Source organism: Oncorhynchus keta, unplaced genomic scaffold (genome assembly GCF_023373465.1).
Source record: "Oncorhynchus keta strain PuntledgeMale-10-30-2019 unplaced genomic scaffold, Oket_V2 Un_contig_1188_pilon_pilon, whole genome shotgun sequence".
NCBI classification, from domain to species: domain Eukaryota; kingdom Metazoa; phylum Chordata; class Actinopteri; order Salmoniformes; family Salmonidae; genus Oncorhynchus; species Oncorhynchus keta.
This window is the reverse complement of record NW_026277667.1, coordinates 217,749-289,225: the sequence shown is the minus strand read 5'-3', so window position 1 is coordinate 289,225 and position 71,477 is coordinate 217,749. Positions and strand designations below refer to the sequence as shown.

General features: G+C 45.0%; 3 protein-coding genes and 1 long non-coding RNA gene across 61 annotated transcripts in view; 3 read left to right on the top strand and 1 right to left on the bottom strand.

Moving 5' to 3' along the window:
* Nucleotides 1–1,952, top strand: part of LOC127917720 (uncharacterized) — a 3,055-nt gene extending 1,103 nt beyond the window's left edge. Inside the window, exon 3 of the long non-coding RNA XR_008097637.1 lies at nt 1–1,952. This exon is cut by the window's left edge and continues 602 nt beyond it. This is a non-coding gene — a long non-coding RNA (uncharacterized LOC127917720).
* Nucleotides 1,953–15,212: 13,260 nt separating this feature from the next.
* Nucleotides 15,213–44,871, top strand: LOC118380420 (nucleus accumbens-associated protein 1-like). 49 transcript variants are annotated; one of them, XM_052500714.1, is made up of 12 exons: nt 15,588–16,772; nt 17,031–17,288; nt 17,372–17,453; nt 18,610–23,319; nt 23,692–23,949; nt 27,764–28,385; nt 28,947–29,117; nt 30,564–30,669; nt 39,574–39,671; nt 39,855–41,656; nt 41,735–42,050; nt 42,209–44,871. In XM_052500714.1, exons 4-10 carry the CDS (start codon nt 23,194–23,196, stop codon nt 40,145–40,147), a joined length of 1,674 nt encoding a protein of 557 aa, XP_052356674.1. In that variant the 5' UTR covers nt 15,588–16,772; nt 17,031–17,288; nt 17,372–17,453; nt 18,610–23,193; the 3' UTR covers nt 40,148–41,656; nt 41,735–42,050; nt 42,209–44,871. The 49 variants fall into 49 exon arrangements, with proteins under 49 accessions (XP_052356654.1, XP_052356662.1, XP_052356679.1 ...); XM_052500694.1 differs by adding an exon at nt 15,213–15,279 and having other exon boundaries at nt 15,872–16,772; nt 17,031–23,319; XM_052500702.1 differs by adding an exon at nt 15,236–15,404 and having other exon boundaries at nt 16,173–16,772; nt 17,031–23,319.
* Nucleotides 44,872–46,588: 1,717 nt separating this feature from the next.
* LOC118375934 (immediate early response gene 2 protein-like) lies at nt 46,589–48,192 on the top strand. The gene has a single exon (XM_035762571.2). The coding sequence runs from the start codon at nt 46,812–46,814 to the stop codon at nt 47,379–47,381; it is 570 nt and encodes a 189-aa protein (XP_035618464.1). The 5' UTR covers nt 46,589–46,811; the 3' UTR covers nt 47,382–48,192.
* A 13,217-nt stretch (nt 48,193–61,409) lies between these two features.
* The window catches only part of LOC118375936 (voltage-dependent P/Q-type calcium channel subunit alpha-1A-like), a 155,722-nt gene continuing 145,654 nt past the window's right edge, over nt 61,410–71,477 (bottom strand). For 8 of the 10 annotated variants that reach the window (XM_052500682.1, XM_052500690.1, XM_052500688.1 and 5 more), the window contains 3 exons: nt 68,086–68,302; nt 67,585–67,886; nt 61,410–66,279 (listed from right to left, as the gene is read on the bottom strand). In XM_052500682.1, the coding sequence (XP_052356642.1) occupies nt 65,500–66,279; nt 67,585–67,886; nt 68,086–68,302 (1,299 nt within the window). In that variant the 3' untranslated portion in view covers nt 61,410–65,499. The remainder of the gene's footprint in view (nt 66,280–67,584; nt 67,887–68,085; nt 68,303–71,477) is intronic. The other 2 variants (XM_052500687.1, XM_052500691.1) reach the window with 2 other exon arrangements.

The following is a 71,477-nucleotide window of genomic DNA, read 5'->3' as shown; positions in this document are numbered from 1 at the left end:
GCTTCATAGATAACAACCCTAAGGGCAATAAAATAGGGGGTGTGGGGCCCTTCTCTTTCAAATGTTCAAACACAGACCCCCCCAGTTCAACCAGGTCCCTACACATCAATCATCATGACTACTTCAAAGGAATAAATACAATATATGCATAAATTAGCACACCCTGACCAGATGCCCAAATATCGGCACTCCCTAGACCACGTGATCACATACACAATTTCACACTCCCTCTAAGGCATGAGAACAGGAACCGGATGTCCTGACCGGATGCCCAAATATGGGCATGCACACATCATCCTGACATAGGATCATAAATCATACGTTTGACGTGTGCCGTCTACTTTATTCTCTCTCAGGTTGATTGTGGAGGTCTGCACACTGCGAAATGTATATCACTTTAGACTAGAAATGCATTGAAATACTGATTTGTCATTAATAACCTGAACAGATCTGAGCACACAATATATGTGGAAGCAATAGGTATTTCACATCTGTGCAGATGAAAGGATGTTCAAAGTGGATGAAAAAAATAAAAAAAATAAAAAATAATCAAAATAACAAATACAATTAGAATTACAACCCTTGATGACTCCCATCTTAACTTCACTGTATCCCATAAGGTAATTCAATAAATAGTCAAATAGACTAGAGACAGGTGTCCCTCAGTCAGGGCCAGCACTCTCTCTCTCTGTCCTTCTCGCGGTTCAAATCACACATAGGACTATTGCTAAATTATAAACTTCTTCTAATTATTAGTGTTTACATAGCCCATTTAAATCTCAACCAATGTCTCTAGTCTTTTTAGTGAGGATGATCAGGCCTCACCAGAAAGTCAAAAATGATTTAAAGATATTTAAAAATGTCAAACATTTTGTGTATCAGGTTTACATTGGGTTTTAAATGACATTTCTTATCAAGAGAATTTACATGTGTGCAACCAAAACTTTTCAGAACATTTAATTTGTGTGCCCTTTAAGGTGCATAATTTCTAACATGTGAAAAACCCACTCAAGCCAAAATGAAAGACCCAAACAATAAATCAGTATTTTGCACCATTAAAAAAACATTCATAACAGGTACAAACAAATAAAATGGCCAAGCCTTACTTAATTTGGGCCTCCTTCAACAGCCAACTTCAGGAACCTTTATACTAACTCCCAAGGCACCTGTGTCACGATCGTCGTATGGAATGGACCAAGGTGCAGCGTGGTGAGCGTATATTTTTGCAAAATGTGGCCAACAAAACGAACGTGTGTAACGTCGGGTGAGTAATGAGTGAGGAGTCAAATGCAGAGAGCGAAGTGAACGGGGAAAACACTTTAATGTCCTTCAAAACGTAACAGGTCCAAACATGGGTGAATGCCCTAAAACACTGGCGCTAAACAAACCCAAAACCTATTTACAAACACTGGACAGTGAAAACCCAAAACAAACACGATACCTCACCAAATGTAACAAACCAACAAGCCCGCACAAACACCAGCGGGCAAAACGAACTTAAATAACACCCATCTCAAAACCCCAACAAGGAACAGGTGAAAACAATAAGACAAAAACAAAGGAAAAAGGGATCGGTGGCAGCTAGTAGACCTGCGACGACGACGACCGCCGAGCGCCACCCGAGCAGGAAGGGGAGCCACCTTCGCTGGTATTTGTGACAACGTGAAGCTCCGTAAGGCTATACATGCACAAACGAAGACAACTTCCCACAACCACCAAAAGGAAAAAAGGCTGCCTAAGTAGGGTAGACAGCTGTCCCTGATTTGAGAACCATACCCGGCCAAAACATAGAAACAAACAACATAGAATGCCCACCCCAAATCACACTCTGAACTAACCAAATAGAGAAATAAAACGGCTCTCTAAGGTCAGGGCATGACAAGCTGCCTCAGAAAGCATTTCAAAAGGAGAGATACAGAGTCATTGATAAACATGCTAAAAAAAACTGGAAGTCCTAGAAGAAATAAAATAAACCTGTTCTTAGTTTGCAGATCTTAACCAGTCCTAAAAGGTCTTAATCTTAATCAAGATTACTGCATTTTGGGCAGGAAGTCTTGATAAACCCATCCGTATACAGAATAATACTTCAGTCACATCAGATGATACGATGTCCCGTAAAGCTGGATAGACACCTTCAAAAGTAAACAATCTCAGAGCTCCTCTCTGTTAATCTTAATCTTTTTGGCCTGTTGCATTGACACACAGGTCTGTACTAACTGTCCCTGGGACATAAACTATTCCAAATATGAAATGTATTCAAATGAAATCAAAGTTTATTTGTCACGTGCGCCGAAAACAACAGGTGTAGGTAGTCCTGTTGTTTAACCTAAATTTTTGCCTAAAATGACATACCCACATCTAACTGCCTGTAGCTCAGGCCCTGAATAAAGTATATGCATATTATTGGTACAATTTGAAAGGAAACTCTATGAAGTTTATGGAAATGTGGAAGGAATGTAGTAGAATATAACACAATAGATCTGGTAAAAGAAAAACCAACCGTTCTTTTGTATTTTTTTTGTACCATCTTTGAAAAGCAAAAGAAAGGCCATGATGTATTACTCCAGCCCAGATGCAATTTAAATTATGTTCGCTAGATGGCATCAGTGTATGTGCAAAGTTTGAGACTGATCAAATGAACCACTGCATTTCTGTTCAAAATGTTGTATCAAGACTGCCCAAATGTGCCTAAATAGTTTATTAATATATTTTTATGTTCAAAATTGTGTACACTCCTCAAACAATAGAGTGATATTATTTTACTGTAATAGCTACTGTAAATTGGAGAGTGCAGTTAGATTAACAATACTTTAAGCTTTCTGCCAATATCAGATATGTCTATGTCCAGGGATTTATTTTTTTACTTACAACTTCATGCTAATCACATTAGCCTATGTTAGCTCAACCGTCCCATGGGGGGACACTGATCCCGTAGAGTTTAATAAATCATGGTTTTACAAAAAGGATTGTACAACCCAGAATGAAGGGTTTGAAATTATGAAGTGTCTGGTTTTATGTGTTGATTTCCCTTACTTTAATAGACCTTTTGATAGAAGCTATAATATCATGCTTAATTTGTAATGATAATGATCACATATTGAGTGATTCAAGGAGGGAACGTGATTTTAAAAAATTGCATGTTTGTGCTTTTCTATTAACTTCTTGACGCACGGATTCCTTTAGTGGGATCATTTTCATTAACAACCGCTGAATTGCAGAGCACCAAATAAAAAATCAAAATAAAATATATATTTATAATCATGAAATCACAAGTGAAATATACCAAAACACAGCTTAGCTTGTTGTTAATCCACCTATCGTGTCAGATTTTGAGAATATGCTTTACAGCGAAAGCAATCCAAGCGTTTGAGTTTATCAATCACTAGTCAAAACAGTAAGAACAGCTAGCCGCAAATGAGCTTGGTCACGAAAGTCAGAAAAGTAATAAAATGAATCTCTTACCTTTGATGATCTTCAGATGTTTGCACTCACAAGACTCCCAGTTACACAATAAATGTTATTTTTGTTCGATAAAGATGATTTTTATAACCAAAAACCTCCATTTGGTTTGCGCGTTATGTTCAGAAACCACAGGTTCGTGCCGGTCCTGAAGGGCAGACGAGGGCAGACGAAAATTCCAAAAGGTATCCGTAATGTTCGTAGAAACATGTCAAACATTTTTTAGAATCAATCCTCAGTGTCACGCCTTGGTCTTAGTATTTTGTGTTTTCTTTATTATTTGTTCAGGCCAGGGTGTGACATGGGGTTATTGTATTTTCGTATTGGGGTTTGTAGTATTTGGGATCGCGGCTGAGTAGGGGTGTTGTACAGGCCTGGCTGCCTGAGGCGTTTCTCAATCAGAGTCAGGTGATTCTCGTTGTCTCTGATTGGGAACCGTATTTAGGTAGCCGGGGTTTCACTGTGTATTTCGTGGGTGATTGTTCCTGTCTCTGTGTAGTTTCACCAGATAGGCTGTAATTATGTTTCACGTTCGGTTTGTTGTTTTGTATTTGTATAGTTATTTCTTGTGTCACTTTGTTTATTAAAGTCATGAGTAACCACCACGCTGCATTTCGGTCCGACTCTCTTTCTACAAACGAAGAACGACGTTACACTCAGGTTGTTTACATAATCAATAATATTTCAACCGGACAGTAAACTATTCAATACTACAGAGAAAGAAAATGTCGAGCTATAACTCTCGGGCGCATAAACTAATTAAAGGACATCTGACGCGTTTTGATAAATCTCGCTCATTTTTCAAAATAAAAGCTTGAAACTATGTCTAAAGCCTGGTCACAGCCTGAGGAAGCCATTGGAAAAGGAATCTGGTTTTTACCCCTTTAAATGGAGGATGGGGAAGCAATGGAACAGGGATTTTTCCAAATAAAAGGCACTTCCGGGTTGGATTTCCTCAGGTTTTTGCCTGCAAAATCAGTTCTGTTATACTCACAGACAATATTTTGACAGTTTTGGAAACTTTAGAGTGATTTCTATCCTAATCCGTCAATTATATGCATATTCTAGCATCTGGGCCTGAGAAATAGTGTGTTTACCTTGGCAACATTATTTTTCCAAACATAAAAATACTGCCCCCTAGCTGAAAGAGGTTAACCCATTTCCGTGTTCTATGTTTGTGCTTTTCTAATAATCAATTTCTGTGTTCATGCAAGTGATTGATTGAACGAATCCTCACTCTCAGTATCTGCAATTTGTCAGTACGCCCAGACTCTTGTTTTGAGAACAAAAGATATCTCAGTTTCAAGGTCTCAGCTTAGAGAGAAGAAGCCTCGTGAGGTATTGGTCTGTCACGTGCATGACCCAGTATATGACGGTCACATAAATGAAGCAAATGTTAATGATTAATTAATTATGAATGATGAATAAGCTAAATCATTCAAATATAACGTGTCTGTATATAAGAGAACTAACTGGACTGCCCTAGTAGAGCACCTGATTGACATGTGTACTTGGTGCATTGAGTTGGTTGGAACCTCTCCAGCACACTGATAGTAAAGAATGATTCATTAAAGATTGACTTCCAGTGTCCCTCTGTAGAATTTCCATGACAATGTTTACAGTAGGCTATATCCAGATTGATGGCATATAGTATTTGTGCCATGTCCATTCACTGTCATGCATTATACTCGTATTGTCTCGTCCTTAAATTCCCGCATGGAGTCACTCATCTCAGTAATCTATTAATAAATGCATTAAATGCAGACTTCCATGTTATTCATGTGTTGTGTATTGTCTGTGTATTCACACATGAAATAAACTCAGCAAAAAAAGAAATGTTCCTTTTTCGGGACCCTGTCTTTCAAAGATAATTCGTAAATATCAAAATATCTCCACAGATCGCCATTGTAAAGGGTTTAAACACTTTCCCATGCTGGTTCAATGAACCATAAACAATTAATGAACATGCACTTGTGGAACGGTCGTTAAGACACTAACAGCTTACAGACGGTAGGCAAATAAGGTCACAATTATGAAAACTTAGGACACTAAAGAGGCCTTTCTACTGACTCTGAAAAACACCAAAAGAAAGATGCCCAGGGTCCCTGCTCATCTGTGTGAACGTGCCTTAGGCATGCTGTAAGGAGGCGTGAGGACTGCAGATGTGGCCAGGGCAATAAATTGCAATGTCCGTACTAAGACAGCGCTACAGGGAGACAGGACGGACAGCTGATCGTCCTCGCAATGGCAGTCCACGTGTAATAACACCTGCACAGGATCAGTACATCCGAACATCACACCTGTGGGACAGGTACAGGATGGCAACAACAACTGCCCAAGTTGCACCAGGAACACAATCCCTACACAATCCCTACATCAGTGCTCAGACTGTCCGCAATAGGCTGAGAGAGGCTGGACTGAGGGCTTCTAGGCCTGTTGTAAGGCAGGTCCTCACCAGACATCACCGGCAACAACGTCGCCTAGGGGCACAAACCCACTGTCGCTGGACCAGACAGGACTGTAAAAAAGTGCTTCACTGTTGAATTGCGGTTTTGTCTCACCAGGGGTGTTGGTTGGATTTGCATTTATCGCCGAAGGAATAAGCGTTACACCGAAGCTTGTACTCTGGAGCAGGATCAATTTGGAGGTGGAGGGTCCGTCATGGTCTGGGGCTGTGTGTCACAGCATCATCGGACTGAGCTTGTTGTCATTGCAGGCAATCTCAACGCTGTGCATTACAATGAAAACATCCTCCTTTCTCATGTGGTATGTGGCTTCCTGCAGGCTCATCCTGAGATAACACTCCAGCATGACAATGCCACCAGCCATACTGCTCGTTCGGTGCGTGATTTCCTGCAAGACAGGAATGTCAGTGTTCTGCCATGGCCAGCGAAGAGCCCGGATCTCAATCCCATTGAGCACGTCTGGGACCTGTTGGATCGGAGGGTGAGGGCTATGGACATTCCTCCCAGAAATGTTTGGGAACTTGCAGGTGCCTTGGTGGAAAAGTGGAGTAACATCTCACAGCAAGAACTGACAAATCTGGTGCAGTCCATGAGGAGGAGATGCACTGCAGTACATATTGCAGATGGTGGCCACACCAGATACTGACTGTTACATTTGATTTTGACCCCCCCTTATTCCATTTCTGTTAGTCACATGTCTGTGAAACTTGTTCAGTTTATCTCTCAGTTGTTGAATCTTGTTATGTTCATACAAATATTTACACATGTTAAGTTTGCTGAGAATAAACACAGTTGACTGTGAGAGGACGTTTCTTTTTTTGCTGAGTTTATGTATGATGACTGTAGGCCTATCTGCAGGGTGTGCTTCCATGCTCGTATATGTGTCTGAAAATATGTAATAATAATAATAATATAATATATGCCATTTAGCAGACGCTTTTATCCAAAGCGACTTACAGTCATGTGTGCATACATTCTACATATGTATGCATGAACATAATGAAGAATATATATGTGTGTGCAGACGTACAAACATGTATGAATGCATATATAAATGCGTTTTGGAGCTGTATGTTAATACAGACCTGAAAATACATAGGACTACATGTGAAAATGGAGGCAAACTCACTCTGAGATGTATCTGGTGCTGTGAATCATTTTTCACATTACACCCTTCATACTGATGGCTTCCATATTAGTAAAAACATTTACATTGTATAAGGTCTCTAGTGCTCTATTGATCATGATGGGGGAGATGACAGGTAACAGTATAGGCCAGGGTTTCCCAAACTTGGTCCTGGGGACCCCAGGGGGTGCACGTTTTGGTTTTTGCCCGAGCACTACACATCTGATTCCAATAATCAACAAATCATCAAGCTTTGATCATTTGCATCAGCTGTGTAGTGTTAGAGCAAAAACCAAAACGTGCACCCCTTGGGGTCCCGAAGACCGAGTTTGGGAAATGCTGGTATAGGCTGAAGCATATGTCCCACACTGTAAAAAGTCATTAGTTCAGCTAGGTCTCCGGTAGCCTCTGGAACTGCCGATCTGCGGCCAACAAGGCAGAGTTCATCTCAGCCTATGCCTCCCTCCAGTCCCTCGACTTCTTGGCACTGACGGAAACATGGATCACCACAGATAACACTGCTACTCCTACTGCTCTCTCTTCGTCCGCCCACGTGTTCTCGCACACCCCGAGAGCTTCTGGTCAGCGGGGTGGTGGCACCGGGATCCTCATCTCTCCCAAGTGGTCATTCTCTCTTTCTCCCCTTACCCATCTGTCTATCGCCTCCTTTGAATTCCATGCTGTCACAGTTACCAGCCCTTTCAAGCTTAACATCCTTATCATTTATCGCCCTCCAGGTTCCCTCGGAGAGTTCATCAATGAGCTTGATGCCTTGATAAGCTCCTTTCCTGAGGACGGCTCACCTCTCACAGTTCTGGGCGACTTTAACCTCCCCACGTCTACCTTTGACTCATTCCTCTCTGCCTCCTTCTTTCCACTCCTCTCCTCTTTGACCTCACCCTCTCACCCTCCCCCTACTCACAAGGCAGGCAATACGCTCGACCTCATCTTTACTAGATGCTGTTCTTCCACTAACCTCATTGCAACTCCCCTCCAAGTCTCCGACCACTACCTTGTATCCTTTTCCCTCTCGCTCTCATCCAACACTTCCCACACTGCCCCTACTCGGATGGTATCGCGCCGTCCCAACCTTCGCTCTCTCTCCCCTGCGACTCTCTCCTCTTCCATCCTATCATCTCTTCCCTCTGCTCAAACCTTCTCCAACCTATCTCCTGATTCTGCCTCCTCAACCCTCCTCTCCTCCCTTTCTGCATCCTTTGACTCTCTATGTCCCCTATCCTCCAGGCCGGCTCGGTCCTCCCCTCCCGCTCCGTGGCTCGACGACTCATTGCGAGCTCACAGAACAGGGCTCCGGGCAGCCGAGCGGAAATGGAGGAAAACTCACCTCCCTGCGGACCTGGCATCCTTTCACTCCCTCCTCTCTACATTTTCCTCCTCTGTCTCTGCTGCTAAAGCCACTTTCTACCACTCTAAATTCCAAGCATCTGCCTCTAACCCTAGGAAGCTCTTTGCCACCTTCTCCTCCCTCCTGAATCCTCCCCCCCCCTCCTCCCTCTCTGCAGATGACTTCGTCAACCATTTTGAAAAGAAGGTCGACGACATCCGATCCTCGTTTGCTAAGTCAAACGACACCGCTGGTTCTGCTCACACTGCCCTACCCTGTGCTCTGACCTCTTTCTCCCCTCTCTCTCCAGATGAAATCTCGCGTCTTGTGACGGCCGGCCGCCCAACAACCTGCCCGCTTGACCCTATCCCCTCCTCTCTTCTCCAGACCATTTCCGGAGACCTTCTCCCTTACCTCACCTCGCTCATCAACTCATCCCTGACCGCTGGCTACGTCCCTTCCGTCTTCAAGAGAGCGAGAGTTGCACCCCTTCTGAAAAAACCTACACTCGATCCCTCCGATGTCAACAACTACAGACCAGTATCCCTTCTTTCTTTTCTCTCCAAAACTCTGGAACGTGCCGTCCTTGGCCAGCTCTCCCGCTATCTCTCTCAGAATGACCTCCTTGATCCAAATCAGTCAGGTTTCAAGACTAGTCATTCAACTGAGACTGCTCTTCTCTGTATCACGGAGGTGCTCCGCACTGCTAAAGCTAACTCTCTCTCCTCTGCTCTCATCCTTCTAGACCTATCGGCTGCCTTCGATACTGTGAACCATCAGATCCTCCTCTCCACCCTCTCCGAGTTGGGCATCTCCGGCGCGGCCCACACTTGGATTGCGTCCTACCTGACAGGTCGCTCCTACCAGGTGGCGTGGCGAGAATCTGTCTCCTCACCACGCGCTCTCACCACTGGTGTCCTCCAGGGCTCTGTTCTAGGCCCTCTCCTATTCTCGCTATACACCAAGTCACTTGGCTCTGTCATAACCTCACATGGTCTCTCCTATCATTGCTATGCAGAGGACACACAATTAATCTTCTCCTTTCCCCCTTCTGATGACCAGGTGGCGAATCGCATCTCTGCATGTCCTGCAGACATATCAGTGTGGATGACTGATCACCACCTCAAGCTGAACCTCGGCAAGACGGAGCTGCTCTTCCTCCCGGGGAAGGACTGCCCGTTCCATGATCTCGCCATCACGGTTGACAACTCCATTGTGTCCTCCTCCCAGAGCGCTAAGAACCTTGGCGTGATCCTGGACAACACCCTGTCGTTCTCAACTAACATCAAGGCGGTGGCCCGTTCCTGTAGGTTCATGCTCTACAACATCCGCAGAGTACGACCCTGCCTCACACAGGAAGCGGCGCAGGTCCTAATCCAGGCACTTGTCATCTCCCGTCTGGATTACTGCAACTCGCTGTTGGTTGGGCTCCCTGCCTGTGCCATTAAACCCCTACAACTCATCCAGAACGCCGCAGCCCGTCTGGTGTTCAACCTTCCCAAGTTCTCTCACGTCACCCCGCTCCTCCGCTCTCTCCACTGGCTTCCAGTTGAAGCTCGCATCCGCTACAAGACCATGGTGCTTGGTGCTTGCCTACGGAGCTGTGAGGGGAACGGCACCTCAGTACCTCCAGGCTCTGATCAGGCCCTACACCCAAACAAGGGCACTGCGTTCATCCACCTCTGGCCTGCTCGCCTCCCTACCACTGAGGAAGTACAGTTCCCGCTCAGCCCAGTCAAAACTGTTCGCTGCTCTGGCCCCCCAATGGTGGAACAAACTCCCTCACGACGCCAGGACAGCGGAGTCAATCACCACCTTCCGGAGACACCTGAAACCCCACCTCTTTAAGGAATACCTAGGATAGGATAAAGTAATCCTTCTCACCCCCCTTAAAAGATTTAGATGCACTATTGTAAAGTGGCTGTTCCACTGGATGTCATAAGGTGAATGCACCAATTTGTAAGTTGCTCTGGATAAGAGCGTCTGCTAAATGACTTAAATGTAATGTAAATGTAGCTAACTACATTTTTTTTGAGGAAACCCATTGCCTAGAACCATTTGAGTAACCCAAAGTATTAGTGTTCAAGACTTAAAGTAATAAAGTGACATCACCAACCATATGGTTCTTTTTAACTTCTAAATACTTAACTGTTTTGTGTTCTATTGACTTTTTAACACTAAATTGTATTATGTATTCTGAAATATAACGATTGAAGTTACCTGAACATTATTTGATGTACTGAACATAAACATGCAGGGTTGCTTCTACTTAATTATTTACCTTCATTACTTTTCTTTCTTCAAACATGCATTCAACATTGTGTAAAAGTATCCGAAATTCAACAACAAAAAACATAACTTGCAAAAACGTAATAATTCTATATCAGCAAAACACAGATAAATCAAGTGTTTTTTACTAAAATATCAACGTGTCTGACTACTACTTTGATATTTGAAGACATTTATTTTTTCGACAGTATTCTTATTTTGACTACGCATCTGGAATAGACACTATTCTGTAGTTAGGACCTTAAAAGAGGGCTGGCAGCCTCTTATCATTTAAGTAAAGAAGCAAAACATAATAGAATCAAGTAAGATTAACTTATTTAAGAAATGTTCGATTGACTTTAAAATATTAAATAATCATTAACTTTACATTAGCTGAACACAAATAAATACAGTTGTTTACTACTCAGTAAGTTAATATTTGTTAACAGTACTCAAAAACATGAAATTATATGAAATCTTATTGACACACGATTTAGTACCACTTTTATGATTTGAGCTCTACTGAGGGTTGGAGATGTTTGAGTAGCTACTACTCATTTTCATTAATGAGTTAGCCAGTGACTTTTTAAAGCGTAGGTGGCCTGAATATTCAACTATTACAAAAAAAAACCACATATATTCCCCATGAAATAGCCCACATAGGCTATAAAGCAGGTCCAACTCAGCCATGCAATGGTAGAACTCAAGGCTCCATCTCTCTCTAAGCAAAATGTGTTTTTATTTGATTCCCCGTACCCGTTATTTGCAGGCATGATGATTTATTATTTGCACGCACTGGGTTCACCTAAATTAATGTAGTCTAGACACAAGCGCACGCACACACACAACTTACTTTCCCATTTCTATCTCACACACAGCACAGGGAGAAGGGAGAGAGGCGGTTTCTGCACGCTGCTGTGCCAATGCGCAAACACATCACGCCGTGGGATAGGTCTCCCCAAATTGAGGCTGTGCTTGAGACGATCATGCGATTGAATGATGAGCGCGTCATGCTTGTCTTTCTGTTCTGCGCGATCGGTGACTCGGAGCTCCGCAATCCCCTGGGACACTGTTCCGCCCTCGATAGCTCTGCGATCGGCGTCTCGCCATTGCTCACAACGAATGGCCTGTAGCAAGATATTGCGGGGAGAGGGCTATCGAATCCTCCATTGAAACGCTTTGGATCAGTTTCCCAGCAAGGGGGTGAGTATCTGCTGGAGAATGAGGATGTCTGTTGGGGTCGTACGAGGATGCTGGGGCGGTGGGCTACGACACCGGGGCTAGACCGGTGTCCCTAGTTGGCACCGCGGTTTGGGGCAGATATCAGATGGGTTCGGAATGTTTCGTGGGGGTAAAACTATTGTTTTGGGAAAGGTGTGCGATGGGGGATGGGTTGGTAAGAGGATGGCTCCATCACAAACTTTAAACACCTCACCGGTTTGCGACTTCCGAGCCCCACATGCCTTTGTGGCTACTTTCTCCTCGGCAATATGATTGAAAACTTTTTACAGTGCACGATCAAATATTTTTATGTACCGTCAATTGTAAGAATTTACGTGAGCTAAACGATTAAAATAATTGTAAGTTTCAGAGACAAATATTTTGGCCATCTATCACATTGGTGAGAAGTGGTTAAATATATGTCTTGTCTACCGACTTGAAACACCCCTGTTCTGTGCCGCCCTGGTTCCGTCTGGCTCGCCCTCAGCTGCTGCGTGTCCTGAGATGACCTGTTGATGTCGGTAAAATGGAGTATAGCAGTGGGAGTCATTTCCCCATCCCCAAAATATTTAAATAAATACGATTTGGAATCGATAGCTGACACCGTGGGACAACTGTCAACCTTATCGATAGAGTTTGTGACAATCGGTTGTTTTTAATTCGTGGGTAATCGCGGAAGCAGCGGATACTGTTCGGTTGTCTGAGTGCATGAGGTGGATGGTGCGCTGGGGCGAACCCAAAATATTTTAGCAGTGCTATGTTAGCTTGCTAGCTTAGCTAGCTAGTCCTGACAGGCACCCGATTCACAGGCCTGCGGATGGGATGCGTATATTGCAATGAAAGACGGGACTAAAAGCGAAAGATGTGGACCTTTTCAAACTGATTAAAGTTCGTTATTATATCCGTATACTTTTTTGACAGCTGGCAAACGCCGTGGCGCTCCTGGATCGCGTGTTGCTGCAGTCACTGCCATTCTCTGTCGCCCCCCGGCCCGTGCCAGTGGAGCACTCCGACTGGGCAGACTGGCACACCGCGCGGCGGTCACCTCCGTACACAGACAGCTATCACCGCGGTTTGATCTTGTATCCTGGTCAAAACGCAACTCGCTGGAGATACAATTTATAGCTAGTAACAGCTAGCTATCACTTAAGAGGTTTGCTTTGAACTGTTTAATTTAATTGGTATTTAATGAATGTGGTTCGGGAACAGTTTTCGATGTGATCAATTTGAGCATGCCTATATCAATTTGCATGCTACTCGAATTCATTGAAACGATGAATAATGTATTTCAATGATGGTCAGTAGCCCTTCAATAAGAAAAGTAAACATTGAATTGATAGTTGCATTGTGTGTTGGCAACATTCCAGTGTTTTACTTGCTATATTGTATTTACTTTGCCACCATGGCCTTTTTTGCCTTTACCTCCCTCCCTTCTCACCTCATTTGCTCACATTGTATATAGACTTGTTTATACTGTATTATTGACTGTATGTTTGTTTTACAACGAAACAGAGTTACACATGGAGTATCTGTCGAACTGCTTTGCTTTATCTTGGCCAGGTCGCAATTGTAAATGAGAACTTGTTCTCAACTTGCCTACCTGGTTAAGTAAAGGTGAAATAAAAAATAAATAAAATACATTTATAGCAGGCAAGCTATATCCTTACAGTAGACATGGGTTTTGAAACCAGGAAATGCCTATAAAATAGTTGTGCCAGCACCTTATTTTTTTTACCCTTATTTTACCAGGTAAATTGACTGAACACATTCTAATTTAAAGCAATGACCTGGATATTGTTAAAGGGGAGAGGAGGGGGGATGAATGTGTGAAAGCTGGTGATGCCAGTTTGGAAATGTATCCAGGACACTGGGGTTAACATAACACCCCTACTCTTAAAATAAGTGCCATGGGATCTTTAGTGACCACAGAGAGTCATTGCTTAATGTCCCGTTTGAAAAATGTCACCCTACACAGGGCAATGTCCCCAATCACTGCCCTGGGGCATTGGGATCTCCTTCGACCAGAGGCAGTAGTGCCCCCTACTCCCATCCAGGGACTGACCAGGACCTTGCTTAGCCTCAGAGGCAAGCCAACAGTGGGATGCAGGGTGGCATGTTGCTGGCCACCACCCATGCAACCCTCTAATAATCTGTAAGGCAATCTAAATTAATTTAGCAGTTACTTTCTATAAGATCACAAATATGTCGGTCCTTGGTCCATCACAACCTCAAATAAGCTGTGGCTGCATTTTAAATGCTGGCAAAACATTATTGAGGCTCCTGTGAAAAGACTGGCACTTATGTTGACACTGTGTGACCTAGTTCTGTGACTGACTCCACTGCCCGGTATGAGTGTGAGGGTGAACTGGACTTCTCCTCCTCTGCCCTCTAACCTGGCTGCTGTGCCTGACATGACCCCTTTGCTGGGCACAGCCCTTGTTCAGGCCCCTCTCCTACCCTCCTTGGTCGTTCTCTCAGTGCAAACTCCACAAACACACCCAGGCTTTATTCTATTCTGTGTGTGTGTCCTGCCAAACTGTAAACAGGCAGTATTGTTTAGTGTGTGTGTGTGAATGTGTGTGTGTTTGTTTGCGTTGGTGTGTGTGAGTGCACATCTGTGTTTTTGCGAGAGGGCATAAGAGAGAGGGATGGAGACAAAGACGGTGTTTCTTTTACCAGTGTGGCTGGCTGGATCCCAAAGCCAGGCTTATATGTTGGGCTGCTTACTTCACCTTTAATATGTTAGTTAGACTTCTTGTGAACCTTGTGTTTCACTCAGTGAGAAGATTCTAACGGTCTGTTAATGCTGCCACATAGTATCCACCCCGTCAATGGTGTGTGTGTGTGTGTGTGTGTGTGTGTGTAGTCTATAAGCAGGTGACTGCGTGTGACTGCGTGTGGGTGCATAGATGCATGCTAGAACATGCATGTGTAATGGATGCAATTAATAGCCTATAGCATCAGTTAGCGAATCGGATGCTTTTATGAAAAGTGACTAGTGGCAGTGACACATTTAGTATGGGTTGCCCCCTGCCCGTGTTATGGGGTAAGCTGAGGTGGATGTCTGTGCTGTTTATGGTTGTTATGGGGTTAGCTGAGGTGGATGTCTGTGCTGTTTATGGTTGTTATGGGATTAGCTGAGGTGAATGTCTGTGCTGTTTATGGTTGTTATGGGGTAAGCTGAGGTGGATGTCTGTGCTGTTTATGGTTGTTATGGGGTTGAGGTGGATGTCTGTGCTGTTTATGGTGGATGTCTGTGCTGTTTATGGTTGTTATGGGGTTCGCTGAGGTGGATGTCTGTGCTGTTTATGGTGGATGTCTGCTGTTTATGGTTGTTATGGGGTTAGCTGAGGTGGATGTCTGTGCTGTTTATGGTTGTTATGGGGTAAGCTGAGGTGGATGTCTGTGCTGTTTATGTTTGTTATGGGGTTAGCTGAGGTGGATGTCTGCTGTTTATGGTTGTTATGGGGTTAGCTGAGGTGGATGTCTGCTGTTTATGGTTGTTATGGGGTTAGCTGAGGTGGATGTCTGTGCTGTTTATGTTTGTTATGGGGTTAGCTGAGGTGGATGTCTGTGCTGTTTATGGTTGTTATGGGGTAAGCTGAGGTGGATGTCTGTGCTGTTTATGGTTGTTATGGGGTTAGCTGAGGTGGATGTCTGTGCTGTTTATGGTTGTTATGGGGTTAGCTGAGGTGGATGTCTGTGCTGTTTATGGTTGTTATGGGGTAAGTTGAGGTGGATGTCTGCTGTTTATGGTTGTTATGGGGTAAGCTGAGGTGGATGTCTGTGCTGTTTATGGTTGTTATGGGGTTAGCTGAGGTGGATGTCTGCTGTTTATGGTTGTTATGGGGTAAGCTGAGGTGGATGTCTGTGCTGTTTATGGTTGTTATGGGGTAAGCTGAGGTGGATGTCTGTGCTGTTTATGGTTGTTATGGGGTTAGCTGAGGTGGATGTCTGCTGTTTATGGTTGTTATGGGGTAAGCTGAGGTGGATGTCTGTGCTGTTTATGGTTGTTATGGGGTTAGCTGAGGTGGATGTCTGTGCTGTTTATGGTTGTTATGGGGTTAGCTGAGGTGGATGTCTGTGCTGTTTATGGTTGTTATGGGGTTAGCTGAGGTGGATGTCTGTGCTGTTTATGGTTGTTATGGGGTTAGCTGAGGTGGATGTCTGTGCTGTTTATGGTTGTTATGGGGTTAGCTGAGGTGGATGTCTGTGCTGTTTATGGTTGTTATGGGGTTAGCTGAGGTGGATGTCTGTGCTGTTTATGGTTGTTATGGGGTTAGCTGAGGTGGATGTCTGCTGTTTATGGTTGTTATGGGGTTAGCTGAGGTGGATGTCTGTGCTGTTTATGGTTGTTATGGGGTTAGCTGAGGTGGATGTCTGTGCTGTTTATGGTTGTTATGGGGTAAGCTGAGGTGGATGTCTGTGCTGTTTATGGTTGTTATGGGGTTAGCTGAGGTGGATGTCTGTGCTGTTTATGGTTGTTATGGGGTAAGCTGAGGTGGATGTCTGTGCTGTTTATGGTTGTTATGGGGTTAGCTGAGGTGGATGTCTGTGCTGTTTATGGTTGTTATGGGGTAAGCTGAGGTGGATGTCTGTGCTGTTTATGGTTGTTATGGGGTTAGCTGAGGTGGATGTCTGTGCTGTTTATGGTTGTTATGGGGTAAGCTGAGGTGGATGTCTGTGCTGTTTATGGTTGTTATGGGGTTAGCTGAGGTGGATGTCTGTGCTGTTTATGGTTGTTATGGGGTTAGCTGAGGTGGATGTCTGTGCTGTTTATGGTTGTTATGGGGTTAGCTGAGGTGGATGTCTGTGCTGTTTATGGTTGTTATGGGGTTAGCTGAGGTGGATGTCTGTGCTGTTTATGGTTGTTATGGGGTAAGCTGAGGTGGATGTCTGTGCTGTTTATGGTTGTTATGGGTTAAGCTGAGGTGGATGTCTGTGCTGTTTATGGTTGTTATGGGGTTAGCTGAGGTGGATGTCTGTGCTGTTTATGGTTGTTATGGGGTTAGCTGAGGTGGATGTCTGTGCTGTTTATGGTTGTTATGGGGTTAGCTGAGGTGAATGTCTGTGCTGTTTATGTTTGTTATGGGGTTAGCTGAGGTGGATGTCTGTGCTTTTTATGGTTGTTATGGGGTAAGCTGAGGTGGATGTCTGTGCTGTTTATGGTTGTTATGGGGTTAGCTGAGGTGGATGTCTGTGCTGTTTATGGTTGTTATGGGGTTAGCTGAGGTGGATGTCTGTGCTGTTTATGGTTGTTATGGGGTTAGCTGAGGTGGATGTCTGTGCTGTTTATGGTTGTTATGGGGTTAGCTGAGGTGGATGTCTGTGCTGTTTATGGTTGTTATGGGGTTAGCTGAGGTGGATGTCTGTGCTGTTTATGGTTGTTATGGGGTTAGCTGAGGTGGATGTCTGCTGTTTATGGTTGTTAATGGGGTTAGCTGAGGTGGATGTCTGCTGTTTATGGTTGTTATGGGGTTAGCTGAGGTGGATGTCTGCTGTTTATGGTTGTTATGGGGTTAGCTGAGGTGGATGTCTGCTGTTTATGGTTGTTATGGGGTTAGCTGAGGTGGATGTCTGTGCTGTTTATGGTTGTTATGGGGTTAGCTGAGGTGGATGTCTGCTGTTTATGTTTGTTATGGGGTTAGCTGAGGTGGATGTCTGTGCTGTTTATGGTTGTTATGGGGTTAGCTGAGGTGGATGTCTGCTGTTTATGGTTGTTAATGGGGTTAGCTGAGGTGGATGTCTGTGCTGTTTATGGTTGTTATGGGGTTAGCTGAGGTGGATGTCTGTGCTGTTTATGGTTGTTATGGGGTTAGCTGAGGTGGATGTCTGCTGTTTATGGTTGTTATGGGGTTAGCTGAGGTGGATGTCTGTGCTTTTTATGGTTGTTATGGGGTTAGCTGAGGTGGATGTCTGTGCTGTTTATGGTTGTTATGGGGTTAGCTGAGGTGGATGTCTGTGCTGTTTATGGTTGTTATGGGGTAAGCTGAGGTGGATGTCTGTGCTGTTTATGGTTGTTATGGGGTAAGCTGAGGTGGATGTCTGTGCTGTTTATGGTTGTTATGGGGTTAGCTGAGGTGGATGTCTGTGCTGTTTATGGTTGTTATGGGGTAAGCTGAGGTGGATGTCTGTGCTGTTTATGGTTGTTATGGGGTTCGCTGAGGTGGATGTCTGTGCTGTTTATGGTTGTTATGGGGTTAGCTGAGGTGGATGTCTGTGCTGTTTATGGTTGTTATGGGGTAAGCTGAGGTGGATGTCTGTGCTGTTTATGGTTGTTATGGGGTAAGCTGAGGTGGATGTCTGTGCTGTTTATGGTTGTTATGGGGTTAGCTGAGGTGGATGTCTGTGCTTTTTATGGTTGTTATGGGGTTAGCTGAGGTGGATGTCTGTGCTTTTTATGGTTGTTATGGGGTTAGCTGAGGTGGATGTCTGTGCTTTTTATGGTTGTTATGGGGTTAGCTGAGGTGGATGTCTGTGCTTTTTATGGTTGTTATGGGGTTCGCTGAGGTGGATGTCTGTGCTGTTTATGGTTGTTATGGGGTTAGCTGAGGTGGATGTCTGTGCTGTTTATGGTTGTTATGGGGTAAGCTGAGGTGGATGTCTGTGCTGTTTATGGTTGTTATGGGGTTAGCTGAGGTGGATGTCTGTGCTGTTTATGGTTGTTATGGGGTAAGCTGAGGTGGATGTCTGTGCTGTTTATGGTTGTTATGGGGTTAGCTGAGGTGGATGTCTGCTGTTTATGGTTGTTATGGGGTTAGCTGAGGTGGATGTCTGTGCTGTTTATGGTTGTTATGGGGTAAGCTGATGTGGATGTCTGTGCTTTTTATGGTTGTTATGGGGTTAGCTGAGGTGGATGTCTGTGCTGTTTATGGTTGTTATGGGGTTAGCTGAGGTGGATGTCTGTGCTGTTTATGGTTGTTATGGGGTTAGCTGAGGTGGATGTCTGTGCTGTTTATGGTTGTTATGGGGTTAGCTGAGGTGGATGTCTGTGCTGTTTATGGTTGTTATGGGGTAAGCTGAGGTGGATGTCTGTGCTGTTTATGGTTGTTATGGGGTTAGCTGAGGTGGATGTCTGTGCTGTTTATGGTTGTTATGGGGTTAGCTGAGGTGGATGTCTGTGCTTTTTATGGTTGTTATGGGGTTAGCTGAGGTGGATGTCTGTGCTGTTTATAGTTGTTATGGGGTTAGCTGAGGTGGATGTCTGTGCTGTTTATGGTTGTTATGGGGTAAGCTGAGGTGGATGTCTGTGCTGTTTATGGTTGTTATGGGGTTAGCTGAGGTGAATGTCTGTGCTGTTTATGGATGTTATGGGGTTAGCTGAGGTGGATGTCTGTGCTGTTTATGGTTGTTATGGGGTAAGCTGAGGTGGATGTCTGCTGTTTATGGTTGTTATGGGGTTAGCTGAGGTGGATGTCTGTGCTGTTTATGGTTGTTATGGGGTTAGCTGAGGTGGATGTCTGTGCTGTTTATGGTTGTTATGGGGTTAGCTGAGGTGGATGTCTGCTGTTTATGGTTGTTATGGGGTTAGCTGAGGTGGATGTCTGCTGTTTATGGTTGTTATGGGGTTAGCTGAGGTGGATGTCTGTGCTGTTTATGGTTGTTATGGGGTTAGCTGAGGTGGATGTCTGTGCTGTTTATGGTTGTTATGGGGTAAGCTGAGGTGGATGTCTGTGCTGTTTATGGTTGTTATGGGGTTAGCTGAGGTGGATGTCTGTGCTGTTTATGGTTGTTATGGGGTTAGCTGAGGTGGATGTCTGTGCTGTTTATGGTTGTTATGGGGTTCGCTGAGGTGGATGTCTGTGCTGTTTATGGTTGTTATGGGGTAAGCTGAGGTGGATGTCTGTGCTGTTTATGGTTGTTATGGGGTTAGCTGAGGTGGATGTCTGTGCTGTTTATGGTTGTTATGGGGTTAGCTGAGGTGGATGTCTGTGCTGTTTATGGTTGTTATGGGGTTCGCTGAGGTGGATGTCTGTGCTGTTTATGGTTGTTATGGGGTTAGCTGAGGTGGATGTCTGTGCTGTTTATGGTTGTTATGGGGTTAGCTGAGGTGGATGTCTGTGCTGTTTATGTTTGTTATGGGGTTAGCTGAGGTGGATGTCTGTGCTGTTTATGGTTGTTATGGGGTTAGCTGAGGTGGATGTCTGTGCTGTTTATGGTTGTTATGGGGTTAGCTGAGGTGGATGTCTGCTGTTTATGTTTGTTATGGGGTTAGCTGAGGTGGATGTCTGTGCTGTTTATGGTTGTTATGGGGTTAGCTGAGGTGGATGTCTGTGCTGTTTATGGTTGTTATGGGGTTAGCTGAGGTGGATGTCTGTGCTGTTTATGGTTGTTATGGGGTTAGCTGAGGTGGATGTCTGCTGTTTATGGTTGTTATGGGGTAAGCTGAGGTGGATGTCTGTGCTGTTTATGGTTGTTATGGGGTTAGCTGAGGTGGATGTCTGTGCTGTTTATGGTTGTTATGGGGTTAGCTGAGGTGGATGTATGTGCTGTTTATGGTTGTTATGGGGTTAGCTGAGGTGGATGTCTGCTGTTTATGGTTGTTATGGGGTAAGCTGAGGTGGATGTCTGTGCTGTTTATGGTTGTTATGGGGTTAGCTGAGGTGGATGTCTGTGCTGTTTATGGTTGTTATGGGGTTAGCTGAGGTGGATGTCTGCTGTTTATGGTTGTTATGGGGTTAGCTGAGGTGGATGTCTGTGCTGTTTATGGTTGTTATGGGGTAAGCTGAGGTGGATGTCTGCTGTTTATGTTTGTTATGGGGTTAGCTGAGGTGGATGTCTGTGCTGTTTATGGTTGTTATGGGGTTAGCTGAGGTGGATGTCTGTGCTGTTTATGGTTGTTATGGGGTTAGCTGAGGTGGATGTCTGTGCTGTTTATGGTTGTTATGGGGTTAGCTGAGGTGGATGTCTGCTGTTTATGGTTGTTATGGGGTTAGCTGAGGTGGATGTCTGTGCTGTTTATGGTTGTTATGGGGTAAGCTGAGGTGGATGTCTGTGCTGTTTATGGTTGTTATGGGGTAAGATGAGGTGGATGTCTGTGCTGTTTATGGTTGTTATGGGGTTAGCTGAGGTGGATGTCTGTGCTGTTTATGTTTGTTATGGGGTTAGCTGAGGTGGATGTCTGTGCTGTTTATGGTTGTTATGGGGTAAGCTGAGGTGGATGTCTGTGCTGTTTATGGTTGTTATGGGTTAAGCTGAGGTGGATGTCTGTGCTGTTTATGGTTGTTATGGGGTTAGCTGAGGTGGATGTCTGTGCTGTTTATGGTTGTTATGGGGTTAGCTGAGGTGGATGTCTGTGCTGTTTATGGTTGTTATGGGGTTAGCTGAGGTGGATGTCTGTGCTGTTTATGGTTGTTATGGGTTAAGCTGAGGTGGATGTCTGTGCTGTTTATGGTTGTTATGGGGTTAGCTGAGGTGGATGTCTGTGCTGTTTATGGTTGTTATGGGTTAAGCTGAGGTGGATGTCTGTGCTTTTTATGGTTGTTATGGGGTAAGCTGAGGTGGATGTCTGTGCTGAGCTTCAGAGATAGTGGGAGGGGAGAGGAGGCGCTTACACTGAACCTTTTAAGGGTGCAGATTAATAGTTCAGAGTTGCTCACTGTCTTTGTCTCCTCCTCTTCATCCACACACACCATTCTATATGATGTTGTCGAGAGGAATGACAGACCTTTAATTTCTATTGACTTTAGAGCATAGGCCTATGAAATATTAGAGGGCTGCAGGTTTAGGTTGTTGTATGCTTGAGAGAATAGGTTATGGGCAATTCAAACAAACCCACATTGTAGTACTGTAGGAGTAGGATATTTACACAGATGTAAACACACATTTTACAATCAAATAACATCTCTGAATTGGTTTTAGACAGTTTTAGGCCTATATAAATAGAAGTGATATGCTTTCACTTTTCAGAATAAGACGTGTGTATGTGTGTATGGGCATTGACATTTGCTACATATGGAAAAGTAGGCTTTTTAAATAGTATTATAAGGGTCTCCTTTCTGCTCAAAACACACTGTAAAATGGTTTACTTTGTCTGAATGACAAATGAATGTGTTAGGTTCACTTCAGTTGCTTCCAAATGGGTATCATCACTAAACATGTTTTGTCCATTGGAGGGTGCTGTCTGTTAGTGTTAAGGTCACTGATGAGCTGATAGGATTTCCTCTCCGTATGATGGGTGCTATGGTTGGGCTTTATTTTACAGCCCTCTATTTACCTGGTGTCCTTAGAAATGATATGGTAATAGTAGTTAAATTACTTGATAATTAGGCCCTCCTTCTTAGTGGTTTCTCATTGATTGTAACATGCACCACTAGTACCATGTTACTTGTTATAGTGAACAAAAATATGAGCTCAACAATTTCAAAGATTTTACAGAGTTACAGTTTATATAAGGAAATCAGTCAATTGAAATAAATTCATTAGGTCCTAATCTATGGATTTCACATGACTGGGCAGAGGTGCAACCATGGGTGGGCCTTGGAGGGCATTGGCCCACCCACTGGGGAGCCAGGCCCAGCCAATCAGTTTTTCCCCACATAATGGCTTTATTACACACAGAAAGGCTCCTCAGTTTCATCAGCTGTCCAGGTGGCTGGTCTCAGACAATCCCGCAGGTAAAGAAGCCCGATGTGGAGGTCCTGGGCTGGCGTGGTTACATGTGGTCTGCGGTTGTAAGGCTGGTTGGACGTACTGCTAAATTCTCTGAAACGACGTTGGAGACTGCTTATGGGAGAGAAATGAACATTCAATTATCTGGCAACAGCTCTGGTGGACATTCCTGTATTCAACATGCCAATTTCCCACTCCCTCCAAACTTGAGATATCTGTAGCATTGTGTTGTGTGACAAAACTGCACATTTTAAATGGCCTTTTATTGTCCCCAGCACAAGGTGCAACTGTGTAATGGTCATGCTGTTTAATCAGCTTCTTGATATGCCACACCTGTCAGGTGAATGGATTATCTTGGCAAAGGAGAAATTCCCACTAAGAGACATACAAAAATTATGCACATTTGGGAGAAATAAGCTTTTTGTAAGTATGGAACATTCCTGTGATCTTTTATTTCAGCTCATGAAACATGGGACCAACACTTTACATGTTACATTTATATTTTTGTTCAGTGTACCAATGGTGCCGGAATCCATGATATAGGTTAAGTCCAGGGCATTACTGTTTGTTGCTTCATTAGGTTGGGGACAAACGGGTCAGCCTCATGCAGAAGATTGGGAACTGATTTAATTGGCTCTTAAAATATGTTGCTGATATCTCTCTCCCTCCAGACCCTGTGGTGGTGTGCGTAGCGCACCATGGCCCAGACCCTTCAGATGGCGATTCCTAACTTTGGCAACAACGTCCTGGAGTGTCTGAACGAGCAGCGTCTCCAGGGGCTCTACTGCGATGTCTCTGTGGTCGTCAAGGGACACGCCTTCAAGGTGGGATATTACTGTGTGAATTGCGTAGATTGTGTACTATAATGTACATTTAGTTTTTTAGTGTTCTGATGTGCAAGACCCATTATTTATCTATCGGTCCATCTCGGCGGTAACGGATTGATTTTTATGACTTTATTATCCCGTTGCCCTTCATGACTTGCCATTATTGGTCAACATTTATTGATGTTAGAAAAATAACAGAGAAAATCGAATCACTGAATCAGAATCTGAATGATCAGAATCACATTTTGCACCTCCCAAAAGATCAACCATACAGTTTTAAAATAAATGCATCGTTCAAACAAAGTTAACATTCCTTATATAACTCATAACTCTATAGAATCTTCTTACTCCTCCCTCCTTCTCCTCCAGGCTCACCGTGCCGTGCTTGCGGCCAGCAGCACTTACTTCCGGGACCTGTTCAGCACTGGGGGAGGCAGCGGCTCCAAGACCCCCACAGTGGTGGAGCTCCCCCCGGCCGTCCAGCCCCAGAGCTTCCAGCAGATCCTGGCCTTCTGCTACACAGGCCGCCTCAGCATGACAGTGGGAGACCAGTTCCTCCTCATGTACACCGCAGGCTTCCTGCAGATCCAGCAGATCATGGAGAAGGGCACAGAGTTCTTCCTCAAGGTAATAATACATGGGTTTTATATAGCCTTTTTAACAACCCAAGCATGTTTAAAGGAAAACTCCACCCAAAAACGATATTTTGATATTTGTTTCATTTGTCCATTGTTGATATAGTCCCAAAATGTTTTGCATGTCAGCAATCAACTTTTCAAGATATATAACTTTCAAAATACAGAAATACAGACTTTATGATGCATTTTGCATCATGTGATACCGGCTTCAAAACATTTGACCAAAATATTGTTTTTGGGTGGAGTTTTCCTTCAAGGATAGGAGGCCTCCTTCAAAGGGGAGCCTTGTCCTGCATCACAATCACACACCGTGACCACAGGTTGTGCCGTTATGCTGTGCTCTTTATTCAGAGGTCTTAGAATAATACACACATACATACCAGGGTTTCTGTTAGCCTATAATGGCTTGCTTTTGTCCGTATATAAAACAAAAAAAATGCAGATAAATAACATTTGCGTCGGACAACTGCTAGGGAGAAGAGAAAATCCAATTGCGAAATAATGCTTTTTAGGCTATTTATTGATGGAAATACATTTGACTGTTCATGCTTATCGGTAATCTGCATAATTTAGGTAATCTGCATAATTTAAGTAATCTGCATAATTTAGTGGAACTAAATTGGTACGTGTGTACAGTATATTTGTATGTACAGTATCTTAAAATACGAGGTCAAATTATTACGTCGGAGCTCTGGAAAGAGGCCTGATTTCCTGAGTTGGAATTCCGAGTTGGGTGACTGTTCAAAACTTTTTTCTCAGTCAGAGCTTGTGTTTTCCCAGTCAGAGCTTGTGTTTTCCCAGTCAGAGCTTGTGTTTTCCCAGTCAGAGCTTGTGTTTTCCCAGTCAGAGCTTGTGTTTTCCCAGTCAGAGCTTGTGTTTTCCCAGTCAGAGCTTGTGTTTTCCCAGTCAGAGCTTGTGTTTTCCCAGTCAGAGCTTGTGTTTTCCCAGTCAGAGCTTGTGTTTTCCCAGTCAGAGCTTGTGTTTTCCCAGTCAGAGCTTGTGTTTTCCCAGTCAGAGCTTGTGTTTTCCCAGTCAGAGCTTGTGTTTTCCCAGTCAGAGCTTGTGTTTTCCCAGTCAGAGCTTGTGTTTTCCCAGTCAGAGCTTGTGTTTTCCCAGTCAGAGCTTGTGTTTTCCCAGTCAGAGCTTGTGTTTTCCCAGTCAGAGCTTGTGTTTTCCCAGTCAGAGCTTGTTTTTTTCCCAGTCAGAGCTTGTTTTTTCCCAGTCAGAGCTTGTGTTTTCCCAGTCAGAGCTTGTGTTTTCCCAGTCAGAGCTTGTTTTCCCAGTCAGAGCTTGTGTTTTCCCAGTCAGAGCTTGTGTTTTCCCAGTCAGAGCTTGTGTTTTCCCAGTCAGAGCTTGTGTTTTCCCAGTCAGAGCTTGTGTTTTCCCAGTCAGAGCTTGTGTTTTCCCAGTCAGAGCTTGTGTTTTCCCAGTCAGAGCTTGTGTTTTCCCAGTCAGAGCTTGTGTTTTCCCAGTCAGAGCTTGTGTTTTCCCAGTCAGAGCTTGTGTTTTCCCAGTCAGAGCTTGTGTTTTTCCCAGTCAGAGCTTGTGTTTTTCCCAGTCAGAGCTTGTGTTTTTCCCAGTCAGAGCTTGTGTTTTCCCAGTCAGAGCTTGTGTTTTCCCAGTCAGAGCTTGTGTTTTCCCAGTCAGAGCTTGTGTTTTCCCAGTCAGAGCTTGTGCTTTTCCCAGTCAGAGCTTGTGTTTTCCCAGTCAGAGCTTGTGTTTTCCCAGTCAGAGCTTGTGTTTTCCCAGTCAGAGCTTGTGTTTTCCCAGTCAGAGCTTGTGTTTTCCCAGTCAGAGCTTGTGTTTTCCCAGTCAGAGCTTGTGTTTTCCCAGTCAGAGCTTGTGTTTTCCCAGTCAGAGCTTGTGTTTTCCCAGTCAGAGCTTGTGTTTTCCCAGTCAGAGCTTGTGTTTTCCCAGTCAGAGCTTGTGTTTTCCCAGTCAGAGCTTGTGTTTTTCCCAGTCAGAGCTTGTGTTTTTCCCAGTCAGAGCTTGTGTTTTCCCAGTCAGAGCTTGTGTTTTCCCAGTCAGAGCTTGTTTTTTCCCAGTCAGAGCTTGTGTTTTCCCAGTCAGAGCTTGTGTTTTTCCCAGTCAGAGCTTGTGTTTTTCCCAGTCAGAGCTTGTGTTTTCCCAGTCAGAGCTTGTGTTTTCCCAGTCAGAGCTTGTGTTTTCCCAGTCAGAGCTTGTGTTTTCCCAGTCAGAGCTTGTGTTTTTCCCAGTCAGAGCTTGTGTTTTCCCAGTCAGAGCTTGTGTTTTCCCAGTCAGAGCTTGTGTTTTCCCAGTCAGAGCTTGTGTTTTCCCAGTCAGAGCTTGTGTTTTCCCAGTCAGAGCTTGTGTTTTCCCAGTCAGAGCTTGTGTTTTCCCAGTCAGAGCTTGTGTTTTTCCCAGTCAGAGCTTGTGTTTTTCCCAGTCAGAGCTTGTGTTTTTCCCAGTCAGAGCTTGTGTTTTTCCCAGTCAGAGCTTGTGTTTTTCCCAGTCAGAGCTTGTGTTTTTCCCAGTCAGAGCTTGTTTTTTTCCCAGTCAGAGCTTGTTTTTTTCCCAGTCAGAGCTTGTTTTTTTCCCAGTCAGAGCTTGTTTTTTTCCCAGTCAGAGCTTGTTTTTTTCCCAGTCAGAGCTTGTGTTTTCCCAGTCAGAGCTTGTTTTTTTCCCAGTCAGAGCTTGTGTTTTCCCAGTCAGAGCTTGTTTTTTTCCCAGTCAGAGCTTGTTTTTTTCCCAGTCAGAGCTTGTGTTTTCCCCAGTTCCCAGTTGTCTTGAACGCACTGAAGTCAGAAGTCAGAGATTTCTCAGTTGCTTTGAACGCTGTGTCAAACGGCAACAGAAGGTAGGCTTCATCAGTGCGTCACACACCACTTTGCAATGAGCTGGAGGCAGTACGCATTTTGAAAACATATACTTAATTTTTTGAAACCTGAATGTTTTAATACACATTTCGGCATGTCATACGTTGCTTCAAAGTAGCCTATTAGATCTCCTCTCGTTCCAAATTTATAACGGATATTTTAATCTGTTACATGAAACCGCTCGCATGTGTAGTGCCCTTTTGATAATGGTGTTTTCCTGCTAATTGCGTTATGGAACGAACATTCGTGCATAGCCTACTGCCTTGTGCACAGTACTGCGCTTATAATGTGAAGAAATAATAGTTTATCGCCATTTTAAGCTAAACGTTGTGATCCGTTGCCTCAGACTCATTGCGTTTTATGTAGCTTAGGCCTACTGATGAATTTGGGCTCTATCGGCCCACAACTGGCCCAGAGTCTGTTTGAAATAGGCTATTTATTCTCAACAAGCTGACCAATAGAACAGGTAGCCTAAACATTTCTACTAAAGTAGATTGACACAGGCTAGTGATTTTGCTGTTGGTTACTCATCTTGTTGGCTGAGGAAAAGTAAATGTGTTTGAAGTGCACATCAGAAGGACCGCACATCGTTGCATCCTCGACTTGCATGTTCTGTGAATATGAATGACCGTATTCTAAATGTGATTGCTGTCGTTCTGAGCCCCGTGGGTGGACGCCCTAATCACGCTATGCACCAAATGCAAATGTGTCCGGTAAATTTTCTCAAATGTCCGGTAAATGAAAATGTTGCTGATCAAGTGTCCAGCGCCACATGTTCAGAAACCCTGATAGATTTTGAATGTGTTTAGCAGAACTCTACCAGGCGTTTCCAGAGCGACAGTACACTCAACTGAGATGCGTAAACAACCACTTATCACAATCATTGCAAGTATTTGCATATACAGTATATTTATATTTCCATAATAAACTATTGATAAATGTATTCTCTCCATATTCCTCCTCCAGGTTTCTTCGCCCAGCTGTGACTCCCAGGGCCTGCAAGCCGAGGAGGCTCCGCCCTCCGAACCCCAGAGCCCCGTCACTCAAACCGTTGCCATGGGGACTGGCAGTCGCCCCGCCTCCTGCCTTACCCCCCTCCCCCTCGTAGCGCGGGTGAAGACAGAGCAGCAGGGCAACCAATCAGAAGCCTCGCCCTACTCGGTGGTGTGCACTCCTGTGGCCAAGCGCTTGTGGGAGGGCGGCAGCAGCCGAGACGGGGGTGGAGGGGGCTCAGGTGGAGGCGGATCCAGGAAGGCCGCCCGCTTTTCCCAGGAGTCTGTGCGAGGGAGTGCCATCCAGAGCTCGGGGGCGCTGGCACTGGCCATGGGAATGGGGGCCAGCGGGGCGGGGATAGGATCAGGGGTTGGGGGTCACGGCAGCGGGTCCAACGGGAGTGTGGTCTCCATGGGCAACGTGGCATCGGAGGGCGCCAGCCCGGGCACGATGAGTGCCTACACCAGTGACTCACCTATCAGTTACCATGACGAGGAGGAAGAGGAGGAGGTGACGGAGGAGCAGACAGAGGAGCAGTACAGGCAGATCTGTAACATGTACACCATGTACAGCATGCTCAACGTGGGCGCCGCAGGTACCGACGTGTGTGTGTGTATAAAGGTCACACCAGACAGATCTGTAACATTTACACCATGTACAGGTACCGACGTGTGTGTGTGTATAAAGGTCACACCAGACAGATCTGTAACATGTACACCATGTACAGCATGCTCAACGTGGGCGCCGCAGGTACCGACGTGTGTGTGTGTATGAAGGTCACACCAGACAGATCTGTAACATGTACACCATGTACAGCATGCTCAACGTGGGCGCCGCAGGTACCGACGTGTGTGTGTATAAAGGTCACACCAGACAGATCTGTAACATGTACAGCATGCTCAACGTGGGCGCCGCAGGTACCGACGTGTGTGTGTGTGTATAAAGGTCACACCAGACAGATCTGTAACATGTACAGCATGCTCAACGTGGGCGCCGCAGGTACCGACGTGTGTGTGTGTATAAAGGTCACACCAGACAGATCTGTAACATGTACACCATGTACAGCATGCTCAACGTGGGCGCCGCAGGTACCGACGTGTGTGTGTGTATAAAGGTCAGACCAGGCAGATCTAACACGTCTTTCTCCCTCTGGTAGCTGGTGAGCGTGTGGAGGCCCTGCCGGACCACTCAGAGACCCGGGGTCGTATGCGGGGTCGCCAGGACCTGTCGTCTCTCCCCGCTGAGCTCATCACACAGATAGGCAACCGCTGCCACCCCAAACTATACGAGGAGGGGGACCCCGCAGAGAAACTAGAGCTCGTCTCAGGTCAGTGTGTGTTATGTGTGTGTGGATCCATTCTATCATTTCAGAACTGGAGTAGGAGAAGGGTCAGACAAGGGTCAAGGGACCGAAGTGGAATGTGGCCTTGTTAAAGATGTGCTATCTTAATTTGAACAGCAGGAAACTAATCCTGCAGCAACAGGAAATGTGAATTATTATGAGGATTATAATGAATGGACATGTTGTATGGGTTGATAGATTTTTCGTTAGGGTGAATCAAGTCTGAAATGTTAAAATGGAAGCCTTTTTAAACCTTGAATACACTCGTTTGCATCTTCTCTGCAAAAACAGAGTGATCAAATGAAGATAGGGTATAAGCGGTGTACTGAGTGTAGAAAACGTTAAGAACACCTGCTCTTTCAATGACAGACTGACCAGCTATGATCCCTTATTGATGTCCCTTGTTAAATCCACGTCAATCAGTGTAGATGAAGGGGTGGAGACAGATTGAACAAGTATTTTTAAGCCTTGAGACATAGATTGTGTATGTGAGCCATTCAGAGCGTGAATGGGCAAGACTAAATATTTAAGTGCCTTTGAACAGGGTATGGTAATAGGTGCCAGGGGCACCAGTTTGGGTCAAGAACTGCAACGCTGCTTGGTTTTTCACGCTCAACAGTTTCCTGTGTCTATCGAGAATGGTCCACCACCCAACGTTACTCAACTGAGAAGCATTGGAGTCAACATGGGCTGGCATCCCTGTGGAACACGTTTGACCCCCTGTCCTGACAAATTGAGCAAAAGGGGGTTGCAACTCCATATTCGGGAAGGTGTTCATAATGTTTGGTACTCTTAGTGTATACTATAGTCTACTGTAGTAGTTGTCCTTACATGACTCGTGAAATGGGACGTGGCCTGGTTCTGCAGTACACTGAGAGTGGTCCTTACTGTGAGATGACTGTATGTAAGAGATGAGGCATGTGTCAGTGTGGTTAATATTAGCCACGTCGAGGCCTCTCTGGGAGCCTATGTTACATTCCACTGCCACCTTGTCCTCAAATCAAATGTTATTTGTCACATACACATGGTTAGAGTCCACGAGAGTACACTGTCAGTCTACATGTGGACTACAGTCAAGTATTCCCATCTGTTTGGCCTGCTGCTTGTTTGTTTATTATGCCGAGTCAGACCCAGGATGGGTGTTTGGGTCTATGTTTCAGTGTGTGTGTTCTTTGATATTGTGTGTGTAAACAGGACGCTGTTCCACTGGATGTCATAAGGTGTATGCACCAATTTGTAAGTCGCTCTGGATAAGAGCGTCTGCTAAATGACTTAAATGTAATGTAAATGTTTTACAGATGGTGTATGAGGGGTATGTCCAGGTTTGTGTGTGTTGAATTTCAATAGGGGTAGTGTCTGGAGTAGTCCATGGTAACACTGTTCTGTGTGTTTGTTTTTGTTGATGATTCTCACTAATGTGTGTGTCTGCAGGTACGTGTGTGTTCATATCTCGAGCCCAGCTGATGAACTGTCATGTGAGTGCAGGGACCAGACACAAGGTGTTGCTCAGGAGGCTGCTGGCTGCCTTCTTCGACAGGTTAGTGTGTCTTTCTCTCTCTCACACATCTGACGTGTCTGTGTGTGTTTATACATCTGACGTGTGTGTGTTTATACATCTGACATGTGGGTGTTTATACGTCTGACGTGTGTGTGTTTATACATCTGACGTGTGGGTGTCTATACATCTGACGTGTGTGTGTTTATACATCTGACGTGTGGGTGTTTATACATCTGACGTGTGTGTGTTTATACATCTGACGTGTGGGTGTCTATACATCTGACGTGTGGGTGTTTATACATCTGACGTGTGGGTGTTTATACATCTGACGTGTGGGTGTTTATACATCTGACGTGTGTGTGTTTATACGTCTGACGTGTGTGTGTTTATACGTCTGACGTGTGGGTGTTTATACATCTGACGTGTTTATACATCTGGTGTTTATACATCTGACGTGTGTGTTTATACGTCTGACGGTGTGTGTTTTATACGTCTGACGTGTGTGTGTTTATACGTCTGACGTGTGTGTGTTTATACGTCTGACGTGTGGGTGTTTATACATCTGACGTGTGGGTGTTTATACGTCTGACGTGTGTGTGTTTATACATCTGACGTGTGTGTGTTTATACGTCTGACGTGTGGTGTTTATACATCTGACGTGTGTGTGTTTATACGTCTGACGTGTGGGTGTTTATACATCTGACGTGTGGGTGTTTATACGTCTGACGTGTGGGTGTTTATACATCTGACGTGTGGGTGTTTATACGTCTGACGTGTGGGTGTTTATACGTCTGACGTGTGGTGTTTATACGTTTATGTTTATACGTCTGACGTGTGGGTGTTTATACGTCTGACGTGTGGGTGTTTATACGTCTGACGTGTGGGTGTTTATACATCTGACGTGTGGGTGTTTATACGTCTGACGTGTGGGTGTTTATACGTCTGACGTGTGGGTGTTTATACGTCTGACGTGTGGGTGTTTATACGTCTGACGTGTGGGTGTTTATACGTCTGACGTGTGGGTGTTTATACGTCTGACGTGTGTGTGTTTATACATCTGACGTGTGTGTGTTTATACGTCTGACGTGTGGGTGTTTATACGTCTGACGTGTGGGTGTTTATACGTCTGACGTGTGTGTGTTTATACGTCTGACGTGTGGGTGTTTATACGTCTGACGTGTGTGTGTTTATACGTCTGACGTGTGGGTGTTTATACATCTGACGTGTGTGTGTTTATACATCTGACGTGTGTGTGTTTATACATCTGACGTGTGGGTGTTTATACATCTGACGTGTGGGTGTTTATACATCTGACGTGTGGGTGTTTATACATCTGACGTGTGGGTGTTTATACATCTGACGTGTGGGTGTTTATACGTCTGACGTGTGGGTGTCTATACGTCTGACATGTGTGGGTGTCTATACGTCTGACATGTGTGGGTGTCTATACGTCTGACATGTGTGGGTGTCTATACGTCTGACGTGTGTGGTGTTTATACGTCTGACGTGTGGGTGTCTATACGTCTGACGTGTGGGTGTCTATACGTCTGACGTGTGGGTGTCTATACGTCTGACGTGTGGGTGTCTATACGTCTGACGTGTGGGTGTCTATACGTCTGACGTGTGGGTGTCTATACGTCTGACGTGTGGGTGTCTATACGTCTGACGTGTGGGTGTCTATACGTCTGACGTGTGGGTGTCTATACGTCTGACGTGTGGGTGTCTATACGTCTGACGTGTGGGTGTCTATACGTCTGACGTGTGGGTGTCTATACGTCTGACGTGTGGGTGTTTATACGTCTGACATGTGTGGGTGTCTATACGTCTGACATGTGTGGGTGTCTATACGTCTGACATGTGTGGGTGTCTATACGTCTGACATGTGTGGGTGTCTATACGTCTGACATGTGTGGGTGTCTATACGTCTGACATGTGTGGGTGTCTATACGTCTGACATGTGTGGTGTCTATACGTCTGACATGTGTGGGTGTCTATACGTCTGACATGTGTGGGTGTTTATACGTCTGACATGTGTGGGTGTTTATACGTCTGACATGTGTGGGTGTTTATACGTCTGACGTGTGGGTGTTTATACGTCTGACGTGTGGGTGTCTATACGTCTGACATGTGTGGGTGTCTATACGTCTGACATGTGTGGGTGTCTATACGTCTGACATGTGTGGGTGTTTATACGTCTGACGTGTGGGTGTCTATACGTCTGACGTGTGGGTGTCTATACGTCTGACGTGTGGGTGTTTATACGTCTGACGTGTGGGTGTTTATACGTCTGACGTGTGGGTGTTTATACGTCTGACGTGTGGGTGTCTATGTCTACGTCTGACGTGACGTGTGGTGTCTATACGTCTGACGTGTGGGTGTCTATACGTCTGACGTCTGACGTGTGGGTGTCTATACGTCTGACGTGTGGGTGTCTATACGTCTGACGTGTGGGTGTCTATACGTCTGACGTGTGGGTGTCTATACGTCTGACGTGTGGGTGTCTATACGTCTGACGTGTGGGTGTCTATACGTCTGACGTGTGGGTGTCTATACGTCTGACGTGTGGGTGTCTATACGTCTGACGTGTGGGTGTCTATACGTCTGACGTGTGGTGTGTCTCTGGCGTGTGTGTGTGTGTCACAAGTGTGTGGTGTCTATACGTCTGACATGTGTGGGTGTCTATACGTCTGACATGTGTGGGTGTCTATACGTCTGACATGTGTGGGTGTCTATACGTCTGACGTGTGGGTGTCTATACGTCTGACATGTGTGGGTGTCTATACGTCTGACATGTGTGGGTGTCTATACGTCTGACGTGTGGTGTCTATACGTCTGACGTGTGGGTGTTTATACGTCTGACGTGTGGGTGTCTATACGTCTGACGTCTGTGTGGTGTTTATACGTCTGACGTGTGTTTATGTCTGACGTGTGTGGTGTTTATACGTCTGACGTGTGGGTGTCTATATGTCTGACGTGTGTGGGTGTCTATACGTCTGACGTGTGGGTGTCTATACGTCTGACGTGTGGGTGTCTATACGTCTGACGTGTGGGTGTCTATACGTCTGACGTGTGGGTGTCTATACGTCTGACGTGTGGGTGTCTATACGTCTGACGTGTGGGTGTCTATACGTCTGACGTGTGGGTGTCTATCTGACGTCTGACGTGTGTGGTGTCTATATACGTCTGACGTGTGTGGTGTGTTCTATACGTCTGACGTGTGGTGTTGTCTGACGTGTGTGTGTGTATACGTCTGACGTGTGGTGTTTATACGTCTGACGTGTGGGTGTCTATACGTCTGACGTGTGTGTGTGTTATACGTCTGACGTGTGGGTGTCTATACGTCTGACGTGTGGGTGTCTATATACGTCTGACGTGTGGGTGTCTATACGTCTGACGTGTGGGTGTCTATACGTCTGACGTGTGTCTGACGTGTGGTGTCTATACGTCTGACGTGTGGGTGTCTATACGTCTGACGTGTGGGTGTCTATACGTCTGACGTGTGTGGTGTCTATACGTCTGACGTGTGGGTGTCTATACGTCTGACGTGTGGGTGTCTATACGTCTGACGTGTGTTTATACGTCTGACGTGTGGTGTCTATACGTCTGACGTGTGGGTGTCTATACGTGACTGACATCTGACGTGTGTGTGTCTATACGTCTGACGTGTGGGTGTCTATACGTCTGACGTGTGGGTGTCTATACGTCTGACAGGTGTGTGTGGGTGTTTATACGTCTGACAGGTGTGTGTGGGTGTCTATACGTCTGACAGGTGTGTGTGTGTCTATACGTCTGACAGGTGTGTGTCTATACGTCTGACAGGTGTGTGTGTGTCTATACGTCTGACAGGTGTGTGTGTGTCTATACGTCTGACAAGTGTGTGTGTGTGTGTCTATACGTCTGACAAGTGTGTGTGTGTGTGTGTGTGTGTGTGTATACGTCTGACGTGTGTGTGTGTGTATACGTCTGACAAGTGTGTGTGTGTGTCTATACGTCTGACAAGTGTGTGTGTGTGTCTATACGTCTGACAAGTGTGTGTGGCTATACGTCTGGCAAGTGTGTGTGTGGCTATACGTCTGACAAGTGTGTGTGTGTATGTTTGTTTGTTTACACGTCTGACAAGTGTGTGTGTGTTTATACGTCTGACATGTGTGGGTGTTTATACGTCTGACGAGTGTGTGTGTGTGTGTGTGTGTGTGTTTATACGTCTGACATGTGTGGGTGTTTATACGTCTGACAAGTGTGTGTGTGTGTGTGTTTATACGTCTGACATGTGTGGGTGTTTATATTTCTGACAAGTGTGGGTGTTTATATTTCTGACAAGTGTGTGTGTGTTTATACGTCTGACAAGTGTGTGGGTGTTTATACGTCTGACAAGTGTGTGGGTGTTTATACGTCTGACAAGTGTGTGGGTGTTTATACGTCTGACGTGTGGGTGTCTATACGTCTGACGTGTGTGTGTGTCTATACGTCTGACATGTGTGGGTGTCTATACGTCTGACGTGTGTGGGTGTCTATACGTCTGACATGTGTGTGTGTGTATACGTCTGACATGTGTGGGTGTCTATACGTCTGACGTGTTTGTTTACACGTCTGACATGTGTGTGTGTTTATACGTCTGACGTGTGGGTGTTTATACGTCTGACAGTGTGTGTGTGGTGTTTATGTTTATACGTCTGACATGTGTGGGTGTTTATACGTCTGACGTGTGGGTGTCTATACGTCTGACGTGTGGGTGTTTATACGTCTGACGTGTGGGTGTTTATACGTCTGACGTGTGGGTGTTTATACGTCTGACGTGTGGGTGTTTATACGTCTGACGTGTGGGTGTTTATACGTCTGACGTGTGGGTGTCTATACGTCTGACGTGTGGGTGTCTATACGTCTGACGTGTGGGTGTCTATACGTCTGACGTGTGGGTGTCTATACGTCTGACGTGTGGGTGTCTATACGTCTGACGTGTGGGTGTCTATACGTCTGACGTGTGGGTGTCTATACGTCTGACGTGTGGGTGTCTATACGTCTGACGTGTGTCTTATACGTCTGACGTGTGGGTGTTTATACGTCTGACGTGTGGGTGTCTATACGTCTGACGTGTGGGTGTTCTGACGTCGTCTGACGTGTGGGTGTCTATACGTCTGGCGTGTGGGTGTCTATACGTCTGACGTGTGGGTGTCTATACGTCTGACGTGTGGTGTCTATACGTCTGACGTGTGACGTGTGTGTCTATACGTCTGACGTGTGGTGTGTCTATACGTCTGACGTGTGTGTGTCTGACGTGTGTCTATACGTCTGACGTGTGGGTGTCTCTGATACGTCTGACGTGTGGTGTTTGTGTCTGATATACGTCTGACGTGTGTGTGTGTTGTGTCTATACGTCTGACGTGTGGTGTCTATACGTCTGACGTGTGTGTCTATACGTCTGACGTGTGGGTGTCTATACGTCTGACGTGTGGGTGTCTATACGTCTGACGTGTGGGTGTCTATACGTCTGACGTGTGGGTGTTTATACGTCTGACGTGTGGGTGTCTATACGTCTGACGTGTGCGGTGTCTATACGTCTGACGTGTGGGTATTTATACGTCTGACGTGTGGGTGTTTATACGTCTGACGTGTGGGTGTCTATACGTCTGACGTGTGGGTGTCTATACGTCTGACGTGTGTGTGTCTATACGTCTGACAAGTGTGTGTTTGTGTCTATACGTCTGACAAGTGTGTGTGTGTCTATACGTCTGACAAGTGTGTGTTTGTGTCTATACGTCTGACGAGTGTGTGTTTGTGTCTATACGTCTGACGAGTGTGTGTTTGTGTCTATACGTCTGACGTGTGGGTGTCTATACGTCTGACAAGTGTGTGTTTGTGTCTATACGTCTGACATGTGTGGGTGTCTATACGTCTGACATGTGTGGGTGTCTATACGTCTGACGTGTGTGGTGTCTATACGTCTGACGTGTGTGGTGTCTATACGTCTGACGTGTGGGTGTCTATACGTCTGACGTGTGGGTGTCTATACGTCTGACGTGTGGGTGTCTATACGTCTGACGTGTGGGTGTCTATACGTCTGACGTGTGACGTGTCTATACGTCTGACGTGTGGGTGTCTATACGTCTGACGTGTGTGGTGTCTATACGTCTGACGTGTGGGTGTTTATCGTCTGACATGTGTGGGTGTTTATACGTCTGACATGTGTGGTGTCTATACGTCTGACATGTGTGGGTGTCTATACGTCTGACGTGTGTGGTGTCTCTGACATGTGTGTGTGTTATACGTCTGACGTGTGGGTGTCTATACGTCTGACGTGTGGGTGTCTATACGTCTGACGTGTGTGGTGTCTATACGTCTGACGTGTGTCTATACGTCTGACGTGTGGGTGTCTATCGTCTGACGTGTGGGTGTCTATACGTCTGACGTGTGGGTGTCTATACGTCTGACGTGTGGGTGTCTATACGTCTGACGTGTGGGTGTCTATACGTCTGACGTGTGGGTGTCTATACGTCTGACGTGTGGGTGTCTATACGTCTGATACGTGTGGGTGTCTATACGTCTGACGTGTGGGTGTCTATACGTCTGACGTGTGGGTGTTTATACGTCTGACGTGTGGGTGTTTATACGTCTGACGTGTGGGTGTCTTATGACGTCTGACGTGTGGGTGTCTATACGTCTGACGTGTGTCTATACGTCTGACGTGTGTCTATACGTCTGACGTGTGGGTGTCTGTTTATACGTCTGACGTGTGGGTGTTTATACGTCTGACGTGTGGGTGTTTATACGTCTGACGTGTGGGTGTCTATACGTCTGACGTGTGGTCTATACGTGTGTGTATACGTCTGACGTGTGTGGTGTTTATACGTCTGACGTGTGTGTGTTTGTGTCTATACGTCTGACGAGTGTGTGTTTGTGTCTATACGTCTGACGTGTGTGTCTATACGTCTGACGTCTGTTTGTGTCTATACGTGACATGTGTGTGTCTATACGTCTGACGTGTGGGTGTCTATACGTCTGACGTGTGGTGTGTCTATACGTCTGACGTGTGTGGTGTCTATGTCTGACGTGTGGGTGTCTATACGTCTGACGTGTGTGGTGTCTATACGTCTGACGTGTGGGTGTCTATACGTCTGACGTGTGGGTGTCTATACGTGACTGACGTCTGACAAGTGTGTGTGTCTATACGTCTGACGTGTGTGGTGTCTATCGTCTGACGTGTGGGTGTCTATACGTCTGACATGTGTGTGTGTGTGTCTGACGTGTGGGTGTCTATACGTCTGACGTGTGGGTGTTTATACGTCTGACGTGTGGGTGTTTATACGTCTGACGTGTGTGTCTGACGTGTGTGTTTATACGTCTGACAAGTGGTGTGTCTGACGTGTGGGTGTTTATACGTCTGACGTGTGTGTGTGTGTTTATACGTGTGTGTGTGTGTGTCTGTGTGTGTGTGTGTGTGTGTGTGTGTGTGTGTGTGTGTGTGTCTATACGTCTGACAAGTGTGTGTGTGGGTGTCTATACGTCTGACAAGTGTGTGTGTGTGTGGCTATACTTCTGGCGTGTGTGTGTCTATACGTCTGACAAGTGTGTGTGTGTGTGGCTATACGTCTGACAAGTGTGTGTGTGTGTGGCTATACGTCTGACAAGTGTGTGTGTGTGTGGCTATACGTCTGACGTGTGTGTGTCTATACGTCTGACAAGTGTGTGTGTGTGTCTGTGTTTATACGTGACGTGTGTGTGTGTGTGTGTGTTTATGTCTGACAAGTGTGTGTGTGTGTGTTTGTTTATACGTCTGACAAGTGTGTGTGTTTATACGTCTGACAAGTGTGGGTGTGTTATACGTCTGACGAGTGTGTGTGTGTGTGTGTGTGTGTGGCTATACGTCTGACGAGTGTGTGTGTGTGTCTATACGTCTGACGTGTGTGTGTGTGTGTGTGTGTGTGTGTGTGTCTATACGTCTGACGTGTGTGTGTGTGTCTATACGTCTGACGAGTGTGTGTGTGTCTATACGTCTGACGGTGTGTGACGAAGTGTGTGTGTGTGTCTATACGTCTGACGAGTGTGTGTGTGTCTATACGTCTGACGTGTGTGTGTGTATGTCTGTACATCTGTGTGTGTCTATACGTCTGACGAGTGTGTGTGTGTGTCTATACGTCTGACGAGTGTGTGTGTGTGTTTATACGTCTGACGAGTGTGTGTGTGTTTATACGTCTGACAATTGTGTGTGTGTGTGTGTGTGTGTGTGTGTGTGTGTGTGTGTCTATACATCTGACGAGTGTGTGTGTGTGTGTGTGTGTGTCTATACGTCTGTGTGTGTGTTTATACGAGACGAGTGTGTGTGTGTCTATGTGTGTCGTCTGACGAGTGTGTGTGTCTATACGTCTGACGAGTGTGTGTGTGTGTGTCTATACGTCTGACGAGTGTGTGTGTGTGTGTCTATACGTCTGACGTGTGTGTGTGTGTGTCTATTCGTCTGACGAGTGTGTGTGTGTCTATACGTCTGACGAGTGTGTGTGTGTGTGTCTATACGTCTGACGAGTGTGTGTGTGTCTATACGTCTGACGAGTGTGTCTATACGTCTGACAATTGTGTGTGTGTGTGTGTGTTTATACGTCTGACAATTGTGTGTGTGTGTTTATACGTCTGACGTGTGTGTGTGTGTGTGTGTGTGTGTGTGTGTGTGTGTGTGTGTGTGTGTGTGTGTGTGTGTGTGTGTGTGTGTGTGTTTACGTCTCGTCTAACAATTGTGTGTTTCTACGTCTGACAATTGTGTGTGTGTGTGTTTATACGTCTGACAAGTGTGTGTGTGTGTGGGTGTTTATACGTCTGACAAGTGTGTGTGTGTGTGTGTGTTTATACGTCTGACGAGTGTGTGTGTTTATACGTCTGACGTGTGTGTGTGTGTTAACAGTTGATGGATGTCTGTATGTTTATAAAGGTATCATTATACTCTCTCCCTGTCAGGAATACTCTGGCTAACAGCTGTGGAACAGGAATCCGCTCCTCCACTAACGACCCCAGCCGCAAGCCCCTGGACAACAGAGTGTTGCACGCAGTCAAATGTGAGTGTTTCACTTAAACACAAGTGCCTTTTTGTTAGTACAAATGAAAGGCTGATTTATGATTGGGCTCATCAATCCTAACTCTCTTGTCTTTTCCTCTTTTATCTCTTATTCTCTCTCTATTCCCCTCCTTCCCTCCCTCATTCCTTCCTCCCCTCTCGCTCTCTCTCCTCCCTCCATCAGTCTACAGCCAGAACTTCGCCACCAGCTTCAAGGAGAGCGAGATGAACGCCATCGCGGCGGACATGTGCACCAACGCCCGCCGCGTCGTCCGCAAGAGCTGGATCCCCAAGCTGAAGCTGCTCATGGCCGAGGGCGACGCATACTCCGCCTTCCTCCCCGACGCCAAGATGGAGGCCGACGCCCTAGGGGCGGAGCCAACCTTTGAACCCAACTCCCTGGAGGGCGCCGAGACAGGTGGCTCGTCCGGCGAGTCGCTGCAGGGGGTGGGAAGCGACGGAGGCACTTTGTTTTAGATGGGGAGGTGGAGTACAGAAGTGTTTAGAAGACGATGATGATGATGATGATGAATACCTATATTTCCCTGTACTCCTTTCTTCTCCTCTGGTGGTGTGGCCCATCCCCCTGACCCTTTGGCCTTTTCATCCTCCACCTCCGACATGTGACTCTGAAACGTTGCTAGGGGAAACAGGGGTTGTTACCAGGATGTTAACCAGGAAGTAATGCTTTAATTTTGAAAGCGAGAGTCCAAGCAATCGTAACTTCCAATATGGTTTCTGCTGTATATTAGTATGGGGGTAGAGAAAGGGTGATGGTTTTGTGGGGATGCAGTATTTTTTTTTATTTAATTTTTTTGTTTTATTAACCAAATTCCTGCCTCTCCATATCAAAACACATTCCCCTGGTTTTGAATGTAGATGTCAGCAGCATTGCACAATGTCAGTCTGAACGATTGTATCCCAACCTCTTGAGGAAAAACAAACTGACAGAAAGATAACTACTCTATGGATATGAGAGAGACTGTAGTTTCCCTCGAATGAGAGAAAGAGAAAAGGGGAGAGAGGGAGCGATAGAAAGACCCCTAACCCACCAACCCCACACCCTTCTGTGACCAGAACAAAATGATTATGCCCTCAGTTTTAATGTACTGTCTCTCTTCTTGTAGCTTTTCTGATCACAGCTCGTTTCTCTGTTTGTAACATGGATCCAGAGATGAGGACTACAGGTGTACAACCTGTAATTGTAAAGAAATCCAAGGGGAACAGAAAAAGACAGTCATATTTTTTCGAATATGTATTTATACAACTGTTGTTGTGTACAGAGAGAAAGAGAGGGATTGGGTTTAAATCTCTGTTGTTTTATTGTATTTTGAACAGCTGTTTTTGCAAAGAAAGTCCTGCTCCGAAAAATAAGATTTAAAAGCAAATAAATAAAAGTGCTATTTTTGCATAAAAATATGGTATTGATCAAGTGGTCAGAAAAGTCTTAACGTCGGGCCTTTTGAGTTTTTTGTTTTGACAAACTATTGAACTGAAAAATATCTGTTTTTAAGACAGAACTGGGCACTTTCTACCTGTGGCAATCCAATATAGCTTATTATCTTATTCTTGTCCTTTTTCTCTATGGAAATTGTCAAGGAAGCCTACCTATGTGGCTGTTCACAACGATGACTGACTCTGTTATGCTTGCTAGCGACGTTACTATGCTAGCTAAACTGCTTACTCGGAAATCACGGCTAAATGTAAAAATGCACAGCTTGAATCAACTGGTGGACTGCTGCAACTATCGTGCTAGCGAGCTAACCCCTCCTCTGTTGGTTAGTGACTTGCTCCGAAGCAGACTACTGACATCATTACACATCATGAGGTGCTAGCGAGCTAACCCCTCCTCTGTTGGTTAGTGACTTGCTCCGAAGCAGACTACTGACATCATTACACATCATGAGGTGCTAGCGAGCTAACCCCTCCTCTGTTGGTTAGTGACTTGCTCCGAAGCAGACTACTGACATCATTACACATCATGAGGTGCTAGCGAGCTAACCCCTCCTCTGTTGGTTAGTGACTTGCTCGAAGCAGACTACTGACATCATTACACATCATGAGGTGCTAGCGAGCTAACCCCTCCTCTGTTGGTTAGTGACTTGCTCCGAAGCAGACTACTGACATCATTACACATCATGAGGTGCTAGCGAGCTAACCCCTCCTCTGTTGGTTAGTGACTTGCTCCGAAGCAGACTACTGACATCATTACACATCATGAGGTGCTAGCGAGCTAACCCCTCCTCTGTTGGTTAGTGACTTGCTCCGAAGCAGACTACTGACATCATTACACATCATGAGGTGCTAGCGAGCTAACCCCTCCTCTGTTGGTTAGTGACTTGCTCCGAAGCAGACTACTGACATCATTACACATCATGAGGTGCTAGCGAGCTAACCCCTCCTCTGTTGGTTAGTGACTTGCTCTGAAGCAGACTACTGACATCATTACACATCATGAGGTGCTAGCGAGCTAACCCCTCCTCTGTTGGTTAGTGACTTGCTCTGAAGCAGACTACTGACATCATTACACATCATGAGGTGCTAGCGAGCTAACCCCTCCTCTGTTGGTTAGTGACTTGCTCCGAAGCAGACTACTGACATCATTACACATCATGAGGTGGTGATTCAATGACAGGAAAACATTTGGAATAATGGAATGTGCCTTTTTTAATCGACATGGATATGCAGGGGTGGGTCCTGCTTATGTTGATGTTGGGAAGGAGGGAGTAGAATGGGGTTTAAAAGGGGGCAGGTCGTTCAGCTTGAGACAGAGTTGTAACACACACACACACACACACACACACACACACGTGTTCCAAAGAGAGATGGGGTGAGGTCAGGAGGATTGGCATTCCAGTGGAGTATGTTAGTGTGTTTTAAACAGTCTCATATATGTGCGAGAGCAAGCATTTGTGTTCATTTCTTGAATGTGACTGAAAAGTATATTTGTTCCTGTGCGATTGATGTGTGTGAGTGCGCTTTACATGGATGTGCGTATGTGTGAGTGTGCTTTTACGTGTGTGTGTCCTCCACCTGGTAGTTTTTTGGATTGGTTTAAGACTCCCTTTGCTGGGACACTTGTCTTTGTGAACGATGACCTACACCATCTTCCATACACCTTTGCAATCCAAAAGATGTGAGACACCTTCAGATAGAAAAGTGATGTATAGAGCGGACACAATTCACTTTTCTCCATACGGCAGAGAAGCAGGTCCACTCTATGCATGACAGTTCTGTCCTTATTGCTGTTGTTTAACTCTCTCTCACGCTTGGTAAATCCAAGATGGACAATGGTGGATATGTTAAAGGGGAGGTGAAGCACCTTTTTAAATGGGATGAACCCATGTTTCCTGCACCTTTTGATAAAAGGTTTTGATGTGTGTTGTGGAGAATCAACCCAAGGGTCATGCAAAGGCATGGCCTTGTTCAAATACTTTTAAGTGGCATCCTTCCTCCCTTTCCTTGATGTAAGCACTTCAGGGAAGGGACTGAAGGAAGGGTGCATTTAGAGAGTATTGGAACATAGCCTGTGTCTCAGATCTGTGGATGTGGGATGCACTGGGATGACTCCAGTTGTAAATATTGGGACCATTGAGTTGACTTTCTTTCTACGTTCGTCTAGCGATTTCCTATGTAGGGTGATTGTGTAACCGGGTGATTGTGTAACAGTGTGGAAGCGATGCAAAAGGACTTTTTTTATATATTTTTAATTTTTTACTTGGTCTCGCGTGTTGTCGAGACGTCATGGAGACTGGTGTGTGTGTGTGTGTGTGAGCTCCCAGCATGCATTTGGCCTACTGGTCAGAGGAGGAGGATGATGGTTGCTTTGGTCTTAAAGTACTGGCCTAATGTGCTACTGAGTTGGTGTGACTGAAGGGAGGGAGAGAGGTGTCATGGCTGTAGACTGTCCATCAGAATGTTAATTTTTAGTATGTTTTTTTTCTTCTTTTTTTTCTTGTATTGCTAATGTTTTCTTTTTTGCTTTAAAGAAACGTGTACTGTAAAGACCTTAAAGAAATGCTACTAATTGAAGGTGGTGAATGATTTACCAACTTCTTGCTGAAGAAAAATTTGAAAAGGAAATAAAGATAACTGTACGATAGCTAGACAGAGCACCGGTAGCTAGACAGAGCACCGATAGCTAGACAGAGCACCGATAGCTAGACAGAGCACCGATAGCTAGACAGAGCACCGATAGCTAGACAGAGCACCGATAGCTAGACAGAGCACCGATAGCTAGACAGAGAACTGTATATTTTTTTCATTGTTTGTTTGTGATGAGGGTTCCATGAGAGGTTCTTCCAGGAGGGGTGATGGGAAGACTTGGGCACTGTACTGTCTCTTGTCTATTGGGGGGAATGATTTTTGGGGAGATGGGTGGGTAGTAGTGGGTGTGTGGTGCTATAGAGGTCTGAATTACAAACTTTGCACCTGCTATTGAACCTATACACCAGGGTCTGATTTCACCCTGCTGAACAGATCCCATGATATTATGGACAAGGTCAGATCCAGTCTTGTTCACCATCCTGCTGTTCACATGTGGTACTGGAGCTACCACCAGATGACAGTATTTCCCCCACAGACCATAGTCAATGACTGAGTTGGTTACTAAGTGATCAAAGTTCAGTTTTGGAGAGGATTACTTCTCTTAGCTCTGAAGCACAAGACTATAGGAACAGAAAGGAATGTTTGTGTGGGACAGGACAGTTCAAGCTGATCCATCCCTACAGGTAGATGTCCCTCCTCCCCCAACACACACATCTCAAGAGGATGGACAAACAAAGGCAGTATCCAGTGTGGTGTATATAGGCTTGGAGAAGGACCTTTTTTCACATATACATATATAAATATGAATATATGTATAGAAATATACTGTATATTATACATAGAGGCACTAAAGTTTAATTGTTAGTCGTGCACTCTCAGCATGAGGTATATACCCACAAACGGCTTATTGAAACCAGTGCAGTAGCATCCCCAATGTTTCTGCCCCTGCTCCTTGCCCTCTGTGACCCTGTAGCGCCAGTGCTCATTCTGTTCTCATTGTTTTCCAAGTGCCAATAACTTTGTGAAACCCCTTAACTGTGACCCAATATTATTCAAGGTAATTGCACATTAACTACTGTAAAGAAAAATCACGAAGATAAATGTCAACATGGATTTAAAAAAATATATCTTAATAAAAGGTTTGTAACAAATGATTTTTGACCTTGCTCCTTTTTTCCCAAATATTTGTACCACTGACAAGATTGACTTGTAAATTATAGGTTTGCTCCATGCTGTAATTAGACATGATCTGTTCACTCTATTGTGGTGATTTTGGCAATAATGAAGATGGGCCATTTGAAGTGAGAGCACCAAATGGAATGTGGGCAAGGGAGTGCATAGTAAGTGAATCAAATCACAGCTCATCAAATGAATGCTTCTTGGTTCCATTTGGACCTTGACTTAGAAATGATGCATACAACTTAAATTGGACAGGGACATATTGAACCAAAGAGTCCAGATGGAGGATAGGACAGGAAATACTAGAGGTGTGATTTTGGATTGTTGGAATACAAAACAAAGTCTCTAAATTACAATAACACAGTCTGAATGGGTCTTTCTGTATTAATAGAACAAGGCATAGGTCTGTCATTGTCATGGTTGAACATATATGAAACTGCACCATTATATTTCAGTGTTTGGTTTACCTTTCATATAATATAAAGTATTAGATCTTGAAGAAACCATGTAAAAGTCATGCAAAAATAGATATATTTCACCTTTTATTTAACCAGGTTGAGAACAAGTTGTGAAATGAATGAAAGCTTGCTGTGGGAGAAAGTTTTCTTTGCCAATCCAGAGACAGTTGGCTGATAGTTTGATTAGCACTGAGCAGCATGGCTTGCTTGTTCTTTTCATCAATGTCAGATTTCCAGCGGCATCCTTGCTGCCAGATGTGCATCCCAAAATAGATGAGTTCAATTGACCCCAAAATCCAGTGGTGGCGCGTTAAGCGCGCTCCCGATGCCCATATTTGGGCTCAGGGAAGCAGAGCGCACAGTCTTGACAACACCAAATAAGGAGATGTGTTCTGACGCAATCCCTAATGGTTCGCACTTTATATGGCCAATGGAAGCGAGGGTCTCCAAGGCGTCATGGGTTTTCCACGGCAGTGCGCGCGCCTCGGTTACCCGTCGGATGTACTTTTTTGGGCATCTGTTGATAACCCCTCTGAAAAACAGCCTCCGTGGGAGTAATGTTCTAGTAATGTGAAGCAAGAAAAACATGAAGATTCAAGTGTAATTTATCAACATAGCTTTTCCAAGAAGAAAATCATTATATAATGCCTTTGATTGTCTTTGATTGGTGGTCTTGACCTGATACCAGTAGCTAAATATAATGCCATTGAGGCATGGCTGTTATTCTTTTAGCCATATCATTTTTGTTCAAAGGATTCATTAAAAAAGTTGGAACAGTCTCAAATGCATTTTTAAAAATGTAACCTTTAATTAGCCATGGAGGCTAATCTATTTTGCAAGAGAGACATGTTCAAGAAAGCAGCAGTCCACTTACACAAGAAAACGAAATGCAATGCCCTTCCACTTAATAATAGATGCCACACACACACAATTAGCCTAGTGATGGTAAGACAATGCAACAACTAAATGGCACTGATATTTTATGAATTTCATTGGTTTCTCAGTTTCTGTTTTTTCATTAGCCTAGTGTACAGTGTTATGACCTGTTGACAGTAGTCAGATTTGCATTCATATTCGGTTGTTCAAATTACACAATTATGCAAACAAATGTGGTACAAATAAACACAGCCTCATACAAATAAACACAGCCTCAACACAACCTACACGTATGTCTGATCATAAATAGTAGTGTAGGAGGCTACTTACTACATGTTATCCGCAGCTCTTGTGGGGCTTTTGGCATAGGAGGAGCTCATGGAAGAATTTACACCTCTCAGATGACAGCGAGCCACTGACGTCAGCGAAGATATAATAAAGCGGCTGTACAGGCACGTTCATGTCTGTGTGTGTGTGTGAAGTTTGGAGAATCTAGGCCCTAGCGGTAAAGGAAGGTCCAAAGTTGAGGCAATCAAATTAAAGAGTCTCGAAACATCTTAAAATCAATAATAAGCAACAACATGGAGGTCAGCGCTGAGGCCAAGATGATTATGGTCCACGCTCTAGGCAAACTATACAGCTCGCGCGCCCAGCGCGGGGGACACCGTCTCCACCGGAGCCTGCTGCTCACGCTCGTAATACAGTCCGCCCGGGATATCTACCACGCATCGCAGGCCAGTTGTGAAACCACGACAGCAGCAGAGACGATCCAGCAAGAGTCGCCGATGGAGGAAACAACTGGAGATCGTTTGGAGAGGGAGGTTTCCTCGTCTCTGTCTGGACTACCCGCGACCCCCCAGCCCCAGGAGATTGCAGTATCCTCCGAGGACGAAACGAACTCACACCCGCTGCACTGCAGTGTAACAGCAGGTAGAGAAGACAAGGAGAACCGGGGCCCGTCGAGGCCTGACCGTAACGCCAGGAAGAGACGGGGCAAGGCGGCCATGGAGCCCGACTTCCTCCCCTGTAAGAAAGCGAAAATGGAGCAAGGGAGAAATACCGTCATACCGAGCTCTGTGAACTGCTACCGTGTCGGTGGGGACTCCTTGGCTACACCGGTGCCCATGTTAAGAGCAATTGCAGCGTTTTGAAGGGACAATGCAAGAAAGAAGCCACTGCTCCAAAACGGCCATTAAAAAAGCCAGACTACGGTTTGCAACTGCACAAGTTTGCTTTGATTTGGGTTCATAAATACAATTTTGTGACCGAGCAGGATGAATGCGTCATGGGCAAAACTATCCGGGTATGAGCCGGGTAGAGAGACAGGAGGCCGCATATGCGTTCAGACACTATAGAACGCTGTGGTCTCTAATGTTGGAAACGTGGCTATGCCGGGAACTCAGTGGAGATTTCTCCGAAAATTGGAGCTTATTTTGTGAAAGAGGTGACTGATCGTTACGGTAAAAGAGTTAATGCTCTCCCGCTGTGACTTTCCCTGCTGGCTGTGCGCCAAAAGAGGGAGATGGAAGAACATTGTTTGGTCTAATACTTTCTAGGGCTGGGCCTGGTCGAAAAGGACTGAATACTATACACAGCACAAGCCTAAACCGACTGAATAGTGCTGTTTACAAGGACTTTTATAGCCTACACGTGCGCCATGATCCTGGAAATACTATACCAACTATTTGCTATTAATCACTGCTGTGGGTCCGAGTAATCCAAACATTTGACCTATTACATAAATTGATCCATTAAATGTTCTGAATGTTCTACCGTGTGATACATTCACATGTATATGTTGTTAATTTGAAATTGTACGTTAATTGGAACTTTTGTGGAACTTTTCTTCCATAGGAACCAAAATGAATTGTAATCGACACTGATAACCAAAACTGTGAAACAAACCATTCCAATGACACTACCTCAATTTTATTTATTAAAACGTTTTATCATGAGCTTCAACCTTTTCTTGTTTCCTTTTAACTTGTTGTAGCCTTGTGGAAACTTCATCATGATATGGGTGCTCACTGGGTACACACTGGTTGAATCAACGTTGTTTCCACTTCATTTCAACCCCCCAAAAATCTGTTTTAACGTGGAAGACTGATTGGATTTTTTTTATACACAACGTTTAACTTAAATCCTGATGACATGGTCACATTTTTGTTGAATTCACGTTAGTTGACAACTCAACCAAACGTAAATAAAAAATGAACGTTAAGCTGACATCTGTACCCAGTGGTTGCGAGGAAACCATAAATAAGGTCGAGCAAAGTAAAAGCAGCCAACAAGTGCTCAGCATACAGTTGAAGTCAGAAGTTTACATACACTTAGGTTGGGGTCATTAAAACTCATTTTTTGACCACTCCACAATTTTCTTGTTAACTATAGTTTTGGCAAGTCGGTTAGGACATCTACTTTGTGCATGACACAGGTCATTTTTCCAACAATTGTTTACAGACAGATTATTTCAATTATAATTCACTGTATCACAATTCCAGTCTGTCAATAGTAGGCAAGTATAAACACCATGGGGCCAAGCAGCCGTCATGACGCTCAGGAAGGAGACGCGTTCTGTCTCCTAGAGATCCCCTCAATCCCAGAACAACAGGAAATGACATTGTGAAGATACTGGAGGAAACAGATACAAAAGTATATATAACCACAGTAAAACAAGTCCAATATCAACATAACCTGAAAGGCCGCCCAGCAAGAAAGAAGCCACTGCTCCAAAACTGCCATAAAAAAGCCAGACTACGGTTTGCAACTGCACATGGGGACAAATATTGTAATTTTTGGAGAAATGTCCTCTGGTCTGATGAAACAAAAATAGAACTGTTTGGCCATAATGACCATTGTAATGTTTGGAGGATAAAGGGGAGGCTTGCAAGCCGAAGAACACCATCCCCACCGTGAAGCACAGGGGTGGCAGCATCATGTTGTGGAGGTGCTTTGCTGCAGGAGGGACTGAGGGAGGAAAATTATGTGGATATATTGAAGCAACATCTCAAGACATCAGTCGGAAAGTTAAAGCTTGGTTGCAAATGGGTCTTCCAATTGGACAATGACCCCAAACATACTTCCAAAGTTGTGGCAAAATGGCTTAAGGACAACAAAGTCACGGTATTGGAGTGGCCAGCACAAAGCCCTGACCTCAAATCTATAGGAAATTTGTGGGCAGAACTGAAAAAGCATGTGCGAGCAAGGAGTCCTACAAACCTGACTCAGTTACACCAGCTCTGTCAGGAGGATTGGGCCAAAATTCACCCAACTTATTGTGCGAAGCGTGTGGAAGGCTACCCAAAACTTTTGACCCAAGTTAAATAATTTAAAGGCAATGCTACCAAATACTAATTGAGTGCATGTAAAATTCTGACCCACTGGGAATGTGAATAAATAAATCAAAGCTGAAATAAATCACTCTCTCTACTATTCTTCTTACATTTCACATTCTTAAAATAAAGTGGTGATCCTAACTGACCTAAGACAGGGAATTTCTATATGATTAAATGTCAGGAATTGTGAAAAACTGAGTTTAAATGTATTTGGTTAAGGTGTATGTAAACTTCCGACTTCAACTGTATGTGGGAACTCCTTCAAGACTGTCGGAAAAACATTTCTCATGAAGCTGGTTGAGAGAATGCCTAGAGTGTACAAAGCTGTCATCAAGGAAAAGGGTGGCTACTTTGAATAAGCTAAAATTTGAAATATATTTAGATTTTACACTTTTTTGCTTACTACAGGATTCCATGTATTATTTCATAGTGTTGATTGTCCTTACTATTATTTTACAATGTAGTAATTAGTAAAAATTAAGAAAAACCTTCGAATAAATAGGTGTGTCCAAACGTTTGAATGGTACTGTATGTAAATAAGTTATTTCTGTTTCTTATTTGTAATAATAATTTGCACACTTTTCTAAAAACCTGTTTTTGCTTGGTCATTATGGGGTATTGTGTGTAAATTGATGAGGGGGAAAACATGTGGGAAAAGGGATGGGTCTGAATACATTACAAATGCAGTGTCATAGCTGTTGATAAGAGCTAGTTAAAGGAGTCATCCGTTTGGAGAAGGGATGGTTCTAAATACATTACAAATGCAGTGTCTTAGCTGTTGATAAGAGCTAATTAAAGGAGTCATCCGTTTGGAGAAGGGATGGTTCTAAATACATTACAAATGCAGTGTCTTAGCTGTTGATTAGAGCTAATTAAAGGAGTCATCCGTTTGGAGAAGGGATGGTTCTAAATACATTACAAATGCAGTGTCTTAGCTGTTGATTAGAGCTAATTAAAGGAGTCATCCGTTTGGAGAAGGGATTGCAATTTAAAAAAGCAACTGTTTTGGATTATTTTTCTTTATGATCCCTGGAGGCAAATGTGAAACCAGTAATATGGAAGCAAACTGAAAATCATATCAACACTACATGCATTGTTGCCCCTGTGACATTATGAAAAAATATATGTTTTAATTTTGTGCCCACATAATTTGCATTGATTAAATTTGGAGACACAAACTATATGCTTCTGTTGGGCTGGACCAACCGAGTTGATGTATGTGCTATAGAATGTTTTAATTATATGCCCAGGCTTTTCTCAGTTTTATTTTACAATTTGTATCATGTTAGATATTAGCCACGGTCGGGAGTCACTTTCAGTAATACCCACATAAATGTATAACTGTCACTTTAGTGTTTGTTTTCTTCAATTTGTAGCTTACATTTCACATCATTCCATATACAGTTCCATGATTCGTGAGGATTACAGGACTATTGTTCAACCCTTACTGTACACTTGTTTCCACCTTCCAATATCTCATGGTTTGAACTTGGATATGACAACTTTCAGGATGAATCAAACCAATGTATTTTGATTAATCAATATATTTTATGTGTAAAGGCTCTCCTAATCCCCAAAATTTCCTAAATAATCTACAAAATCAGTGTATTTTGAAATCTACCAGTTGCTGAAACAGAGTTAAATATGCATATACAGTATTTGGTGGGTTTATTTCATTGATCCCTATATTCTGAACCCATTGTATTCTATTCTCAATGTATTCTAGTTGAGTCAGTTGACAAAATTCAAATTAAAGGTGCACCGTATTTAAAAGGATGGCTTAAGATAAATGTACTGAAAACACTATTGAATGAAACCTCCACATGAAAATCTGTTTGCAAGTAAATGGGAGGGTTTTCAGAGGTTGAATTAAATGTAGTCAAGGGAACCACACCTGCAAAGTCCGTTACACAGTCTGAATACCAACTACTGAGAATTTAATAGGAAAGGTAACTGAACTAAATGACTATCGCCCCGCCCCGCACCACTCACCTCTGCCATCATGAACTGCTTTTAGAGGCTAATCAAGGATCATATCACCTCAACCTTACCTGACACCCTAGACCAACTTAAATTTTCTTACCGCCCCAATAGATCCACAGGCGATGCAATTGCCATCACTCTGCACACTGCCCTATCCCATCTGGACAAGAGGAATACCTATGTAAGAATACTGTTCATTGACTATAGTTCAGCCTTCAACACCATAGTATCCTCCAAGCTCATCATTAAGCTCAGGCCCCTGGGTCAAAATGCCGCCCTGTGCAACTGGGTCCTGGACTTCCTGACGCCCCCCCCCCAGGTGTTGAAGATAGGAAATAACACCCCCACTTCGCTGATCCTCAACACAGGGGTCCCATAAGGGTGCGTGCTCAGCCCCCTCCTGTACTCTCTGTCAACCCATTACTGCGTGGCCATGCATGCCTCCAACTCAATCATCAAGTTTGCAGACGACACAACAGTATTAGGCCTGATTACCAACAATGACGAGACAGCCTACAGGGAGGAGGTGAGGGCCCTGGCGGAGTGGTGCCAGGAAAATAACCTCTCCCTCAATGTCAAGAAAACGAAGGAGCTGATCATGGAATTCAGGAAACAGCAGAGGGAGCACACCCCTATCCACATTGACTGGACCGCAGTGGAGAAGGTGGAAAGCTTCAAGTTCCTCGGTGTACACATCACTGACAATCTGAAATGGTTCACACACATAGACAGTGTGGTGAAGTAGGCGCAACAGCGCCTCTTCAACCTCAGGAGGCTGAAGAAATTTGCTTTGGCCCCTAAGACCCTCACAAACCTTTACAGATGCACAATTGAGAGCATCCTGTCGGGCTGTGTCACCGCTTGGTACGTCAACTGCACCGCCCGCAACCGCAGTGCTCTCCAGAGGGTGGTGCTGTCTGCCCAACACATCACCGGGGGCACATTACCTTACCTGCAGCATCCAATATCACAGGAAGGCCAAAAAATAATCAAGGATATAAACGACCCCACCTCCCGAGTAGCACAGCGGTCTAGATGCATTACTCCAGATCCGGGTTCAATCTCGGGCTCTGTCGCAGACAGCCGGGACCGGGAGACCAATGAGGCGGTGCACAATTGGCCAAGCGTCATCCGGGTTAGGGGAGGGTTTGGCCGGCTGGGATGTCTTTGTCCCATCACGCTCTAGCGACTCCTTGTGGCGGCCGGGTGCATGCACGTTGACTTCGGTCGCCAACTGTAAGGTGTTTCTTTCTACACATTGGTGCGGATGGCTTCTGGGTTAAGCGAGCAGTGTGTCAAGAAGCAGCGCGGCTTGGAGGGGTCTTGTTTCAGGGAAAGCATGGCTCTCAACCTTCACCTCTCCCAAGTCCGTATGGGAGACCCGGTTCCTCAACCCTGCACTTTAGAGAATGGCGCCAGAGGGGATGGGTGCCATTTTACGTGCTCCTAACCAACTGTGCTATTTTGTTTTTTTGTCACATTGTTTGTAACTTATTTTTTATCTTTTTGTACATAATGTTGCTGCTACCATCACTTATGACCAAAAATAACTTCTGGAAATCAGAACAGCGATTACTCACCTCGAACTGGAAAACAATTGTTTCTTTAACCAGTCCGACGGAAGGATATACTGCTTTGTCTGGAACGGACCAAATCCCCATAATTTGCGTGAAGAAAATACAGAGAAAAAGGGTGCGGAGGTCGGGCTGCCTTCTGAAAATTCGTAGGCGAGTGAGTTAACCCCCTCTACCATCAGTCCTATTAGCCAATGTGCAATCATTGGATAGGTAAATGGATGAGCTCCGATCAAGGATATCCGACCAACGGGACATTAAAAACTGTAATATCCTATGTTTTTCACAGAGTCGTGGCTAAACGACGACATGGATAACATACAGCTGGTGGGGTTTTTGGTCCATCAGCAAGATAGAAAAGCTGTCTCCGGTAAGACAGGGGGTGGCGGTTTGTGTCTATTTGTAAATTACAGCTGGTGTACAAAATCTAATGTTAAGGAAGTCTCAAGGTTTTGCTCACCTGAGATAGAATATCTCATGATAAGCTGTAGACCACACTATTTACCAAGGGGGTTTTCATCTATATTTTCCGTAGCTGTCTATTTACCACTCCAAACTAATGCTAGCACTAAGATGGCACTCAACGAGCTGTATAGGGCCGTAAGATTACAGAAAAATTCTCATCCAGAGGCGGCAATCCTTGTGGCCGGGGACTTTAATGCATTTGAATGCGTTTTACCTCATTTTCACCAGCATGTTGCAACCGGGGGGCAACTCTGTACCACCTTTACTACACACACGCCCTCCATTTAGCAAATCTGACAATAACTCTATCCTCCTGATTCCTGCTTACAAGCAAAAAGTAAAGCAGGAAATACCAGTGACTCGCTCAATAAGGAAGTGGTCAGAGGACGCAGATGCTAAGCAACAGGACTGTTTTGCTAGTACAGACTGGAATATGTTCTTCCAATGGCATTGAGGAGTACACCACATCAGTCATTGGCTTCATCAATAAGTACATCGATGACGTCGTCCCCACAGTGACCATACGTACATACCATGGGTTACAGGCAACATTCGCAATGAGCAAAACGATAGAGATGCCACTTTCAAACACGGACGCTAATAAGAAATCCGTCTATGCAGCCCGACGAAACATCAAACAGGCAAAGCGTCAATACAGGACTAAGATTGAATCATACTACACCGACTCCGATGCTCATCGGATGTGGCAGTGCTTGCAAACTATTAGGGACTACAAAGGGAAGCACAGCCGCAAGCTGCCCAGTGACACAAGCCTACCAGTTGAGCGAAATAACTTCTGTGCCCACTCGAGGCAACACTGAAACATGCATGAGAGCATCAGCTGTTTCGGACGACTGTGTGATCACACTCTCCGTAGCCGCCGATGTGAGTAAGACCTTTAAACAGGTCAATATTCACAAGGCCACATAGCCAGATGGATTTCCAGGACATGTACTCTGAGCATGTGCTGACCATCTGGCAAGTGTCTTCATCAACATTTTCAACCTGTCCCTGACCCTGAGTCTGTAATACCAACATGTTTCAAGCAGACCACCATAGTCCCTGTGCCCAAGAACATCAAGATAACCTGCCTAAATGACTACCGACCCTTAGCACTCACGCCTGTAGCTATGAAGTGCTTTGAAAGGCTGGTCATGGCTCACATCAACACCATTATCACAGAAACCCTAGACCCACTCCAATTTGGATACTGCCCCACCAGATCCACAGATGATGCAATCTCTATTGAACTGTACATTGCCCTTTCCCACCTGGACAAAGGAAGACCTACGTGAGGATGCTATTCATTGACTACAGCTCAGTGTTCAACACCATAGTACCCTCTAAGCTCATCACTAAGCTAAGGACCGTTGGACTACACCTCCCTCTGTAACTGCATCCTGGACTTCTTGACAGGCCTCCCTCAGGTGGTAAGGTAGGTAGCAACACATCTGCAATGCTGATCCTCAGCACAGGGGCCCCTCAGGGGTGCGTGCTCAGTCCCCTCCTGTTTCTTACTGTTTACCCATGACTGCATGGCCAAGCATGTCTCCAACACCATCATTAAGTTTGCTGATGACACAACAGGGGTAGGCCTGATCACTGACAACGACGAGACAGCCAATAGGGAGGTCAGAGACCTGGCAATATGCTGCCAGGATAACAACCTCTCCCTCAACGTGATCAAGACAAAGTAGATGATTGTGGACTACAGAAAAAAGAGGACTGAACACGCCCCCATTCTCATCGACAGGGCTGTAGTGGAGCAGGTTGAGAGCTTCAAGTTCCTTAGTGTCCACATCAACAAACTATCATGGTCCAAACACACCAAGACAGTCGTGAAGAGGGCAGGACAATGCCTATTCCCCCTCAGGAGACTGAAAAGATTTGGCATGGGTCCTCAGATCCTCAAAAGCTGCACCATCGAGAGCATCCTGACTGGTTGCATCACCTCCTGGTATGCCAACAGCTCGGCCTCCGTCAACAAGGCACTACAGAGCGTAATATGTACGGCCCAGTACATCACTCGGGCCAAGCTTCCTGCCATCCAGGACCTCTATACCAGGCGGTGTCAGAGGAAGGCCCAACAATTGCCAAAGACTCCAGCCACCCCTGTCATAAACTGTTCTTTCTGCTACTGCATGGCAAGATGTACCGAAGCGCCAAGTCTAGGTCAAAAAGGCTTCTCAACAGCTTCTACCCCCAAGCCATAAGACTCTTGAACAGTTAATCAAATGGCTACCCAGACTATTTGCATTGTCCCCACCCCACGCCCCATTTTTATGCTGCTGCTACTCTCTGTTTATTATCCATGCATTGTCACTTTACCTCCACCGACATGTACATATTACCTCAATTACCTCGACTAACCGGTGCCCCCGCATATTGACTCTGTTCCGGAACCTGCTGTATAAAGCCTGCATATTGACTCTGTACCGGAACCTGCTGTATATAGCCTCCATATTGACTCTGTACCGGAACCTGCTGTATATAGCCTCCATTTCGACTATGTGCCGGAACCTGCTGTGTATAGCCTGCATATTGACTCTGTACCGGTATCTGCTGTATATAGCCTCCATATTTACTCTGTACCGGAATCTGCTGTATATAGCCTCCATATTTACTCTGTACCGGAACCTGCTGTATATAGCCTCCATATAGACTCTGTACTGGAACCTGCTGTATATAGCCTCCATATTGACTCTGTACTGGAATCTGCTGTATATAGTCTCCATATTGACTCTGTACTGGAACCTGCTGTATATAGCCTCCATATTGACTCTGTACTGGAACCTGCTGTATAAAGCCTCCATATAGTCTCTGTTTCGGAACCTGCTGTATAAAGCCTCCATATAGACTCTGTACCTTTACCGGAACCTGGTGTATATAGCCTCCATATTGACTCTGTACCAGAATATGCTGCATATAGCCTGCATATTGACTCTGTACCGGAACCTGCTGTATGTAGCCTCCATTTCGACTATGTGCCGGAACCTGCTGTGTATAGCCTGCATATTGACTGTGTACCTGAACCTGCTGTATATTGCCTCCATATTGACTCTGTACCGGAATCTGCTGTATATAGCCTCCATATTGACTCTGTACCGGAATCTGCTGTATATGGCCTCCATATTTACTCTGTGCCGGAATCTGCTTCATATAGCCTCCATATTGACTCTGTTCCGGAACCTGCTGTATATAGCCTGCATATTGACTCTGTACCGGAACCTGTTGTCTATAGCCTCCATATAGACTTTGTACCGGAACCTGCTGTATATTGCCTCCATATTGATTCTGTACCCGAACCTGCTGTTTCTAGCCTCCATATTGACTCTGTACAGGAACCTGCTATATTAAAGCTTCCATATTGACTCTGTACCGGAACCTGCTATATTAAAGCCTCCATATAGTCTCTGTTTCGGAACCTGCTGTATATAGCCTCCATATAGACTCTGTACCTTTACCGGAACCTGGTGTATATAGCCTCCATATTGACTTGGTACCAGAATATGCTGCATATAGCCTCCATATTGACTCTGTACCGGAACATGCTGTATATAGCCTCCATATAGACTCTGTACCGGAACCTGCTGTATATAGCCTCCATATTGACTCTGTACCGGAACCTGCTGTATACAGCCTCCATATTGACTCTGTACCGGAATCTGCTGCACATAGCCTCCATATTGACTCTGTACCGGAATCTGCTTCATATAGCCTCCATATTGACTATTTTCCGGAACCTGCTGTATATAGCCTCCATATTGACTCTGTACCGGAACCTGCTGTATATAGCCTCCATATTGACTTTGTACCGGAACCTGCTGTATATTGCCTCCATATTGATTCTGTACCCGAACCTGCTGTTTCTAGCCTCCATATTGACTCTGTACAGGAACCTGCTATATTAAAGCTTCCATATTGACTCTGTACCGGAACCTGCTGCTGTATATAGCCTCCAAATAGACTCTGTACCGGAACCTGCTGTGTATAGTCTAAAAAATTGACTCTGTACCGGAATCTGCTGCTGTATATAGCCTCCAAATAGACTCTGTACCGGAACCTGCTGTATATAGCCTCCATATTGACTCTTGTACCGGAACCTGCTGTATATACCCTCCATATTGACTCTGTGCCGGAATCTGCTGTATATAGCCTCCATATTGACTCTGTACTGGAACCTGCTGTATAAAGCCTCCATATAGTCTCTGTTTCGGAACCTGCTGTATAAAGCCTCCATATAGTCTCTGTTTCGGAACCTGCTGTATATTGCCTCCATATTGACTCTGTACCGGAATCTGCTGTATATAGCCTCCATATTGACTCTGTACCGGAATCTGCTGTATATGGCCTCCATATTTACTCTGTACCCGAACCTGCTGTTTCTAGCCTCCATATTGACTCTGTACCGGAACCTGCTGTATATAGCCTCCATATTGACTCTGTACCGGAACCTGCTATATTAAAGCCTCCATATAGTCTCTGTTTCGGAACCTGCTGTATATAGCCTCCATATAGACTCTGTACCTTTACCGGAACCTGGTGTATATAGTCTCCATATTGACTCTGTACCGGAACCTGCTGTATATAGCCTCCATATAGACTCTGTACCTTTACCGGAACCTGGTGTATATAGTCTCCATATTGACTCTGTACTGGAACCTGCTGTATATAGCCTCCATTTCGACTATGTGCCGGAACCTGCTGTGTATAGCCTGCATATTGACTCTGTACCTGAACCTGCTGTATATTGCCTCCATATTGACTCTGTACCTGAACCTGCTGTATATTGCCTCCATATTGACTCTGTACCGGAATCTGATGTATATAGCCTCCATATTGACTCTGTACCTGAACCTGCTGTATATAGACTCCATATTGACTCTGTACTGGAACCTGTTGTATATAGCCTCCATATTGACTCTGTACCGGAATCTGATGTATATAGCCTCCATATTGACTCTGTACCGGAACCTGCTGTATATAGTCTCCATATTGACTCTGTACTGGAACCTGCTGTATATAGCCTCCATATTGACTCTGTACCGGAATCTGATGTATATAGCCTCCATATTGACTCTGTACCGGAATCTGATGTATATAGCCTCCATATTGACTCTGTACTGGAACCTGCTGTATATAGCCTCCATATTGACTCTGTACTGGAATCTGCTGTATATAGCCTCCATATTGACTCTATACCAGAACCTGCTGTATATAGCCTCCATATAGACTCTGTACTGGAACCTGCTGTATATAGACTCCATGTTGACTCTGTACTGGAACCTGCTGTAAATTGCCTCGCTACTGTTATTTTACTGTTGCTCCTTAATTATTATTATTTAAAAATATATATATATATTCTTGAAACTGCATTGTTGGTTAATGGCTTGTGAGTAACCATTTCACTGTCATGTCTACTACACCTGTTGTATTCGGCGCATGCGACAAATACAATTTCATTTTTAATTCTATTTTATTTTAGAGGCTGCTGCCCTATATAGATAGACATGGAATCACTGGCCATGTTAATAATGGAACACTAGTCACTTAAATAATGTTTACATACTGCTTGTACTGCTCACATCTATTTACTGTATTCTATTCTACTGTATTTTAGTCAATGCCACTCCACTCATCCTAATATTTATATATTTCTTAATTTCATTCTTTTACTTTTAGATTTGTGTGTATTTTTGTGAATTGTTAGATTTTACTGCACTGTTGGAGCTAGAAACACAAGCATTTTGCTACACCCGCAATAACATCTGTTAATATGTGTATGTGACCAATAACATTTTATTTGATTTGAAAGGTGTGCGTAGGAAAGGCATACATTTCCAAAATATCGGAATCGGCCCCTTGGAGAGTAGGCTATACTATCCGGTGGGGTGTGAACAATGTTGTTAAATCTGCCTTCCACCCTTGCTGTGTGTTTGGTCTGGCCCGGGTGTGGAAGAAGCAGGGGAGAGAAATGGAGGAAGGGAGGGGGAGCGAGAGAGCAGGGGAAATAGAGGTGGGCAGGATACAGGAAGTGCAGCTGGCAGCAGAATGCGGGGGAGGATGGAGGATGTGTGTGTGTGTGTGTGTGTGTGTGTGTGTGGTGTGTGGGGGGGGGGTGAAGTATTAGGGTGTTATATATAGAACAGACATTAGAACAGAACACCTCACACATCCGCCTGGCTCACATCTGGCCAACAGGCAGCACCAGGAAAAGGGAGAGATTGAGAGGAGGGAGAGAGCGAGGGGTTGTGTTACATGACATTTCGGTAGCACAGCTAATTGGATTAATAAAGGAAGCAGAGTGAAATAAAACTTTAGTTAGTTATCCTGATAATACAGATTTTTCCTATCAATTATTGGATTTTTTTTATGAGCCAGTTTCAGGGTTTCTCACCTGCACAGTATGTATTCCTGTGTCCATTTGATGAACAGACAATGTCTCAATAAAATACAGGTAACAACTGAAAGTCTGCATACTGCTTTATAACTTGTTATACACATGCATACGTTTTTATGATGTCTTACTATAAGGCTTTTAATACGGTTGTCGCCTACATATTCACGTTTGGATGAGTGCATCATACAACAGCAGAATGAACTGAAATGTGTGAGGTGAGGAGAGAAAAGGTGAACAGAGAGGATACATGTTTTTAGACAGGAGGGAGGAAGTGCAGTGGAGAAAAAAAGGAGGAATGCGGTGGAGGAATGTGTGAGGAGAGAAGAGATGGAGAAGAGAGAGGTAGATTGAGGGAATGATAAGGGGCATAGGGGGAGAAGAAGAGCGGCCGGGTGAGGGAAAGAATGTGGGGATCTTAGGGAAAGGTGGAAGTAGTGGAGAATAGGAGGGGATTAGAGGTGTGGAATGTGACATCCGGCCCATTGATTGTACTGCTTATGTTTCCGGCAGCAATCTGATCTGAAGCTGTCCTCTCTAAAGTAAACAGAACACACAGGGCAAGCAGGGGGGACACTAGAAACAGACCAGAACACACAGGGTAAGCAGGGGGGACACTAGAAACAGACCAGAACACACAGGGCAAGCAGGGGGGACACTAGAAACAGACCATAACACACAGGGCAAGCAGGGGGGACACTAGAAACAGACCATAACACACAGGGTAAGCAGGGGGGACACTAGAAACAGACCAGAACACACAGGGTAGACAGGGAGAACACTAGAAACAGACCAGAACACACATTCTAGGCAGGGGGAACACTAGAAACAGACCAGAACACACAGGGTAGACAGGGGGAACACTAGAAACAGACCATAACACACAGGGTAAGCAGGGGGGACACTAGAAACAGACCAGAACACACAGGGTAGACAGGGAGAACACTAGAAACAGACCAGAACACACATTCTAGGCAGGGGGAACACTAGAAACAGACCAGAACACACAGGGTAGACAGGGGGAACACTAGAAACAGACCAGAACACACAGGGAAGGCTGGAGGAACAATAGAAACAGACCAGTGGGCACACAATGGTTGATTTCCATGTCATTTCAATTGAACTAAGTTGGAATAGAGGTTGTCTGTACCCAGTGGGACAGGGCAGGCAGGGGGAACACTAGAAACAGACGGGAGATAGCAGAGACACAATATTTACACTCCTAAATGCACGTATACACACTACCTTACACATAACAACACACTCCGTTACACACATCAAACGTCTCTACTTCTCCAAATCTATAACTCCAACGCAAACACACTCTCATTCTCACTATAATACACTCTTTCACTCAAACATACGCACACATTCAAGCATACAGTTGAAAACACACACAAAGAAACGGAAGTCTCTCCAGACCAACAGTGTGCATCTCTCTGGTTTTTATTCATTAGGAAGAATTCTGTCTGGAATTACAAAATGCACGGGTAGAAATAGCGGTGAGATTGGTTGAGAGTTGAGAGTGTGAGAGATAAGAGTGAGAGAGACAAGAGTGAGAGAGAAATAGAGAGGGAGTGAGGGAGAGATAAAAGATCCCACAGCCAGTTTTAAGGGTTACATCATCAGATTTGGCTGGCTCCTGGCCCCACCCAAAAGTAGGCAGGGATATCCCCATCTCTTTTAATTTGATTCTATTCTTTAAAACAGGACTTTTCTTTTTTTGTAGTGTCCTGAACATGGTTGTGTAGTGTCTCACCTCCATGTTTACAGTTAACAGCTGGCAACATAATTAAACAAACCAACTTTGATTCTCACCAAAGTCATCATGTCACTCTTTTAACATTTTTTTTAATTGATTTTTTAAACCTTTTTTGTTCTCAAAAATAGAAGGAAAAAAGAACATGTTGCTTAGTAAAAACATCTATCTATATTCATATATTTTTATTTTTATTTTATTCATATTCTTATTTTTTGATTCCTGAAGATGACTGTTCACCCACGGTGTGGCATGCACATAGCACATGCAGTTCTGGAAGTAGATATTTTCCCTTATTTTGGTATTTTTTTGGTACTTAAAATGCTTTTATTTCTATGTTTTCCATAGCAGCTCATACATTGCTTTTTGAAGTAACAGTGGGGTTATTTAGAATATGTGTTGTTAGTGGATGGTTGGTCAGTACAGGACACAATGATTGACAATGAATGTTAGGGCCTCATAGTTTCAATTGTAGGGTGATTGACATCTTATTTCATCTTGCACACAGACACACAAACATTCTGACACTCGCTCACAAACACAGGCTCACACACACACACACACACACACACACACACACACACACACACACACACACACACACACACACACACACACACACACACACACACACACACACACACACACACACACACACACACACACACACACACACACAACTCAAATCTCATCACAAAATATTCAAAGCAAATAAACAAATGAAATGAAATATCCAACAAAAACAGCTAGCTATTGATGTACACACACACATTGAATGTACACACACATTCTGCTATAAAAGAACGCATTCATACACAGACACACATGCAAACACACACACGCCATACACACGTACACGCATACTTGCTACAGCCAAGAGCTACATACTGAGTGTGTATCTGTGTATTCCTATCTTATCAGTGTTGTGATGTGACTTATACACATCTATGACATTCCTACGTTAGATGAATACTGTAAAGGCAATGTGCCTGTGCACTTCCTGGTCAAAGTGTCGTACATAGAATCATGGGATATGTCTTTACAGTACATCGGAATCCAGATTTGTGCAGATCTAACTGCACTATATCTATGGCAGCCATGAACAAACACTGTTACCTGACGCTAATGGTTTTGACATGGGGTGTAATAATAATAATAATAATGACATAATTCTAATAAATGAATGGTTCACTATGGCAATCCTCAAAGTCCGGCAACTGTGAGAGAGACACTGTACGGGACAGTGGTGGGTATTAGGATGGATGTTAGGTTGAGGCGCACAAAGACACACAAAAAGAGAATAGGGTGAAACAGGACACAGAGGTTTGGCAGAAAAGACCCAGTCATTGTTTCTCCCATGCATTTTCATTGGCTGTGATACATGTCCTGTGCATTTGTGATTGGCTGTGTTACATGTCCTGAACACAAAGGAGGTGATCCACCAGTGACAGACAACACTTAAACCGTATGCTCCCAGTTTAAAGACAGATACGAAAACATTGGAATCCGACGGTCAAAATAGAAGGGGTGATACAATGATGCAATAGGACAGGGATGCAATGTATTGCATACAGTGCCACCTAGAGGGCCAAACTGGCAGAGGAGCTCTGTCTCATTACTGCTTTATCTGGTCTACTTTAGTAGACCATTTAGCTGCCCTATATTTACTCACATGATTAATATATGTAAACAACTGTCCAATGCATGTCAGATACATGATTTCCGGTATGACGTTTGACATTGTTTTGTTTTTTTAAGTTCCTTTTTAAGTTCCTTTTCCCTTCCCCACCGTATTACACTGTATCAGAGTCATTCCTATGATTACTTCTGTTCCCACAATGCACCTCTCTGACAAAGCTCCGCCCACCAGCCGGACCAGTGGACCACCAACCAGACAGAACGTCTCACTAAACAAAGATGGTGACGCGCTGAGCACAACCGACTCGAAAGTAACAAACACAAATACAAGAATAAAATAATTCTGTCTCACAAGCATGAACATCATCATCATCACCATTATTATCATCGTTATTATTATCATCATCATCATTATCATAATCATCAATAGTATTGTTATCAGCATCTATAGAACCATTATCACTATTAATAACAAATAAACGAAAGGTGAAGAGGTTCCCTCCTTTCATCGGCCTTTCTTTCTCTCTCTCTCTTTTCATCGCTCTTTCAAACACAAACCCTGGAAGACTAGAGACATATCTCTGGTTTGAACGAGGCTATGTGTCAGCAGATGAAGAGCCAATGAGGACCATGGAGCGGGCTTGTAACTTCCTCCCCCAGTTTCAACTCCCTTTTAATATGAACCAATAATATGTGGGGTCTGTGTTTTCATACTTTCCTGCCTTCTTTCCTCCCATGAAATAAAACTTGGCCTTGTAACAAAATATCTACTTCCTTGAAAATGATTGTGCAAATCTCAGCCACATCAACAGTTATAATTTGGCACAGAGCATTTCAATAAGAACAAAGTGGGAAATAGATCATCCTGTCCCTCCGCATAAAAAAGGCTTGGACCTTGTGCTTCTCTTCCTCATCGCCTCATCTCTCCATCCATCCTAACTATTCTGATTATACCTCCAGCACAGGAAGAGAGAGAGAGAGAGAGAGAGAGAGAGAGAGGGATGCCTCAGGGTAAAGAGAGAGAAACAAAGGGATTTACAGGAAAAAGAGAGAACCCCACAGACTAATATAGAAAGGACCCAGGGATAGTTTCCCCCACATTACAGTAGTTTCTCTTTGTTATCATTTTTTTGTATCAATCATGCAGGATTCCACAGGTTTTTAAACTCTGCAAGTTCCAACGAAGCTGTGCGGGTGCAACAGAAGAATCAAGCTTCAATGTTTCGAAGAAGAAGAAGAAGAGGAAGAGGAAGGGGGAAAAGTAGCAGCCGCAGGAGTAGAAGAAGAAATACTGAAGAAAATGTTTGTTTTTAAGTTTCTTTTTTTTATGTTCACCATCCACTTTTTTATGTTTCTTCTCGACTCGGTTGGGGCGGAATCTTTTTGGGGGGGTTGGGGGGTTGGAATGGATAGATTCCACCTACATTACCCCCTCTCTCGTTCAGAGTTAGGGTGTGTGTCCCGGTGTGTCCCCCACTCCCCCCACCGCACTCAGGTGGAAGGCTCATCATCACTGATGTCATTATTAACAGTAAACACAGATGATAAAACTCATCAATATCTCCCCATCATCGAGGGTCGTGGTTGGTTTTTGCAACTAACGCAACTCCACTTAGTTCTCCGCAATGTCATAGTTTCTTGCGTTGATTACGTGATGACGTCTTGGTCGTTGTGGCGGTTTTTAATATTGTTTCCAGAGGCGTAGCATCATGATACGTTGAGAAAAGCATCCGTCCCCGTATCATCCATTTTGAAATCATCCATTTTGAAAAACTCCTTGCATCTGATGAGCTGGGTTCCATAGTTTTTGGAGAAGGAATTGGTTTGTACTCCATACCCTGTTCATTAATTTCCACTCATCCTTCAGTGGTCCTCCTCCTCATCCCTTTATTCTAACTACCCCTTCCTCACTCCCTCCATCCCCGGGAAACACTGAGCAGCAGAAGAAACGAAAATAAAAACAAATGGAAATAAGGAAAGAAAGAATCATGCCTTGGTTTCCCCTGTCTCATGGTGATCAGTGCTCTGGCTGTGTGTTTTCCTGGGCTGGGAGGTAGGGACTGATAACTCAGACAGTGTGGTTGAGCCCTCCCTCCCTCCCTCCATAGTCTCCAGAGGCTAGCACCTGTTATCATCCGTGTTGTTGTAGGGTTCGTGCAGGTCTTTAGTGCGGGGCCCTCTAGGCTGGGGAGGGGGGACCTTGTGGGGCCCGGGGTGGGTGGGGCCGTGGTGGTGTTGCGAGGAGGGGGAAGAGGCGCGGTACCCGTTGGGGAGACGTCGAGTGGGGGGTGGCTGCTGCCCTTGGGGGGTGGGGGTGGTGTTGGGTGGGGGCGCGTGGCGGGAAGTCCTGGGCGAGGTGCGGGAGTGGGGGTTGTTGGGGTGGGGGTTGTTTGGGTGCGGGTTGATAGGGTGCTGCTGCTGTGGGGTTGGGGGATGGTTTAGCACGGGGAGAGTAGGGTGGTTGAGGGGGTGAGGTTTGTGAGGGTTGCCCTGTGTGGGGCTCTGCTCGTAGGGAGGCGGTTTGTGGTGCTCACGTTCGTAATCCTGGTAGTCCTGGTTGTAGAAGCAGCCGTCGCCCTCCAGCGACCCACTCTCTCCTCCTCCTCCTCCCCCATCCCCCCAGCGGGGAGGGGGGTGGCAGGCTTGGTTGGGTGAGCCATGGTGGGGCGGGGGAGGTCCTTGGGGGGGCTCAGGGGAGAAGCGGTGAGGTGCGGGGGCGGAATTGCGCCCCAGGGCCTGGGCTCCGGGAAGTGTGGCCATGGCTTTACGGACAACAGGAGAGTAGGTGACGTGTGGGCGGGGCGTTGCCGGGGTCTGAGGGAGTTGCCGACGGCCTCGTCTCGGGGTACTGGTCCCCGAGGTAGAGGGAGCGGGACTTTCGCTCACCGAACTACTGCCCTACACGAACATTGAAGGCAAATAAAAAAAGAACCATAAAATTAACGACGACACGAACAGAGAGAGGGAAGAAGAGAGAGAGGGAGAAAGAGAGAGATGGAGGAAGAGAGAGAGGGAGAAAGGGAGAGAGGGAGGAAGAGAGAGAGGGAGGAAGAGAGAGAGGGAGGAAGAGAGAGAGGGAGGAAGAGAGAGAGGGAGGAAGAGAGAGAGGGAGAAAGAGAGAGAGGGAGGAAGAGAGAGAGGGAGAAAGAGAGAGAGGGAGGAAGAGAGAGAGGGAGAAAGAGAGAGAGGGAGGAAGAGAGAGAGGGAGGAAGAGAGGGAGGAAGAGAGAGAGGGAGAAAGAGAGAGAGGGAGGAAGAGAGAGAGGGAGAAAGAGAGATAGGGAGGAAGAGAGAGAGGGAGGAAGAGAAAGAGGGAAGAAGAGAGAGAGGGAGAAAGAGAGAAAGGGAGGAAGAGAGAAAGGGAGGAAGAGGGAGAGAGAGTCAGGGAGGGAGGGAGGTAAGAAGGAAGAGAGAGAGGGAGGGAAGGAGGAAGAGAGAGGGAGGGAGGGAAAAGAAAGGGAGAGAGAAAAAGAGAGAAACAGAAAGACAAGGAGAGATAAATAAAGAGAGGGAGAAAGAGAACAACAGACAATAACAACAAGAACAACAACAGCGACGAGAAGAAGAAGAAGAAGAAGAAGAAGAAGAAGAAGAAGAAGAAGAAGAAGAAGAAGAAGAAGAAGAAGAAGAAGAAGAAGAAGAAGAAGAAGAAGAAGAAGAAGAAGAAGAAGAGAGCAATCAGGAGAGTGTGAGGGGAAGGAAGGATGCCGGGAAAAGAAAGACAAAAAATAAAGAAAGAGAAGAGATATATAGAAAATGATGGGAGTCAGCATACACCGTAGAAAACAAAGAAAAGCGATGAGTCATGAAGAATAACGAGGACACAAAAACAACAGGAGAAAAGAAAAGAAGAGATCAGATCTGACACAGTAGGCCTCAAAATGGTGATTGTGAAGGTACCCACAATGCACTCTTTCAATGTTGTTGCCTTGTTCAGTCTGTCTCTTATCTGAATCTAGGTTGTTAACCAATCACCTCTGTGTGTAAGTGTGTGTCTAAACTGCTGAATCCTATAAACAACAATAGTTAATGAATAGACAATGTATGGAAGTGTCAAAAAGGGAAACACAAGAGACAGTCAGCCGCCTAAAGATATTTAGGCCAAGGAGATGGGGGAGACACTCAAGGTAGAACTAAAAGGAGAACCTGAGGCTAAAACAGTTAGGAAGGTGGCTCAATGTTTACACACATCATAGATGCCCACCTGTCTGTGTGTCATGCACTCTCTGCCCTCGCTGGGTGACCGTGACCAGCGACGGTCGTGCTCCCTATCCCGGTCGTGGTCTCTGTCTCCTCGGGGCTGTCTGTGACCACCGTGCTCTCCCCCCCGGTCGGCGCGGTCTGGTGTGTAGCGCTCCTTGTCCACAGAGCCGCTGTGATGGTGGTGGTGATGGTGGTGGTGTTTGCGGTCTTTCTGCCTACTGCGGTCTCTGTCGCGGTCACGGTCCTTCTCCTTGGGTGGCAGGTCACCTGACTGAGTGGTGGTGCTCAAGTCTGTGCCCAGTCCTGCCGGAATGGAGGCCAGTTATTGTTGTCATCATGGTATCTCTAGGGTCTTTGTAACCATGACAACATGACAACATCAAACACACTTTGATACAGTAACAACTCAGGGAACTAAGCACGTTCTTCTCACACACTCTCTGACTCACACACATTCTGTACCGTTCCTGACCAACGCATGCACACTCATTCTGTCTCTGACCTGTATCTGCGTCTGTATATCGACACAGTGACCGCTCAGAGGCCCGGTGGCTTCGGTCGCGGCGTCGGTGGCTGTGCCTCGGTGCTCCACCCTCCTCGGGGATCACATACTCCATTGCATAATCATCGGCCCCACCCCTTTCCCTCTGGCCCCTCCCAGATCGACTGTGACCAAGGGAGGAGGCCGAGCGCTTCATAGGACTATTATCTGTTATAGTCTGAGAGAGTGGGATGGAGAAAGAGAGAGAGAGGGATGATGGGAGAGTGGGATGGAGAAAGAGAGAGAGAGAGAGGGATGATGGGAGAGTGGGATGGAGAAAGAGAGAGAGAGAGGGATGATGGGAGAGTGGGATGGAGAAAGAGAGAGAGAGGGATGATGGGAGAGTGGGATGGAGAAAGAGAGAGAGAGAGGGATGATGGGAGAGTGGGATGGAGAAAGAGAGAGAGAGAGGGATGATGGGAGAGTGGGATGGAGAAAGAGAGAGGGATGGTGGGACAGTGGGATGGAAAAAGAGAGAGAGGGATGATGGGAGAGTGGGATGCAGAAAGAGAGAGGGAGAGGGATGATGGGAGAGTGGGATGGAGAAAGAGAGAGAGTGGGATGGAGAAAGAGAGAGAGAGAGGGATGATGGGAGAGTGGGGTGGAGAGAGAGAGAGAGAGGGATGGAGAAAGAGAGAGAGAGGGATGATGGGAGAGTGGACAGAGAGGAGAAGAGTAGTCACACAGCAGGCTTCTCAGGTTTACTTTCCTCATGTCTCCTTTCTATAGTCTCCAGACATAATGGGGAAACGGAGGGACTATGTGTATATACTGTATAGTTGTTTACCTGACTTTTACTTGTGTGTGCTTCTACATTCCTACCATATACAGTATGTAGAGGTGGGCACCAGGTAACCCATGACAACCCCCCCCAACCATACTGTTCCACACACATGCCTGTATTAGTATCATATATACATCATGCTGCCTCAGGCAGAGAGAGAGAAAGAGAGAGAGAGAGAGAGAGAGAGAGAGAGAGAGAGAGAGAGAGAGAGAGAGAGAGAGAGAGAGAGAGAGAGAGAGAGAGAGAGAGAGAGAAAGAGACAGAGAGAGAGAGAGAAAGAGACAGAGAGAGACATCGAGAGAGAAAAAAGAGAAGAGGACGAAGACAAACAAGAAAGGGGGATGAAAAAGAGGCAATAGGCCATGCCTGACATGCATCCAGGACTTCATCTGGAAAGATAGGTCAGTATCTCCTAATCCCCCCAAAAGACTAACCCACCCCAGCCCCACCCAATTCCTCCCCCAAAATCATAACACAATCCTCTGCCAGCCCCCTCTGCCAGCGTGCACATAGGAGCTGTCCCGAGTCCTCAGCCCCATTCAGGAGCTCTCTTTCTGGGGCACTGGGTGCCGCTCTGACCTCCTAGGGCTGCTGGACACCAGGACAGTGCCTATAATGCTACTGGTACACACCTGCATACTGTATATACCAGGCCTGCTCAGTACTAGTCCGCCAGTGTCGGCTGGTTTCCGATTCTATATTGAACGAAGGGATCATTTGGATGTAGAGTTAACTCCCCTGGTATTCCAGGTTGAAACCAGAATAGATGATAATGGACTGAAACCAGCAGACAGTGTGTAGCTAGGATACCCTCACACACACAAACACACATGGAGACACATACACCAAGCACACACCAAGCACAAACAACAAACACACTCACCAAGCATACACACACAGGCAAACACACACATGCATGCACACACGCACAAAATCACTCCAACAAGGGCACACATACTCCTGACATGCATGCAACACCAACACCAACACATCAGCACAGACAAGCACACAGGCATGTTATACGCAACACACGTGGTACACCCAACACAGAGCAGCAGCAGCAGGAAGAGAGAGAGACAGAGAGAGGGTGCAGAGTTTGCCAATCCCAAATCAACACCTTGACCCCACCCGCTTGGCACAAGGACTAAAGAGGTAAGTAAATTAGCCTTGTTCCAACATCCTGACCTCGCATAATCACATTCACCAGGCAAGATGTAAGTAATATGGAAAAAATCCATCTGGCTTATCCGAGGGCAGGGTGGAGCGATTGCCATATTGCTTATATTTTGCATAGACACCGAGTATCCAAAACATTAGGAACACCTGTTCTTTCCATGACATAGACTGACCAGGTGAATCCAGGTAAAAGCTAAGATCCCTTATTGATGTCACTTATTAAATCCACATCAATCAGTGTGCATGAAGGGGAGGAAACAGGTTCAATGATTTTATGCCTTGAGACAATTGAGACATGGATTGTGTATGTGTGCCATTTAGAGGGTGGGTAAGAGAAAGTATTTAAGTGCCTTTGAACGGGGTAAGGTAGTAGGTGCCAGGCGCACCAGTTTGGGTCAAGAACTGGGGGGTACAAAAAAGGAGCCCCACCTGTTTTGAGCCCCATCTATATATATATATTTAAAAAATGTTTGCCTGTTCTGCATGTTCTTTTGGAATTAATACATGTCACATATCAGTTTGCAAACAATGTAAAAAAATATATTTGATTGATTTAATAAAGCCACATACAAACATGGTCTCTTTTTTGCTTTCTTGAGTAAGGCAGCTCCAAAATGCAGATGTTTCAGCCTAGCTCAGTGCTTTCTGTGGGGGTGGGGCAGCCAGCGGAAAATACAAAGCATAGGGCTTGGCAATCTTCTCTAGTTGCGCTGTGATTGGCTCAGTGTTCTGTCACTCATGGGGACACTACGTCACCGCAAAATCTACAGGAAGACCTAGAAAGTTCAAGCCGCCCTGGGTGCTGCCATAGATTTACATTAGAAGTGCCCATCCAAGAAGGCTCAAGGTCATTGGCCACAGATAAAATTACGTCAAATCACGTTATATCTACTGTAGCGTTGAATGGACTGTCAACGTCATGCTTTTAAAGTCTTAGCTAGAAAGTTAGACAAGCAGTCATCATCATGAATCACGTCGACAATCTACAGGCAAATCCTTTTCCATCTTTGTCATATGAAGAGAAATTATAGATAGAACGTATCGGTGCTCATTGGCCATTGGACATAAACATTACACAACAAGTTGGAAATCGCAAATTCAACAATGAGAGGTTTGGAAGGAATCAGTGGCTAAATATAAATGTTGCAAACCAATTACTATTTTGCTTCCCCTGCCTGCTATTCGGTGGAAAGGGTGTGTGGGCCAAGTCTGGGTTTAAGGGTCTCTTTTCCAAGCTTAAAAGGATAAACATTCACACACCATGGGCCAGAAAAGGTTGAATACATTGGCCATGTTGTCAGTCCAGCATGACTTCTGCCGCGTTCAAAACAAAATGTCAGATTTCAGTGAGTTCAAGACAACTGGGAACTCTGGAAAAAAAGGAGCTCTGACT

Coding starts and splice junctions, on each gene's coding strand:
- LOC118380420 (XM_052500694.1), top strand. CDS start 23,194: ATGGCCCAGACCCTTCAGATGGCGATTCCTAACTTTGGCAACAACGTC. Junction 28,386..28,946: donor GCTCAACGTGGGCGCCGCAG/GTACCGACGTGT, acceptor TCCCTCTGGTAG/CTGGTGAGCGTGTGGAGGCC. Junction 39,672..39,854: donor AGTGTTGCACGCAGTCAAAT/GTGAGTGTTTCA, acceptor TCCCTCCATCAG/TCTACAGCCAGAACTTCGCC.
- LOC118375934 (XM_035762571.2), top strand. CDS start 46,812: ATGGAGGTCAGCGCTGAGGCCAAGATGATTATGGTCCACGCTCTAGGC.